Raw genomic sequence first — 72,089 nt, forward strand, 5'->3', positions numbered from 1 at the left:
CCTCTAAACCGGATAGGTATTGGGAGGAGATAGGGGATGAACTCCGTAGACAGAGCTCATATGCTTGTCTAGAGAAGTGAAGATAGAGCTCATATGCTTATCTTTGTGAAGTGTGGATACAGCTTGTATGCTTATCTGTGGATATTGTTGATATACATATCTGTTGTAGAGTGTGGATACAGCTTGTATGCTTATCTGTGGATATTGTTGATATACATATCTGTTGTAGAATGTGGATACAGCTTGTATGCTTATCTGTGGATATTGTTGATATACATATCTGTTGAGAATGTGGATATAGCTTTTATGCTTATCTGAATGTGAGATATAGTTTTTATACATATCTGTGGAAATGATGATAGAGCTAGCATGCTTATCTGTTGAAAAAGGGAAAATGAAAAGTAATTGGGACTTGTAAGTCGTTGACATAAATATGTAATTTATGTGATTGTATCAGTGTTGACCAACTATCAATTGCTAATGTTTTAGTCATTGTCCATGGTTGGTTTAGTGTATTTCTACTGGGCTGTGGCTCACCCTATATGGGAATATCATTTTCAGGTGCAGGAAGCATGCCACCTCCAAGGACATAGCTGGGAGGCTAGTGGCGGGCATAGTTTTGTCGTTTTACTTTTGATGTATTACATGTAATTTCAAGCCAAGGGCTTAATGTGTAAACGAGTTAGAACTCTTTGTTGTAACCAAGTGTTAACTTGGAAAGCTGTAAGCCCGTAGGGCATTTTGTTATGAGGTTAACATGTAATACTTATGTCTTGGAATTCAAATGAATGAAAGGAATGCAGTTAGTTTAAATGTAAATGCATGTCTTATCTGATGGGTTTATTGTTATTATTTTGAGGGCGTGACAGGTGTGTGCAACAGTTTAAGTGTTTTGGTGGGTTGAGTTTGCGGGGAATCATGTTTTTTATTTTTTGTTAAGTCCTTCTTAACTTTTTTCTGTTTTGAAAAAAAATCGTGAGGCCAAAAGGTTGGTTGTATGGTTGCGAGTAGCAGTAGTAGGGGTATTCGTACTTTCCGAATCTCTCTCAGTGCATTTTATCTTCCTATACCTTTAATTTCATGTTGATTAATGAAATTTTTCTTTGCCGATCAAAAAAATATATATATTTCTCAATACACAGTGTATACTTATTGGACAAACACACAACCAACGTAATATAGTATTTCGAAAAGACATGATAATTACTTACAAATTAGAGATCTGATGAGCTATTTTATAGACAAATAATCAATCACATAACTGGCTATAAAAAATACATGTGATCATCCTCATTAGACGGTAAAGCTTATCATTAGAAAGTCTGCTCTGTTAAAATTAATGCCATATTTACATTAGATACATTGGATACATTGCATGCATTGGATACATTGAGTTCATATATTCTTTGTATTCATGTATTTGTATATTCATGTATTTTATATTTATTAAGTACATTGTCTAGATTATATTCATGTACCTAATTAATTACAAGGTTGTTTAGGTTCATGGATCTTATTCATTGAACTTATGTATAACCTTCTCTATATAAAAGGATGTAAGCCTATGGGCAATATATATGAATCAATAAGTAATAAAAATTCAATACAAAATATAGTTCATTCTAAAGAGAGTTTTATCAAAAGCTAACATAAGTGGTATCAGAGCTTTGGTTGGGTCAAGAGCACTCAACAAGCTAATTTTTCTAAGGAGCAAGAAAGTGAAGGGCACATGTTCTATGCTTGTCACAAGGCATCAGATCAAACCAAGGATGTATGGTTTCTCGATAGCGGATGTAGCAATCACATGATAGGAGATGAAAGCATTTTTGTAAAAATGGATTCTTCCTCCAGTCCTCAAGTAAAAATGGGGAATGGTGCCTTAGTCCAAACAAAAGGAAAAGGTACTATTGCTATAGAAACCAAGATGGGTACAAGATTCATTTCCGATGTTCTCTTAGTTCCAGACTTGGAGCAAAATTTGCTAAGTGTTGGACAACTTATGGAGCGTGGATATCTTGTTCACTTTGAAGACGATTTTTGCAAAATTTTTGACAAAGGGGGGAAAAGCCAAGTTGTAGCACAAATCAAGATGGAGAAGAATAGAAGTTTTCCTCTCATTTTTCGGTATAGCAAAAATGCGGCTTTGAAGATGGATGTGATTGATAATTCATGGCTTTGGCATAGAAGATTTGGGCACTTGAATTTTCAAAGCTTGAAGCATCTACAACAAAACAATATGGTTTTTGGGTTGCCAACCATTCATGAAGTGCAACATATTTGTGAAGGTTGTGCACTTGGAAAGCATCACCGGGAGTCATTTCCAAAGGAGAAAGCATGGAGAGCTAAAGCACCATTGGAGCTTGTCCATACCGATGTGTGTGGACCTATGGATACACCAACTCATGGAGGTAACAAATACTTTATTATCTTTGTTGATGATTTTACTAGAATGACTTGGGTGTATTTCATGAGACAAAAGAGTGAAGTTTTCTCTATCTTCAAGAAATTTCAAAATCTTATTGAAAGACAAAGTGGTTGTTTGATGAAAGTATTGAGAAGTGATAGAGGCGGAGAATACAACTCAAATGAGTTTATGAAATTTTGTGAAGATATTGGAATGGAAAGGCAATTGACTGTTGGGTACACTCCACAACAAAATGGTGTGGCGGAAAGAAAGAATAGAACCATAGAGGAGATGTCCAAGTCTATGCTACATGAGAAGGGGCTACCCAAAACTTTTTGGGGTGAGGCCGTGTATACATCAGTTTACTTGATGAATAGATGTCCTACAAAAGCTCTTAAGGACAAAAACTTGTCACGCCCCACTTTTTATTACTCGAAGTCATTACCAATTTCATTAACTTAATTCAATTTCAAGGATAACATACGGAAATAAACTCATACATTCAATCCGTAGAAGTGATTAACAATACCCTCATTCGTATGCAAAGTAAATATTACATTAACATACTTAATAAATTGCCCTTGGGCTTACATCACTTAAGGTACAAGATGAAGGGTGTAACCCTTTTACAATAATGGCATTCTGCCAACATAACTGAGGCCTCGTGGCCAATAAATAAGTACATCCAATTCTTGCAGCTCAACCTGCTTAATACCTGAAAAAGATTCAACAACGTGGGATGAACATATAGTCTAGTAGGGAACTCAACATGATCCTCAACAATAACAACTTACAGATAACTATGATCATGAACACTTATTCTCATACTAGAATAGTAATGTGACAGTTTATACAAAATATATATGTATGAACTTTTCTCGAAAACAACCGTTTCATTCAACACTACAAGTGGTTTGTCTATCCTTTTTCCTTTCATTAACCCCCGTTCCCAATCTTTCATAACATTAACAAATACTTAGGATGTAATCACACTAAGCCCGATACTCTCTTCCATTTCCTATACATACTCAGATGTACCTTTTCAAACATGTTTATCTTAAAAACACTCGTTCTCCTCCACACTTTCCAAAAGACAAAAAAAATGACATTTTGGTTCGTTTCCATTACTATCATAACTATACATGCATATCTGTGTAAAAATATAAATTTACAACCCACCAACATGTATACAATCAACCAATAGAGTAACTCGGTCCTCCGAACTGTAACCAATCAAATCCATGATATTTTCAGTTACAACGAAACAACAACAATCCTATTTCGCTCTACTAGCTATGTGCGTAGTAAGCCAACAATACACCCCACTCAACAACATTAACAACAAGCCAGTTTACCAGGCGCTAGCTGGAGGGGTATGGTACCTTCGATTATTAGCGCAGTCAGTTCTCCAGGCGCTAGCTGGAAGGTAACGGTACCTTTGATTATAAGCGCGGGGTATAACACCAACAATCACAGCACATCAAGGCATAACCAACATGTATAATGCATATACATAAACTATCAAGACACCAGCAATGTGTTAAAATATATGAACACATGACTATCTCCTTCCGAGCAAATATACATACATATAATGTATCTAGCACTTCATCACAAATGATGTTCAATTAATCAATGGCAAAAAGCCAATCCGACAATTCTACACAACCGTGTCATCCTCCACCGATGACCAAGGACAAAACCTCTAGATGCATATAGTTAGAACATGTATTAAAAGACTCACATATCATGAATCACAAACCCAACAACAATAATAACATGGTAGTTAAAAATACAACTTCTACATGTGTGTTCAACACTCAAAATACAACAATCCAATTCTCAAATTTATTTCGAAAACACTTCCCTCATTTTCACAAAAACGATTCCATTTCCTTTTTGTTATCACAAAACCAACTCCATTAATCTTGCTTTCATAAAATCAACTCCAAAGCCATGGTTAATCCCTTAGGCATTAACACCCTTACCACACACATTTTGACAAAAGAGATTTACACACAATGGTCAACAAACCTCCATTATAATTTACTCAACCAAAATATAATTTAGGGCTTTTCCTCATTTAACTACAACATGCTAATTTATATTTATTTTAGCCAAGACAACAATCAATGAAGCCAACCCATTCGCTACACAACCAACCCTAGGTTTATCTCATGATTTTCAAACAAATCCAACATGATACAATTTTCATGCAATACAAAAATTACCACATGTCTATCTATAGACGGAGTATTGAAAAAGAACAAGGAGAATCCCTACCTCAAATGGAGAACTCAAAAGGAGAAGATGACCCGAAATCAAAGTGCTTCAAATCCCAAATTTCTCGGATCACAACGAAGCCCTCGACGATCAACACACTTCTTACAAAGGCCCAAGGTGAGGAAAGCACTCTAACTAGATCAATCCTAAGAGAGAAGTTAGGTTTTAGAGTGAGGTGCTCTCCAATGGCTTTTTCGGAAAAGTAAGAGAGAGAAAGGAAATCAAAAAGTGATTCAAAAAGCTGAATCTCGGTGTGTTATACAGATCGACCCGCTCGAGCGTCGAACTCTCCTCTCGAGCATCGCTCACAGATCCCCGCTCGAGCGTCAAAACCCCCGCTCGAGCGGCGGATACAACCAACCAGAAGTTTTGCAGAACAGGTCCCCGCTCGAGCGTCTAACTCCCTGCTCGAGCGTCACACACAAACTCCCGCTCGAGCGTCAAACCTCACGCTCGAGCGTCCAACACTACAGAGGAAGTACTGGAAAGGTGATTTTCCCGCTCGAGCGCCGAAACCCCCGCTCGAGCGGAGAGGCCAAAAACTGGGCAAAGATTCTAAGTTCTAAAACATAACCAACTTATTCCCAACAAGTCAAACACAACCCAAAACTCTAAGATAAAGAGTAAGGGATAGAAAAGAGGATAAGACAACAACAAATCTACGGAACCAAGCCTGGATTACAGTTCAATAACAACAGGGAATACCGGGATCGCTATAAAACTCCATTTGAAGCTTGGAGTGGAAGGAAACCATCAGTGAATCACTTGAAGGTGTTTGGTTCCATTTGTTATGCTCATGTTCCAAAAGAAGTGAGGCACAAGCTTGATGAAAATAGTAAGAAATGCATCTTTGTGGGTTATAGCTCAAAATCCAAAGGCTATAGACTCTTCAGTTTGGATCAAAAGAAGGTGATTATTTGTAGAGATGTTCTCTTTGATGAGAAGGCGTCTTTTGATTGGAAGGAAAAGAAAGTCCAAGATCAAAGCATTGCTTTCAATGAAGAATCGGAAAGTCTACAAGTTGAAGATGTTGCAACTCTTGAATCTCCACAAAGAGTGTCACCAATTGCTAGTTCACAATCTTCTCCAAGTTCAAGTTCAAGTTCAAGTTCTTCATCTCCAAGTTCAACTCCAAGAAATATAAGGAGTCTTAGTGATGTGTATGCAAGATGCAATTTATGCATTGTTGAACCTGAAAATTTTGAAGAGGCAATTAAAGATGAAGCATGTAAGAAAGCAATGGAAGATGAAATTCATGTGATTGAGAAGAACAAGACTTGGGAGTTAGTGGAGAAACCGAAAAAAAAAAAAGAAATAATTGGTGTGAAGTGGATTTTCAAAACAAAGTTCAATCCGGATGGCTCTATTCAAAAGAACAAAGCAAGACTTGTGGCAAAAGGGTATTCACAACAACCTGGAATTGATTTCCAAGAAACTTTTGCTCCTGTGGCTCGACTTGATACAATTAGAGCTATCATTGCTTTGGCGGCTCAAAAGGGTTGGTTCTTGCACCAACTTGATGTAAAGTCAGCATTTTTGAATGAGAAATTAGAAGAAGAAGTGTATGTTGATCAACCTCAAGGCTTTGTTGTCAAAGGCAAAGAAGATAAAGTGTACAAGTTGAAGAAGGCTTTATATGGCCTAAAGCAAGCACCCCGGGCATGGTATAGTGAAATTGATGCTTACTTCAATGAAAAGGGTTTTCAAAGAAGCAAAAGTGAGCCAACTTTGTACATCAAGAGGCAAGGTACAAACGGTATTCTCATTGTTTCACTTTATGTTGATGATTTGGTTTTTACCGGTAGTGATGAAAACTTGATTGGAGATTTTAAAAGGGAGATGATGAAGAAATATGAAATGAGTGATTTGGGGCTATTGCATCATTTTTTAGGCATTGAAATCCACCAAAACAATGGTGGTGTTTTTATTTGCCAAAAGAAGTATGCTCAAACACTTTTTGAGAAATTTAAAATGAAGAATTGCAAATCAGTTGCTACTCCCTTGATTGTGAATGAAAAGTTGTCAAAGGAAGATGGAAGCAAAGAAGCTGAAGCATCTTGTTATAGAAGTTTGGTTGGAAGTTTGTTGTACTTAACTGCTACAAGACCGGACATCATGTATGCTACCAGTTTATTGTCTCGGTTCATGCACAGTCCAAGCCAAATTCATTTTGGGGTTGCAAAAAGAGTGTTGAGAAACATTCAAGGTACACTTGATTATGGAATTTTTTATGAGAAATTTCTTGATGCAAAGTTAATTGGATTTTGTGATAGTGATTGGGCCGGATGTGTTGATGATATGAGAAGCACTTCTGGGTATGCATTTTCTCTTGGATCGGGTGTAATTTCATGGTTATCCAAGAAACAACAAACTGTGGCACAATCATCTGCTGAAGCCGAATATATTTCAGCATCATTGGCAACTACACAAGCAATTTGGCTAAGAAGAATTTTGGATGATTTTGGTGAGAAGCAAGGTGAAGCTACTCCAATTATGTGTGATAATAAGTCTGCTATTGCTATGGCAAAGAATCCCGTCTACCATTCTCGTACCAAACACATTGCTATCAAACATCATTTTATTAGAGAAGCTGTGGAAGATGATGAGATTCAAATCAAGTATTCCAAGACTAAAGATCAAGTTGCGGACATCTTCACCAAAGCTCTACCAAGGGACAAATTTGAATTTTTTAGAGAAATGTTGGGTGTCACACAATATGGCATTAAAGGGGAGTGTTAAAATTAATGCCATATTTACATTAGATACATTGGATACATTGCATGCATTGGATACATTGAGTTCATATATTCTTTGTATTCATGTATTTTTATATTTATTAAGTACATTGTCTAGATTATATTCATGTACCTAATTAATTACAAGGTTGTTTAGGTTCATGGATCTTATTCATTGAACTTATGTATAACCTTCTCTATATAAAAGGATGTAAGCCTATGGGCAATAAATATGAATCAATAAGTAATAAAAATTCAATACAAAATATAGTTCATTCTAAAGAGAGTTTTATCAAAAGCTAACATGCTCAACTCAAGGTAGAATCCCACCATCTAACGTGTATGACATTTATCTGTATTTTTCTATAGTCAATTTTGTATCATAAAATTATTAAGACTTTAACAAACTTGCAATCATTTGTAAATACTTCTTGATGTAAAAAAAAAACACAACTTTGTTACTATCATTCAATCACCATCACAACAAGCTTTTCTTATTTTGAGTAATTAAGCATAATCACTCACTTCAAACTACAACTACAAACCAGTACACCACACAAACATACAACATTTGCTTCTTAATTATTTAGATTCAACCATACATATAGATATATCTCACATAATCCACTTCCAAGTTCCTATGCATTTTTGTGATTGTCCTTCAATGTTCATAAGCACTAACATCTGGCCTCGGCTCAAAATCTTTAACAAATGGCTTGCCTTTCAGATCAACTTCATCGTCATGATAAGCACTAACATTTGGCCTCGGCGCAAAATCTTTAACAAATGGCTTGCCTTTTAGATCAACTTTATCGTCATGATAAGCACTAACATTTGGCCTCGGCTCAAAGTCTTTCACAAAAGCCTTCTTCTCTGCAGAATCATTGACAAGTTGATTGTTGTTTGCTGCAGCTTCTGTTGTCATGTGACAGTCAGTTTTCTTGTCGAAGAGAGGTGATGACACCGAGCCCCGTGGATGATGAGGCCTTCAATTGCTTCCGGCATGGGCTGATCTTTCATGATGACTTGCCAGTATTCTCCTTGGTCTTTTCTTGCGTCAACACTGCCAGCAACAAGCTGCTCAATAAAGAAACAGAGAAAGAGTTACAACTTATTTGATATTTGTGATTAAAATGGTAATTTCTTTTATAAATACTCAAAATTGTATCGGACTTAATGAGATCTTTATGAAGTTTGGGATGCTAAGGTAAAATTATTTAGATTTCAAAGAGGCTAAAATATATAAGATTATATGGCCTTGTTTGGGAAAGGCTAAAAATTGGCTTTTTGGACAAAAATTCACAAAAAGATAAAATAGGCTAAAATAGCCAATAAGACAAAATGTCACATCAAACCCATAACCATTTCGTTTTTTCTTTCACAAATATCACATCCAACTTCAAAAAAATCCAACCAGCTTCCCAAACACAAAAAGTTTAGCCTACTAAAATTGTCAAAAACTAAAATAGTCTACTAAAATAACTAACTCCCCAAACAAGGCCATATTGTTGATAGTTCTTAAACCCTTGGGGTTTGGAGGTTTCACCTAATATTCAGATTAACGCACAATTATACAACAAAACCAACCCTTCAAACCCAAAAAGTGAAATTTCACACTCAAACTGTGAAATTTTAAAGCTTTTAAAATTTCAGTGTTAAAATTGTGAAATTCCATAATGGATTTGTACACAGACACATGGTTCTAATCTTAGGGACGGACTTATATAATTGAAAAATATTTTTAACTAATACTAATACAATAAGGGCGGTTTTCGACACCTCGAAAGCTGGTTGTTTCCAACCGTCCCTTCGGTCCATCCTATATATTATGTACTACTTTGCCCTAGGGGAATGCTTATCCTTACCAAGACCAATGAGAAGAGAATGAAGAAAGCACAAGCTGATCCCATGTCTTCAATCTCTAATAAGAATTGCTGTCGAGTCCTTCTCTAAATTCTGCATGGTGGCTCTATGACCACTTGCTATTTATAAAGATTGAATAAGAAATATAATAAAACCATAAGCTATGTATGAAGCACAAACACATACAGATACAGTAATTTCAAAAAAAATGGAGACATATCGGGGGACAAGGCAAATTATTATTATTTTTATTATATATATTTGCTATGTAGATTAATATTTTGTTACCAAATAATTAAAATTAACAAAAACTAATATCAATTCAATATATATATATATATATATATAAATCACTACATTTAAACAAATTAATAAATTATCAATATTTGAACATGCATGTCCCCGCCATGTCTCCTGCGCACACACAAAAATAAATTAAATTAAATGGACACACCATTTGGCATGTGTGTCCCTATTGTATCCCTATCATGTCCCTTCCGTGTCCCCTACAAAAAAATAATAAAATTAAGGGGACACACTATTTAGCGTGTTCCGTACGTGTCTCCGGCATGTTCCCATGTGTGACACCGCTACAGTGCCTATTTTGAAGTGTTCATACTTCATGGACCATAAGATTCATTTTGGAGAGGAAAAAAAAACATATATAAGATTCAGTTAATGATAATAATGGATAATGATGCATTGTGATTGATGAATTAGATGTCTCTCTATGTTTATGATTATTATAATATTGAGCTCTCTTTATCAGCAATAATTAGCTAGAATCCAAGAGAAAAAAAAGTTGTTTTAGTGTGGATTCGATATCTTATCTTATCTATTTTTTGGTGACATGTCGATTTCAAGATTAATTTTGGAATATGACAAGAGTATGGGCCATGGATAATCAATCATCAAAGACAGTGTCTGCTTCAATTGGCAATATTCATCTTCAAACCAGGAAATGCTTCTGCTTTGAACTTGGTTTTTCAAATTAAAGTCCAGATTTATGTGGAAATTTATCCCAACTATTTTTGAGATGTTTTGAACTTATGCACTGTTTTTTTTAGCAGAAAACACTTTCTATGTGAAATATTTTTCAAAAAACGTCTTCCACATAAAATGATTTTTGTGATTAGTTGCAGCCTTGAAACTGATGAGCTGGTGGTAGTGGTGGCAGTAGGTGGTAGTGTTAAGACTCTTGTTCAGAAAATATTTTGCACATTAGAAAAAAAAAAATCTTTTTTCTACCTTAGAAAAAAAACTTATTTTTTCATTACCATGGAAAATATTTTTTGTTTACTTTAATTTTTTTTTTGTTGTACTGAGGTCTCATTTGGGAAAAAACTATTTTAGTAATTTTTTAGTTTTTTAGCTAAAATGTGAGGTAAAAAAAATTAATGTGTTTGGAATAACTTTTTGATTTTTTACGAAAAGATGTACAAAAAGTAAAGAGAAAAGGGAACCTTTGATTTTTTTGTATAAGTTATAGACTTCATGATTTTTTTAGTAATTTTTTGACTATTAAGCTAAAACCGTTACATGCCAAAGGAGGCCTGAATGTCGGAAAATATGTAAAACATTTTTCTACTAAAAAGAGAGACATAAACAGAAACAGAAAGGGACAGAAAAAGGAAAAATGCATTATATATATACTAATTTTCAGATAACATGTTCTCAAATGTAGTAAGAAAATGAAAGGATAAAGAAATCAGGATAATGGATTTATAAAAGTATTTTCTAATTTTTAAATTTTTTCTTCAATAATCAAGAAGATCTCCTTGGATTTTATAATAAAAACAATCTCCTCGATGGAGACGTCCTTTTGCGAATTGGATCTGCATGCTTTATCCATATTGAATTAGCTGACTTCCTAATACTCTGTTTGTAGAAGAAGAAACTGAGAAGAGCTTAAGGGAAAGAAGAAAAGATGGCCATTGGATACACTTCTTGGAGCGTCTTGCTTTATCTACTTCTTGTGATGGTAATATCTAAGCTATAGATGTCTACTTCTTGTGCAGTAGTAGTATCATGTAGTAGTTGTTGTTAACTCCATTTTTTTTTTTCATTTTTTTTTTTAATCTTTTACACTGTCAGTTCCAAGCCCCGGATAAGGAAGAAGGTTGTGTGTTAAGTAGCCTGATAGCATGTAAAAATTCTCATAAAACCCTTGTGAACATAAATCCTAATAAAAATATGTGAGTATGGTTTGACGAGGTAATTGTTGCTGTTGTTGTTGTGGTCGTTGTCGTCATCGTTATTTGTGTTCTTGCTCTTGCTCTTCTTGGTGTTTTGGTCGAAATTTTCATGTGACAGTTGGGATTCCTTTTGCCTTCATGAAAGGAAATGATAATAGTAGTGGTAGTTGTTGTTGCTGTTCAATCCGTAGTATTTCATCTTTTATACCAAGCCTGGATAAGGAGGGTTGTGTGTTTCGTAGCTGGACAACAAGTAAAATTCCAGTCAGATCTTTTATGAACGTAATCTTGATATGAAGATGCATGTATGATTTGGTTTAGTAGTTGCTATTTCTGTTGTTGGAGGGATTTCAGAACACATGGAAGTTTAAATTATTTCATTACATTAAGAATTTACACTACTTATTTTCAGTTTATCATCAAAGTTTGAAGAAACATTCTAGCATTGGATGTTTTCTTTTCCTCTTTCCATACCATGCTTACGCAGAACTTTAACAAAATGCTAGTTCTTATTTTTGCAGAGCTCTCATGGAATTGGAGCCATGAAGATGATTCCCAAAGATGATCTGGTCGATGATCATCACAATGTGATGAATGCTTTAAAATATCCCATGATTGATAACCAAGACGATCATGCTCATGCTCATAATGAGATACATACAGATCATATTCATGATCATTCAGCATCACACATGGATCACATAGACCCTTCACTAATTGTGTTCTTCTTTTTGGAAGACCTAAAGGTAGGAAAAAGAATTCCCATTTACTTCCCAAAGAGAGACCCTTCTTCCTCTCCTCATTTCCTACCCAAAGAGGAATCCGATTCCATTCCTTTCTCACTAGAACAACTTCCAAATCTTCTTCGAATCTTTTCCTTCCCTCAAGGCTCTCCACAAGCCCAAGCCATGGAAAGCACACTTAGACAATGCGAGGTCAAACCCATCAAAGGAGAGTCAAAAACATGTGCCACATCATTAGAATCCATGCTTGATTTCGTACGTGCCATGCTCGGATTAGAGAGCGAATTCAAAGTTGTATCAACTATCCACTTCACAGAATCAACCACCATTCTTCAAAATTACACTATCCTAGAAGATCCTCTAGAAATTTCTGGTCCCAAGATGGTGGCATGTCATACCATGCCTTACCCATATGCGATTTTCTATTGTCATTACCAAGAGAGCGAAAGCAAGGTCTTTAAAGTCTTTTTGGGGGGTGAAAATGGAGACAGGCTTGAAGCGGTTGCTGTTTGTCACATGGATACCTCTCAGTGGAGCCCTGGTCATGTGTCCTTTCAAGTACTGGGAATTGAGCCAGGGTCCTCCCCGGTTTGCCATTTCTTCCCATCTGATAATCTTGTGTGGATTGCATCATCTACTTTAATTAGTTATATGTAGTTTGCATGTAATCACTGAGATCCTTGCACTTTGATTTACAATCTTACTTGTGTGCATGTCCAGTGAAACGAATATCGTGTTATGCAAGTGTTTTATGATTTAAGAATGTCTGTAATAAAATAATTGGGACCAAAGACCGCTATTTCTGCTTCTATCTTTCTATTTTGTTGCAGTTTCTTATACTAATTAGTCTTATTCAGTTGGTTCAAGTGTTCTAAGGTAGTTCTAAATCATATGGGCATGTTTGGTTGTATTTTCATTTTTTGTATGTGTACTCATTTTCTGAAAAACTGTTTTTGATTTTTATTTTTGTTGAAAACAACTCAATTTTGACATTTTGCACACAAAAAACAAAGTAATGGGCGTTTATGAACTTTTTATGTTAACGACAACATAAAAACAACTCGCTTTTAACTTTTTTTAAATATTTTTAGACATCTTTTGAAATCGTCACTTACGGTTATGCTGTGTTTTAGACCTCAATTTGGAGCTTGCAATTCCCCTAATTGTTGGCAAATGAGGAAGACTGATTCATATTCTTCTGGTTATGAGTTTTCAGAAGAAGGCCGAGTCTCGAAGTAAGTTGTCATTTGAAGACTAAAAGAACCAACTCAACAATTTCAAAAAAGACAGATGAAAACCAATTAGGGGAATTGCGTGTGATCACGAAAAAGAAAAAAACTGAAAATAGGAAATATGATTTGCGCATGATCAAACCCATAAGTTGCTCTACCTGTCACATTGTTGCTGCAAGTATTCCCTCATGACTGGTTCGAAGATTAATTTCCCAACATAATCAATCTGATTATTGGACTAAATGTAAGTTAAAAATGATGTTTTGATGGTATAGGACTTCACTTTCCACACGAGTGTAGACAAAATTTAATGGTTATATAGTCATCCATTTGAGTTGAATATTCCTATATCTAGGCAGAACCATATTCCAAAACGCCTTTTTTTTTTATTATACTAATAGATTGATAATAGCTAGCGTGGTGCTTATGCTGACAGGTTCTTGTATACATAGACTGGTTGGCCTTTTGCTTTGTTAATGCCGATATAGTGTGATATATATTCACATCCATAAAAAATAGTTTGGTTGCTAATTAATTGCTATTTTTGTAAAACGTTGTCGCCTATCTCTTTCTTTCTCTCTACGTGCACACACGCAGATGCTCAAACATAGGGATAAGATAAGAGGGGTGAAAAACAATGAAATCGTATTGTTGCCTCAAAACTTTTTTCTGATATTTTCTCGTTAAATCTCTACAAACATCATTTTTTAAACTACAATGAATATCAAAAGCAACAATCTTAACCGCCTCTTCGCATACAGGGGCAAAACTGCTTATATCTGACCCTTTCCAGACCCTATAGTGGCGCGAGGTTCATGTACTGGGCTGCCCCTGTGAAAAATATTTTCCATTGGCAATTCTCACTAGCTTTCAACAGATACCATTATGGACACACAGTTTAAACAAGACTAAAATGAAGCATTCTTAGGTGTCTATTCTAAGCTAGTTAACAATACAAAAAATGCATATATATATGATCTTTCTGCGCTTGATTATACTCGGGAAACTTTATCTGGGGCTTGACAGGTTTAACAGATGATTGAATCATCTCTCCTTGATCTGAATCAATTTCATGTCCCTGCTTCAAGTCCTCCTTGACGATGTGGCTGTGATAAAGTATATGATTAGGCCTAGTATCGAAAGCCTTGTTGAAGTGTTCCATGTTTATGGTCTCAGACGAAGATGAATCTCCATGGACAAGTTCTTCAATCGCTTTAGGTATGGGCTCGCCTTTCATCATGCTCTTCCAATAGTCTGCTCGATCGTTCCTCGCATTGCTGTAATTGACAAACTGACAAGGAAGAAGAGTGAGTTCATATGTCACACATGAATGTACAATCTTTAGAAAATAAATGGTAAGACGATTTACATGTGTACATAAATTAAATTGTTTAGGAATGTTTGTTTACCAAGAAAAGCAACAAAAGGAGGAAGAAGGCAGATGGAGTTCTCATGTCTGCACTTGATGGAAAAGTAAAATTTGAGGTTACAACTTTATTTTCTTGATTCCTAGACCTCTGACTTGGTATTTATAGACTATTTCAATGGGAGTTACAAAACACGAAAGATAAAAAAACTCACTTGAAAACTCAAAGCAAACAGAGGTACAAAATCTACACTACTGTTCTGAGTATCTTTTAGATACATAGCATCTCTGTATTAGTACAAAACTAAATTATTGAGAGAGAGATTGAGAGAGAGAGAGAGAGAGAGAGAGAGAGAGAGAGAGAATGGTTTGATTCCATTAGGGGTGGAATCTGGGCAAACATGTGATGCTTACTCATTTTATTCTTGGTAGAAGTGGCAGATAACTTTGACCCAATTTCACCTGTTCTAGATGACTACTTCACCTTGGCATGAACATTTTAGAAAGAAATGTAGTGTACACCAATCAAAGGGCAGCTGATTAAAATAATGGTTAATTACACGAAAACCCCTCTCAACTATTAATAAATATTACTTTACCCCTCCTTTATAAATTTATACATATTGACACCCTTTTAACTTTGAAAACCTTACAAATACATTCCTTTTGTTGGCTCCATCCACTACCCACATGGTAAGGAGCCCACCATCCACATGGTGTGGGTGGCACCATTTGGTAAAAGAAGCTGGTGGAGGCCAACACCAACTCACTAAAGGAAGATAGTGAGGGTGGCGCCACCTTGGCCAATTATGGCTATCTCTTCACCTACTCCTCCTCTCTTGGTTATAAATTGAGATGAGTGAGGAGGGGTTGTATATCATCAGAAATTGGAGAGTGAGAGCTGTGAGTTGAGTGAGTTTCATCTCCTCCTCTGTATTTGTATTTTTGCTCCATTTTAGTGAAAATTCTCATTTCTGTCCGTGGATATAGGCATTGGGCCGAACTACGTAAATATTGTGTTCTCTGTGTGTGTGAGATATTTTTCTTGGTGTGTTTGATCCTAACAAAGTGGTATCAGAGCCAAGTTGTACGTTTTTCGGAAAAACAGAGTGTTGTTTCGAAACTGCCCAGAAATCGTGTTGCTCGAAATCAGATTTTGAGCATACTAGGAGCAAGGGCTCGACGAGAGGAGTCCAGAAATATAAAGCAGACACCCAACGGAGGCCGGACGCGCCATCACGCGCCCCTGGAAGTTGGCGCGTGAGTCCCAGTCTCGCCACGCACTCACACGCGCCGTGCAGGCACCCGGCGCGTGATCCCAATCTCACCCACGCGCCCCACGCGCGGTTCAAGGAGGACGACGACTGAGGGAACAGCGCGTGCCATACACGCGCCATCAACACGCGCGCCACGTCATCTCGCCACGTCATCACCACGTGGCACAGTTGTCAGCCAGGGGCTGCCACGTGGTCGCCACGTCATCGTCCAATCATCGCCACGTGGCAGACACGTCATCGCCGCGTGGCAGACACGTCCTCGCCACGTCATCACTCTGAAGAAAATCCGATGCGACGCGGCTATGGTGCAGCCGCAGATCTGAGGCGTACAAAATGTTTTGGCTAGATCGAAGCCATTTGGAGTCCGTTTTTGGTGATCCAATAGTGGTTTCCGACTATTTGGAGTATTCCGGACACATCCGTATGGTCAGATTTTGCAAATAAGTTTTCAAAAATTTGCAATTTTTTGGCAATCCGAAGTGCTTTTCCGGCTAATTTGAGCAGTCCGGACTTCACAGCAAAGCCTGTTTTTCAAACAGAGATCTTTTTTGTATGATGGAGGAACCAACGTCGACTTCAGGTTCCATGATAAAGTTAAATGCTTCCAATTATGCCATTTGGAAGCCCAGAATGGAAGATGTCTTGTATTGTCGAGATTTGTTTGACCCCATTGAGCTTAATGGAGTTAAACCACCAACGGAAAAAGACGAAGACTGGAAGCGGAAGAACCGAAAGACCATTGGCCAGATCAGACAATGGATTGATCACAGTGTCTTCCACCATGTCGCCCAGGAGACTGATGCCTATGCTCTCTGGACAAAGTTAGAAGGCATGTACCAATCGAAGACTGCTCGGAACAAAGCCCTCCTGATGAGAAGACTTGTGAATTTGAAGTTGAAAGGTGGTATCTCTGTTGCTGAACATACCAGTGAGTTTCAAAATTTGGTGAACCAACTAACAATTGTCAAAATGGAGTTAGATGATGAGATGCAGGCCCTATTGCTGCTCAGTTCTTTGCCAGACAGTTGGGAGACATTGGTGGTGTCTCTCAGCAACTCTGCCCCAGAAGGGAAACTGACCATGAGCATGGTTATAGATGCTTTATTTAGTGAAGAGGCAAGAAAGAAAGAAATGGGTGGAGATCAATCCCATGCCCTCGTCACAGAAAATAAAAGCAGAGGTAGAGGCAGAGGCAGGGGCAGGGGAAGAAGCAAAAGTAGAGGACACAGCCGAGGAAGATCTCAAGAAAGAGGGAAATCCAGAGAAGGTACGAGCCGGCCAAAGTTCAAATGTTACCATTGTGGCCAGGAGGGTCACATAAAGAAGTATTGCTATGCCTTGAAGGGAGAACAACAACAAGGCAATAGACAGCCAAAGACCGAAGATGGGACCACTGTAGTTTCTGTCTCAGAGGATATTGCATTATTCTCTGTTGAAGAAGAAGAATGCCTCCATATGTCAGACAACGACACCGAGTGGGTGGTAGATACAGCAGCTTCCTACCACGCTACATCCCAGAAGGAGTTCTTCAGTACGTACCAAGCTGGAGATTTTGGTACAGTGAAAATGGGTAACTCCAGTTTTTCAAAAATTGTGGGAATTGGTGATGTTCATATCCAAACCAAAGTTGGGTGCACGATGGTGTTGAAAGATGTCAGGCATGTTCCCGATTTACGCCTGAATCTTCTTTCAGGGATAGCCTTAGATCGACAAGGCTATGAGAACTACTTTGGCAAAGGCATATAGAAGTTGAAAAAGGGATCTCTCGTGGTAGCCAAAGGACAGGTAATTGGCACACTATACAAGACTCATGTGGAGGTGAATTCAAATAGCCTCAACGCAGCAGAAGATGAAGCGTCACCAAATTTGTGGCACAAAAGGCTGGGTCACATGAGTGAGAAAGGGTTACAGATTTTGGCAAAGAAGTCACTTATTCCCTTTGCCAAAGATGCAAAATTAAATCCTTGTGACAACTGCTTGTTTGGGAAGCATCATAGAGTCGCTTTCCATTCATCATCCAGAAGACAATCAGAGTTGTTGAGCAGAGTATACTCTGATGTTTGCGGTCCCATTGAAGTGGAATCTTTGGGTGGTAGAAAATACTTTCTAACGTTCATAGATGATGCATCACGGAAGGTATGGGTTTATGTCTTAAAGACCAAAGCTGAGGTGTTCCAGCATTTTCAGGCATTCCATGCTATGGTGGAAAGGGAGACTGGAAAGAAGCTGAAATGTCTCCGAACAGACAATGGAGGCGAGTACACGTCAAAGGAATTTAAAGCCTACTGTGCTACTCACGGCATCCGACATGAGAAAACTGTTCCTGGAACCCCACAACACAATGGTGTAGCCGAGAGAATGAACCGAACCATTGTGGAGAAGGTCAGATGTATGCTTAAAATGGCAAAGCTACCAAAGCCATTTTGGGGAGAAGCTGTTCGTGTTGCTTGCTATTTGATCAACAGATCGCCATCAGTTCCATTGAATTTTCAGATTCCAGAAGAAGTATGGTCTGGAAGGGAGATCTCTTACTCTCACTTGAGAGTGTTTGGGTGCAAAGCATTTGCACATGTATCCAAGGAGCACAGACAGAAGCTGGATGACAAAGCCACTCCATGCATCTTTATTGGCTATGGAGATGAAGAATTTGGATACAGATTGTGGGATCCGAAACACAAAAAGGTCATTCGAAGCCGAGATGTGGTGTTTCAAGAAGGCCAGACCTTTGAAGACTTTGGGCAACCAGCCAAACCCAAAGTTGATGATGTTTCAGAAATTATTCCAAACCCTGTACCATCACAGCATGCCACTGATGAAGAAGAGTTACCGTAGCATGCAGTCAATGATGTAGAGTTGCAGGATGGATTTCTAGAAGAAGAAGATCCAGAAGCAGAGGGTGTTGAGCAGGGGGAGCCACAACCCCCTCTACCAGAGACTGTTGGTCCACAATTACAAAGATCAACAAGAGAATTTAAGCCGTCAACCAAATACCCTACTTCTGAGTATATTTTGCTTACCGATGAGGGGGAGCCAGAAAGTTTTCAAGAAGCTCAAAATCATAAGGAGAAGAGTAGCTGGCAGCAAGCTATGCAAGAAGAGATGCAATCCTTGCAGAAGAATCAGACTTATGATTTGGTGAAACTTCCCCAGGGTCGAAAAGCATTGCAGAACAAATGGGTGTTCAAGTTGAAGAAAGATGGCAGGCAGCGGAAAGCTAGTCAAGTATAAGGCTCGATTGGTTGTCAAAGGTTTTGGGCAGAAGAAAGGTATTGATTTTGATGAAATCTTCTCGCCAGTTGTGAAAATGACATCCATTCGAGTAGTTTTGGGACTAGCAGCTAGTTTGAATTTGGAACTTGAACAAATGGATGTGAAGACAGCATTTCTCCATGGTGATCTGAAGGAAGAAATTTACATGGAGCAGCCAGAAGGTTTTGAAGTCAAAGGGAAAGAAAACTTAGTCTGCAGATTAAAGAAAAGTCTCTACGGCCTCAAACAAGCGCCGAGACAGTGGTACAAGAAGTTTGACTCATTCATGGTAGGTCATGAGTACAAGAGAACTGCTGCAGACCAGTGTGTTTATGTCAGGACATTTCCCGGTGGAAACTTTATCATACTTCTGCTCTATGTTGATGACATGTTGATCGTTGGACAAAATGCCACAATAATCAGATCACTGAAGAAGGAGTTATTACAGTCCTTTGACATGAAGGACCTAGGCCCTGCACAGCAAATTTTGGGCATGAATATTGTGCGTGACAGGAAAGCCAAGAAGTTGTGGCTGTCACAGGAGAAGTACGTTGAACGAGTGATTGAGAAGTTCAACATGAAAGATGCCAAGCCAGTCAGTACTCCGCTGGCTAATCATTTCAAGCTAAGCAAGAATTCTTGTCCCTCCTCTACGAAGGAAAGACAAGAGATGGAGGCGATTCCCTACTCATCCGCTGTAGGGAGTTTGATGTATGCAATGGTGTCCACCCGACCAGATATTGCTCATGCGGTTGGAGTTGTAAGCAGATTCCTTTCCAATCCAGGAAAAGAGCATTGGGAAGCAGTCAAGTGGATTCTGAGGTACCTCAAGGGTACAGCAAAAATGTGTTTGTGCTTTAGAGATGCTAAACCAGTCTTGGAAGGCTATACTGATTCAGATATGGCAGGCGATCTTGATGGTAGGAAATCTACATCAAGATTGCTGTTCACTTACACAGGGGGAGTTGTGTCTTGGCAGTCCAAGCTGCAGAAGTGTGTTGCTTTATCCACAACCGAGGCAGAGTATATTGCCGCAGCGGAAGCCGGGAAAGAAATGTTATGGTTGAAACGGTTTCTCCAAGAGTTGGGATTAAAGCAAGAAAAGTTCACGGTACATTGTGATAGTCAGAGTGCCATAGACCTGAGCAAGAATTCGATGTACCATTCTCGCACAAAGCACATTGATGTTCAGTATCATTGGATACGCGAAGTGATGGACAAGCAGTTATTAGAACTGATCAAGATCCACACAGATAAGAATCCAGCTGACATGCTTACAAAGGTGGTCTCGAGAGACAAACTGGAAGTTTGCAAGCATCTGAGCGGGATGGACTTCAAGTGAGAAGTCAGTTGTCCATGTGGGCGTGGAGGGGGAGAATTGTTGGCTTCATCCACTACCCACATGGTAAGGAGCCCACCATCCACATGGTGTGGGTGGCACCATGTGGTAAAAGAAGCTGGTGGAGGCCAACACCAACTCACTAAAGGAAGATAGTGAGGGTGGCACCACCTTGGCCAATTATGGCTATCTCTTCACCTACTCCTCCTCTCTTGGTTATAAATTGAGATGAGTGAGGAGGGGTTGTATATCATCAGAAATTGGAGAGTGAGAGCTGTGAGTTGAGTGAGTTTCATCTCCTCCTCTGTATTTGTATTTTTGCTCCATTTTAGTGAAAATTCTCATTTCTGTCCGTGGATGTAGGCATTGGGCCGAATCACGTAAATATTGTGTTCTCTGTGTGTGTGAGATATTTTTCTGGGTGTGTTTGATCCTAACACCTTTTGGAGGTGATTTGGGTGATTTGAAAGGGATGAAAGTGCTACATTTTCATGATTGAATGAATGGGTCAAAATGTATGGATTTATAGATGAGGGGTAGTGATATTACCTAATTGTTAAGGGGTGTTAGTGTAATTAACCCTTAAAATAAACTAGTAATAAAGTCAACTCTTGAAGAGACCCCCATTTTGAGGTCTATCTGTCCTTGTATTCAGAATGCAAGGCATCTGGGGATGATGATGAGCTTTAAGGACTTCCTCTCATAATGTTATTTTTTTAAAATGACAGCATATGCTAGATGTTGCTCATGTCCGTGATCATGTTGAGAAATTCAGTAACGAGATAACAATCTTGTTCAGTAGCATATCAAAGTTTTATATTTTTTGTTCAAAGCAGAGCAAGAACATAATGCATTCACTATTAGAACATTCATGTAGTCAAGTCCTTAACCACCCGACATATGAGGAGGGTAGTCAAGTCCTTAACCACCCGGACAACCAATTAGCTTAGTAGCATTTCAATTAAGCAACGGCACGTGGCACCAATAGGTTGGAAGACTTTTATGCTTTTAACTTATAAAAAAAATTATAACTTCATCTCTAATCTAGAGAGTTGACTCCCATTTATGATCACATATTGTAAGTTTTTTTTATTTTTTATTTTTAGAGGATATGTATGTGGCACCTCAATTGTTGATTCCGGAACTTTTTTCAAACTTACTATATATATGGGGGTAGGTTTGTTATGGTCCTATATTATTTATATTGTTAGATCATTCATGTAGTCAAAATGATTGAATTCTATAACCTAATCAAGAAATAATTAATTGCACTTCCTAGATGAATCTATTGGTAAATGTCAACCAATCAAGGCATGGAAGAAGTATGTCTGACCAATCTACAGTTGAATACCATCTGACTAGCAAGTGGGTATGCAAAATATATATATATATATATATACAAATAAAGAGTACTCTAGCAGTGGGAGGGGACAAAATATGTATAATTTTTTCTTGTTTAAAAAAAAAAAAGTGGCTGTTATTCCTTCATGGACAGTATCTGTCTGTTGCAATGAAGTTTTTGTCTCTGAAGAATCAAAGTTTTGTAAACCTTTTGGTTTGTACCTGTAGAAGTGTCCAGAACATGATCATCAAAGTGCCTTAAATTTTTGAAAAATAGAATTTTAATTATGCGCTAGAAGACAGAATATGTAACCTTACAGCCTGTACTGTTCTATTAGATTGCAAGTTACAAGAAATGTTTGACTTAAAAAGATGTATAAGTCATAGCCAAAAAAAAAAGAAAAAAATTGAAATCGGGGATATATATTTTACAAATTTTTAGTTCATTTATATAGTTTTTTGTATGTCATGGTGAGTCCCATCAAATTTTAAATATAATGAACACATATAATAATGTAGATAAACATAAGATCTGAAATAAAATCATAAAATACATTTGGTGACAAATATTATTTTTTTAATTTTATTTGTTGTCTAGAGTTATCTTCCCAATTTTCATGTGCTTATTCAATCATTTTGTACACAGGATTATTAATATAGCTTTGTCAACTTTCAAAACCAGAAAAATGATTAGCTTTTGACTTCTTAAAATTGGATTTGTATAATGAGCTAGGCTACCAAATTCAAATAGAAGAAGCTTTTTCAAGATTAGTGTGCATGAAAGGGACTAAAGTTGAAAAAAAAAAAGGATATAGTAAAAGCTGCATTAGTTTGTGCCACATATGGAGAGCTATGTCATCCTTAGGTTTCGGTGTTTGACTTCTTAGCAATAGATTTTATCAATGACCTAAGCTACAATTTTCAATAGGAGAAAATTATTTACATGAAAGAGACTTAAGTAATGGGGAAATTTATTGAAAAGTCTTATTTTTGGAAATTTTTGTATCATTTGGTCTCACGTTTTAAATGATTGATTGATGAGTGTTTATTAGGTGTAGTGTGTGATCAGTAAGTCTTTTTTCAAACATGGATGAGTATTGGTTAGACAAATATACCTTCACTAGTTAATTGGAGAATTTTTTTTTTTTTTTTGGAATGTGTGACACATGGTGTGATACTCTAATGTGGCAGGTATTAATATGACACTCTAACAATGGGACAACGTGGCAGATATGATGTCACATTCTAAAATTTTTACTCATCCTTAGTATGCTTTTTTCAAATGTGATAACGTGATAGGTATGATATGACATTTCAAAAAAAATAAAAACTCTTTAGTATACTTTTTTCAAATATAACAACGTGGAGGGTATGTTGTGACACTCTAAAAAAATTAAAAACTTCTTAGTATACTTTTCCTAAACGTGATATGTAACACTCCAACGTAGTGGACCCAATTTGATTGAATTACTGCGTGTCTTCACGTTACGTGCCAAAAAAAATTAGTAAGAAATTCACGTCCTACACTGCGCGTGTTAAAAACAATCAAACTTTAAAGAGCTACTAGTGTGCTTTTCGAACAACATGACACACAAACACCTCACCACCTTCCACATACATAAAAACTCCTTAGTGCACTTTTTCTAAGCATGACATATGACACTTTAACGCGGCGGACCCAATTTGATTGAATTATTATGTGTCTTCACGTCACGCGCAAAAAAAAAAAAAAATTAGTAAGGAATTCACGTTCCACACTACGCGTGTTAAAAATAACCAAACTTTAAAAAGCTACTAGTGCACTTTTCGAACAACATGACACACAAACACCCCACCACCTTCCCCATACATAACCACGCCACCTGTCCCCCAACTGTACTAACAATGGTAAAACAGTCAGCAAATAATTTAAGGGACTACTTAATCACCAAAAAAAGGATTTACAAGTTTACAAAACAGGATTTATTGGTCAATTCCGCTAAGTAATAAGAGAAGGAAAAAAAAAAATTAAATTAACTAAGGAAAGAGAATACCAAAATATGCATTAGTTTGCGGTATATACGGAGAGTTTTGTTTGGCGATAAATTATTTAGTGGTTCATATGCAGTAGATAGTTCTTCACATCATTCAGCAAATGCTACATAACCCTATGTAGATGACCCTCACTATTAGGCCCACAAAGTGATACGACCACTGTGAAGATGTTGAAATGTCTATTTGTGATTAGTATAGCGCGATGTACCATGCTCTAGAACACCAAATTAATTTTTGGGTTAGGCTCTGTTACTTGGTAAGAGCAACATAACAAATTTTGGTCTCACACTGTATCAATCATTTTTAATTAAAGAATTTGTTGTGATAATGTTATCGTACTTGATGTATTTGTGGGCAAAATGACCACCAAAATTTATATATATATATATATATAAAATATGGATACTAAACTAATCATAGAACTAACTTTAAAACAAGATGCATAGGGTTCGTTAGGGAAGTAGGTTGGCTTTTTGATTATTTTAGCCTGGAGTTAAAAAGTTTCATTTGGGAAGGATTTTTTTGACTTTTTGTGAGAGAAAAAATATAATGATGACGAGTTGGATGTAATATTTTGCCTTATTAGGCTAAAGACGGGAGCTTCTATTTACACACACAATATACACTTTCTACACATCCCTCCTCACTACACTTTTTACACACTCCCTTCATTAAGTGTGTGTATAAAGGGGATTTAGTGTGTGTAAATAGAAGCTCCCGCTAAAGACCTTATTCTATTTTTTTTGTGACTAAAATAACCCCAAATCCAACCCAATTCATCTTCCCAAACAGAGAGGCATAACATGTTCGATAGTTGGTTTTGTGTCTGTAGAATTATTAAACGAAGAATGCGCTGACTTTATAGGTCATTTACTCAATATTCCAATAAAAAATGAAATTTGTTTTAGCAGCAAGTTTACCTGCAACAACATGCCATGTCTCTATATGTGAGTGTGTGTATACAATGCATGTCTCTTTGATTCTACTACATATACACATATATTTATATATATATATTATTTTTTTAAGACATGACATGAATATATATATATATATATAGACCAATCATGTGAAGTAAAATAAAATGTCACATTTATTTCTAATAAAATAATTTTGAGCAATGATTGATACTCCCACAAAAATTTCACCCTCACAACCCCACGTCATCCTATGAGAGGAAGAGATGGGAAAAAAAAAAAAAAAACAGATATGGACCAATTACACACATTTGGGAGTCATGGGGGTCCCAAATTAGGGGTCCAAGCTTTTTCCAATAATTTTTTTTAAAAAAAAAACTTCCTTTATTCCAACTCCAAAACCTGTTCAGTATGTGACTTAGTCCAATCCCTTTTATTTCACAGACAGAAGAAGATCAAAAGAAAGAGAAGATATGGGTTCTAGGTTTGCTTCTTGCAGATTCATCTTTTATGTTCTACTTGTTTCTCAGGTAATAATGGCCCTTCCATTTTTCTCAGGATTGTTTTATCTTAATTTCAGCTGTTTCTTTTCTCTTCTTCTTCTTCTTCTTCTTCTTCTTCTTCTTCTTCCTTTTATTTTTTTTTTTTATATATATGTTATTTTTCTGTTTGTTGCTTTGTGTTTTCCTCTTCCTCTTTCTTGTCGGATGAACAAAAACAGAAACACACACAAAAAAAAAATAATTGAATTTAAAAAAATGTACACTTTTCATGATATACCATTCCTCTATCAATCATTCAATCGTACATAATTTTGAAAAAATGTTCTTGTATTTCTCTAGTCTCTGCTAAGCTCATGCTCATTGGAAATTTCTAAATTTTTCTCCAAAATCAAGCAAGTGTGGTGGATGGTTTAGTATTGTTACAAAAATGCTATGCTGCCATGAAAAAATAACTAGAAAAGTACTCAGAATTTGAATCTGTACCTCTATGATGTGCCGCGAGTCATACACAGAATAAATTTGATCCACGCATTTCAAATTTGGACACTTTTCTGTTCATTTATTCTAACTGTGTAGCATTGCTGGTGTTTTTAGCATAAATTTTTCTGAGATTAATTTGAAAACTATAATTCGTTTTTCTTTGAAACTAATTCTTCTATGATTTTAATCACAGTGCACCCACACCAATTGCATCAGAGAGATTACAGAGAAAACCTGGAAAGATGCTAACAAAGAGGCATCTGATTTGCAACAAACTGCCATTGATGACGATCTTCAAATTTTCTTCACTGTTGATGATCTAAAAGTTGGGAAAACAATTTCCATCTATTTCCCCATCAAAGACCCTTCAACCACCCCTCACCTACTCACTAGAGAAGAAGCCAATTCAATCCCTTTCTCATCATCAAAACTTCCACAGATTCTTGACTTTTTCTCATTCTCCAAACACTCCCCACAATCCAAAGCAATGCAATACACACTCTCTCAATGTGAGCTTGAACCCTTAAAAGGAGAGACTAAATTTTGTGCTACCTCCTTAGAATTCATGCTTGACTCGGCTCGTGGCGTGTTTGGTCTGAAAACAAAATTCAGAGTTCTTATAACCAAGTACCTGTCAAGCCACAATGCTGTTTTGCAAAACTATACTGTTTTGGATGTGGCGAAAGAGATTGAAACTCCGAAAATGGTGGCTTGTCATGCCATGCCTTACCCTTACGCTGTGTTTTACTGTCACGGGCAAGAGAGTGATCATCACAGAGTGTTTGAGGTGGCGCTGCGTAGCGGCAATGATGGGGAGAGAGTGGAAGCTGTTGGTGTTTGCCACATGGATACGTCAGAGTGGGACCCAGATCACGCGGCGTTTCGGGTTCTCAGGACTCGGCCTGGACAGTCTCCTGTCTGTCATTTTTTTCCAGCTGACAATCTTGTTTGGGTTGCATCACCTGCTCTAGATAGTTAGTAATTATCTGAATTGTGCTTGGATATATGGTGAAGAGGTAGCATATGTAAAAAAGGGTTATTTGTAATATGGTTGATAATGTTGTGTTTGTTTTAATTTAAGAGTAGTGAACCTTAAACACAGATCTAATTATTCTATGGTCCATCATGGGATTGTGTGTCTGCTCAATAACAAGCAACCTGCCCCATTGTTTGAGTCCATTGAATATTTTTTTGTAAGAATAAAAAAGGGATTGCAAAGGTGGTCAAATTTCATTTGCACCAGAACACATACCTATTTGCACCTTCATGTATTTTTACGATTTTCACTGATTTGCAATATGTGTGTGTGTGTGTGACACTATTGGCATGAACAAAGAACTTTGCCACAGATTTTGGGAAGTCTAGCACCAATATGTGACTTATAATCCAGTTATCTAAAAATTCTAAATAAATTAATTAAAATAAATAAATAAATAAAACCCCAAATTTGAGCAATTCACTAATTCAGGTAAAGAAGAATTGCTCCTTAAATAACCACAATACACATTGGCAAGTGAGGGAGAGAGAGAGCTTCTTATAATTTAACCCAGTATTATAGGCCAGTAGTTGTTCACAATAAACAATTATAAAAGTACTACATCAGCCAAATGTTGGACATTTCCCCATAATCTATTCTTCTGATCCCCCAAATGCAATTCATCATTTTCCTGTAGAAAAAAAAAATATACAACAATTACAATCAGTTTGTCAGAAATTTGATCCAGGCGTTTCGCATGTTTATCACTGATTGATAGATCAATCTAAATCAGGAAAATCATGAACCAGTATAAACTTCACATAAAAACAAAACCAGACACTTTATTGCCTTAATTTAAAAAACAAAACAAGAAAACCTTAAATAAGGGGGAGAAATAGAACCAAAGAACACAAAAATAGAAAACATCTCAATTCGGTTTCATTTTCAAAACCAAATTTTTGAATTTATTTTATTTTTTGAGTTTTTCATATGGTTTCTCTCTTTTTTGGCCAAAATAAACACCAAAAAGTTGTTTTCACCCCAAAAAAGAGAAACCCATATGAAAATCAGAGTGTTTTTTATTTTTTTTCACCAAACTAATCTTTTGTTTATTTGAAATAATTTCATAAAACAGATTCCAAAAACAGAACTAAACAGAGTAACTTGTTCAATGGAGATCCACAAATGAACACATCTAAAAAGTGTGGATGATTTCAACTTTAGTAGGCCATTCCAGTACACCCCATAAGGTTTAAAATATCAATGATAGCCAGCTATTAACCAACACTAGTTAACCTTGATAATGATAAGAGGTAATAGAGGTTGCCTATCAAACAAAGTTTCAAAATCTAAACATTAGACACGGTAATTAATTCAAATGGATCTAATAAAATACTGATGACAGATTATAAGGGCATCTCTACTTACCGTAGTTCTGGCGCACCATTGAGAACTTCCGCATCGCTTTTATTAGGGAACCATATTTCATGGACTTCAATGGTCCCATATGTCTGAAAAAGATGAACCAAATCTTCAGAAGTTTGTAACACGATACATCTTTAATATTCAGTAAACTAAAACAATAAAAAGAAATATTCAATACACCTAAAACAATAAAAAGAAATGCTTAGAAAGCATTTGAAATTGAGCCCAACATATTCATGTTTTGTGCACACGTGCATGCATCTTCCTTACACTTCTAAAGCACTAAGAAACCTCTTAAAGAAGGTGCAAAAAAATCAAGCCCACCAATTAGAATTAGAAGTAAGAAATCAAATCACCAAGAAGCTCAAGATCAGGTTTTAACAATCAATTAAGTTTACAAGCCAGTCAAATTATAGATAGAGGAAATGTTGATAAAGCACTTAAACAAATCTTCTACGGTATTTCACTTTCAATGAATTTATTGACTTTTAGAGTCTTTCAAGCATATGACTGTGCCTTGAAATAACACGGGATATCAAGATGAGAGAGAGAGATTATTAGGTAAATTTTGCTAGTCTTAATTCAATCACACCAAAAAATGAGCATTATTGCTATTTCAGCCTGTAATAACGAGCTCGGTTGTGAGTTATGGCACCCTCAAATTACCCTAAGACCAAATAGCAACAGCTTACTGGTAAGTTCTATTTAAATATTGTTTATTATTTTTGGTCGTCCTACTCTATGGTAAGTTCAGACTCCTAGCTGTTGGGTAGCCAACTGAAACAAAAAATGCTCAAAAAAATCCTTTTCTGCAAAGGTTCCTAAAGATTTTAACCAAGAACTAACTATTCAGTCAGACTACCGGGAAGTTAAAACACTCACACAATCTCAGTGTACCGAATTTGCCATGGCGGGAAGCCTAGGTGGCATCTTGCGGGCCCATAAACTAATAGGAGATCAAGATCAGGCCCTCCGGAACCTGACAACATACAGACATCAACAGCCAACAGTTAGCTATGTAAAAGATCTGAGAGGACCCAAAAAAAAAAATTTGAAAGGGGAAATGGAAAAAAAAACAAACCAACAGCGCTTAGTGCCTCAGATACATGTGATTCTGTAAAGATTGGCGGCTCCTTCTCTTCTCTGCCCAAATAATGCTTCTGAAAAAGTAAGCTAGCAGCTTTGGCCACTGCTTCCTTCCCATCAGAGTAGGAAACAAATTCCAAATTTGGTTTTCGGTCAAGTAGTGGATAATTCCTCAGAGTTACCTGCATGAAATGGGGCTTAGATTGGGTGAGAGAAGTCAAGAGGAAGAACAAAATGTAAGAAGTTTAACCTAGTCAAGCCAATAGGAAGAAGAGAAAAAGAAATAAAAAGGAAAAACAAAACAAAAAAAAGTGGCTCGTGTGTAAACCTAAAGGGCCCGTTTGTTTTGAGGTTAAATAGGTGGGAGGGGATTAGGATGGAGGTGGGGTTATTTAGTGTTGTGTTTGTTTGTAGAGTTAGTGAGGGGATTAGGATGGTGTAGGTGATATAGATGGAGGTTGGAAGGGAGATTGAGATGGCGGAGATGGAGATGGTATTAGAAAAATAGTGAAGGGATTAGAAATTTTTTTATTTTTTATATTTTTTATATATTGGGAATTTTTTTTTTAAATATTAATGTTAAATTTTTTATATTTTTTAATTTGTTTTGTTATTTTATATAAAAATAATTTAACAATTCCTACACTAACAACTATCATCAAAACAAACATAATTTTATTTAATTCCCTTACTATCAATCCCCTCCATTCTACCTCTGAAAACAAACGGGGCCAAAGGGTAAATTACACCACTAGTCTCTAAAGCATACCATGGATTTCATTTTGGTCCCTAATATTTTGTCTCCTATCTTAACTGTTGTCTTAAAAACATACGAAAAATGCTTATGCCAGCCTGACATTAGGCATTTGAGGGACATTAAGAGGAATTTATCCTATTTCCTACCTAAAAATGTGAGAGGTACATTTTTTACAAAACAAAACACATCAGAACCTTTTACTACATTATTGAGAGCCGAATACATAGCGTTTTTTGCTATTTGATTGATAGTACTTAGCATAAATAGATTTGTTAGAATGTCCTTTATGCCCTTTAATGCTTGATGCGAGGCTGACACAAGTATTTTTCGTCTGATCTTTAGACAATAATTAAGGGAAGGGACTACATTGGATTAACGTGTAAAGTTTAGGAATGCAATTGAAACAGATTAAAGATTAAGAACTAAAACGAAATCAATGGAATACTTTAGGGACCATTGTCCAATTTACCCAAACCTAAATTAAAATTTTAATTCAAGAAATATGTAGATTTTCTTATTAACCAAGTATAATTTAACACAAAAAAAATGGCTGCCATTAAAGCTTCATAAGTGAGTTCTCATGGGTACTCATCACAAAAAACCGCATCCCAAAATTTAAGAATTTTTTGTTAATTGATAGAAGAGAAGTGACTGAAATAGGAACCATGGCTGCAGCCTGCAGAGCTGGAAAACGCTACCTTATCAGACAATATTGCAACAGCCAATCTCTCCAAGATGGCTTCCTTAGATTTCTTCAGTACTCCTACAACAACAAAAAGCCCAAGGAACACATTGTTACACAAAAGTTTTGCAGACCCCATTAAATCTTGGCCTTTATGTATTTTGAGACTTCCGATACCGTTATTCACCAATATATAGGCCGATATTGTTTAATGCCAGCCGATATATGACCATATCGCCAATACTAATACTTGTCCTGATACCATTATTTAAAACAGTGGCAGGCACATTTTTTTGTTGTTATGTCTTAGGGTTTAGGGTTTCACCAAAGCACCCTTACCTTCAATGTCATATAGGTAAACATTCTTCACACCAAGGGATGCTAGCCACAGCAAAAGTTCAGCAACTTTTGAAGGTTGGTGAGCTTCTTCACTATCTACAACAATTGCTAGGTTCTGGAGATTATCTAAATTAAGGGTGTTGTACCCCTTCAACAAACCACTAGAAATAAGATAGCTTTCAAGTATATCGGCTATACCGCGTGCAAAGTACCATATCCTGATCATAAAATGTAGAATATGCCATAGTAGTAGAAGCACAAAATTGCCAATCTGCAGAAAAATTTAATCAGAAATTCAGCATCTAATTCCTTGCTGCAACAGAATTCCTAATCTTTCTTATATTATTTTATTTTATTTTATTTTTAATAATTGAATGTTCTTTTTTATGTAAATAAAATAAGAGTGTGAAAGCACTCATCCTACTGAAAAGCTCAAAGAAAACCTACTCTCCAAAGATTTTAGACTCGTAATCTCTTTGCATTGAACCAATTTTCTCAATATCTTAGACATCGTAGAATCAATTGAAAATATTAAATTTAAACATTAATGAATGCTATATGTATGCATGTCTGTATAGATTAAGTTAATTATAGTATAAATAAATAAAAATTAAAAATTGATAGTACAGAAGCACTTACTTGAGCAGTCCTGTAAAAAACCCTCTGCATTTCAACTCCTAAATCCATAATTCTACAACAACAAAAAAACAAATAAACAAATGCAACTAAATATCTAATACCTAATTGAACTACCCAATTTCCAAATAAACAAAGAAGCATATTGGAAACAGAATTCAAACCACCAAGAATCTGTAATTAGGGAGACACAATAATGAAAACCCAGATGAGAAACAGCACAAAATTGAAAACCTAGATGAAGAAAAGTCAAACGTACCTGAAATTTCGAAAAATAAAAAGAATTAGAGAAGAAAAGTGACTAGAAAGAATTGAAAGACGGAGAGAGAGAGTCTCGGATCGAGAAATCATTCTCTTTATGTGTCAATCGAGAGAGAAAGAGAGAGGGATCGAGCAATCATGCTCTTTACCTGTTTGTCTATGTTTAATTTTGTTCATTCATAGGGTAATTGTTCTCTGTATTTAAGGTTGCTGTATGATTCAACAAAAGCTATGAAGGGACTTGAGAGAGAAAAAATTACAGTTCCTTTTTTCAAGCACAGTACGATGTTGGTGAAGACGATTTATGAAGCTGGCCCCATGTTTAACCACCAAAAAGAGTAAACTACAACAAACCCCTTCAACTAAAATCCTTTGACATTTTGCCCCTTAATGTCGAAAGAAACAACCATGGGTGTTTGGAAATTGATTTTTTTTAATTATTTTTTATTTTTTTTATAAAAAATGTGTAAAAAAAAAATTAAAATTGAATGTCATTTTATAATGATTTTTATTTTTATTTTTTAACTACTTTAACCACTCCTCAAACGCTTCTTAATATATGCAACAAAAATGTTAGAAATCTCAACAACAAAATTATTACAAATTTTACATGATACTCTATGTCTCACACCATGAAAATATTATGTAAAATTTTTAATTTTTAAATTTTTTTTTTTGACTCCTTAACATTAGCATAGCTCCTAAAGATAATTAATATTAATCATTATCCTTCAACTAATTAATAATAGCAGTCTAACTATTATTTCATCTATAAATTTTTTTTACTATACCATTAATTAGAAGCACTACGTGAACAATATTACATGCTCATCTGAACCGTTTAATTGTGGGATAAACTATTGCATTGTTTGTTTGTCAAATTATTTGAGAAGATATTTTGAAAGGAAAAAAAGGAAAGATGTGTAAAATATAGATAAAATATAATTATATTTAATTTATATTTTTTCTTTTTTTTTTTCAAATCGTTATCCAAATTTATAAACCAAACATAATATAAGTTATATGAGATTATAAGTACGATGAAATCTAAATAAGGAGATTACTAATGTAATAATATTAATTTGGAGATATAAAATAAATTGTATTTAGTAGTGATATTAATTAGTTAAAATTAAATTTATGAAATTACATGAAAAAAATTATTATGTAAAATGTTAACTTTATTATTTTTATAAAATGGATAATAAAATAATATGTTCCATTCAAATTCCATGAGATTTGATCAACAATCTCACATTTTCATGCAATTGTGAATCCTCTCATTGAAGGGTACTAATCAGTTTGTTTGATTTTGGTTTTGAGAAAATAGTTCTTAGAAAATTTTATATTTTTATTTTTCGTATTTTAATGTTTTTAATAAATTTTTTTAGATATTTTAAGTAATTTTTATTTTTATTTTTAGACATACCTAACATAAATATACTTAAAAGTATAATATTTGCGAAAAGTACTTTAAAAATACACTAAATACCAAAAAATATAATAAAAAATACAAAAATTCAGTACATTTTCATATTTTTGTGTATTTATTAATTTTTTAAAATATTTTTTCACAAATATTTTACTATTTAGATATATCTAAGTAAAATACATCTAAAAAAGTTTTAAAAATTGCTTAAAATTTTAACAATATTCACTAAAAATAAAAATAAAAAACGAAAAACAAAAAACAAAAAACTTAATTTTTAAAACTAAAACTAAACACACTGAATAATACCATAAGATCCATGGCTTTTTCATGAGATCCATGAGATTACTCAAGGGTTAGTGAATTATATTAGGTGGGATTATAAGTACAATGAGATTGAGTAATAACATGATAAATTGTGTTTATTTATGCACTAGTATGATGATATTATTAATTAAAATCAAATATATAAATTTACAATAAAAAAATTCAATATATAAAACTATTTTGCCATTTCTGTAAAGAGTGAATAAATTGGTAATTCACTTCCCATCACATAAGACTGGATTGTAAATCTCAACCCTTCTGTGAGATTAACTAACAATTTGGTTGTTAACTAAATAATCATGTCATATGTACGACCCATTTATTAATAATTCAATTATAAAATATGCTATTTTAATTTTTTTTTTGATTTTTTAATTATTTTAATATAATTAAAAAAGTTATATTTGAGATGTTAATTAACTTTTTTTATAATTTATCTGATAGTCGTAAGAGAAAAAATAAAATTCATTCAAAAAAATAAAATAAAATGATTACAATTTAAATATAATATTTTATTTTATTAACTATTTTAATTTATTCTATTTTTATTGATTAATCCCAACACACTACACTACCAAACAAGGGCCTACATGCCATCATTTACAGCTACTGTTCCACATACTAGCGTTACATGTCCTTTATTTATATTAGCGGTAACCCGTGCTATGCACGAAAATCGAAAATATATAAATTAAATAATGAAAAATTTACTCATAAGTCCTAGTTTTTGAAACGTTGAACTATTTAGTCTTAAAAGTTTTCTTATGCTCCATTTAGTCCCATTTTTACAGCAGCATGATGTAAATGATGTAAATAATCTGATGTTTCATTCTATAATTTCAAAATTTATTGAAATCTGATGAACATTAGATGTTTTTCATCCTATATTTTCAAACATTATTGAAATTTAATGAACATTAGATGTTTAAAATCTAATGTTTGTAACATGACTCTGATGTTACTAACATTGTATCTGATGTTATTAACATTGTAATGGGACCTTTCAGTCTATAAGAAAACTTTTAGGACTAAATAGTGCATAAGTTATTAATTTGGGATTTATTGGTGCATCTTATTATACTTATTTTTATATTATAAAATATAAAATTCTTATAAATTTAAAATGTAATATGGAGTTATAACTAACAAATATTTTGAATATGATAACTATCTAATACCTAAGTTCATACATTCATTTTTTCCATCAATTTGTCATTTGAAACATTGATTATAAAATTATCTTAGTCCAAGTAGGCCATTTAGCAACATGAACTATATTTCTATCGAATATTATTCTAGCTTTAAAAACAAATAATGTAAAAGTGGATACCATTACAAATAATATAAAAATGTAAAAATGAATACTACTACAAATAATGTAAAAATGTTCAAAGGCTCCTTTAAAGAAAACAACAAAAAAAAATGCCCCCACTATATATACATATAGGTATACAAAGAGAATAAAATTCATCAAAACCCTAAAATCCTACAATTGCCTAACCAATTATAACGTTGTCGATGGTTGAATGTAACTCGAATCTTAAACATAGAGTTTCAACAAAACTTTATACCCAATATGCAAACACTAAAAAAACTCGATGGCATGTTAAAATATATTGCTAAAGTGTGAAGCATTTGAAAAATAAGATAGAAATGAATTTGAAGATAATTATTAAATTAAAGATTAAAATAAATTTAAAAAAAAAGGTTCATACGAAAAATATAATAAAAATAAAGTTGGAGATAATGATAGGATTGGGGATACAAAAAAAAAATTAAAAAGGAAGAAATAAGAAATAAAGAAAAATAAAAATATTGGAGAACAATAAGATAAATAAAAAATCAATAAAAAGAGATAAGAAGTCTTCGATAATAAAAAGATTTTAAAAGTTAAAAATTTAAAATAAAAACAATAATAAGAGAAAAAAAATATTTCTTATTGGAGAAAAATAAGGATGAAAAATTAAAAACATAACTTTGAAAAAACAACATGTAGGAAATAGAATCTTAACTCTGCTTAAAAATTGAGTATAAAGACTTTAAAAATTTTAGAGAACACACTATATTTGCTTATATATATAGTATAGATATATACATAGGTAAAAAGATAGATATCAAATATAATTTGAAAAGTAAAGATAAAAGTAAAATAAACATCCTACAAAAAAAAAAAAAAAAAAAAAAGGAGGGAAATGTGGAAATTCGGTTGTTGATAATCAAAATTTTAAAAAGATAAAATATTTATGAGAGATTACGTATGAGTAAAAGATAATTTAATTTTATTTGTTTTATCAAAATAAAGGCATATATATTTTATTGAATAGTAGCAAAATAAATTTACTTTTTTAATAAAGTTGTAATAAAATAAAATATATTTAATTTTTAAATTGCATGCTTGATGATGATTTTTTCAAAAAAAAAAAAGCATTGATAGAAAATTTTAAAATTGATAGTAGTCAATTGTTATCATTATAGCCTAAAAAAAAACTTTGGATAAAATCATGGATAGCCAATAAAAAATCAACACTTAGCATTAAATTTTGCAAAAATTAAAAAAAAAAATTTGAAAAATTCAAAACAAAGTATTGGAATTCCTCTAATCATATAATTAGACAATTTAGTTAATTTTAAAATTTAAATGTTAAATCTAGTAAGATTACCATGTGGATTAATTCAAAATTTAGATAATACACTAATAAATTTGAACCATTTTTTTTAATATTATTAAAAAAATTCAAAAATTTAAATTAGGTATGTGTAGATAGAATTTAAACATTTTAAAATTTTAAAATTAAATATTGTTAGTTGTACCTATCACTTTAAGCCAAATATATTTTTTATTTTTAAAAATTTTAAAATTGAGAAATTGTGTTTAAGGTTTTGAAAATGTTTTTTGTGTGTGTATTTAACTGGATGTATATTGGTTGTAGACGATTGAGAGAGCTTGAAGGAGCAAATGTGAGATTAACTCTATGCATAGTTGATCTTCTTGATTTCGAGAGTTTATCTGAAACTATTAATCGGTGTGATGGTGTGATAGATATGAGAAAAAATAATAAAAAAATTAAATTCAATATTTGATGAGTTTCAAATCTGATTAAATTGAAGAACAAACGCAGTTCACAATTTTTTATTTTTTATTTTAAAAAAAAGCAAGCCCAAATCATGTAAATGTAATAATGAAGATGATGAAAAGATGTGTAAATGAATTAAAAAATATTAGGGAAAAAATATACACACATAAAAGTAATAGACATTGGAAAAATACATATAAAGTAGGAAATAATATTAGGATCATAAAAATGGAGAAAATGAAAAGATGTGTAGATGAATTGAAAAATATTAGAAAAAATATATATGCACACAAAGTGACAAACACTAAAAAAATACATAGAAAGTAAAAAATAATATTGCATTGACCTTGTAATGATTTTCACAGATCATCAAACTTGCAAAATATAACAATCGAGAAGATGAGTTATTTTGAAAAAAGATAGGTAGATGAGAGAATGATTGAATGTAATAATGAAGAAAATGAAAAGATATGTAGATAAACTGAAAAATATTGGCAATATATATATACATACGAAAGTAATAAACACTAAAAAAATGCATATAAAATAAGAAATCATATTAGGAGCATAAAAATGGAGAATATGAAAAGATGTGTAGATGAATTGAAAAATATTAAGAAAGAGAAATATATACACACAAAGTAATAAACACTAAAAAAATACATATAAAACAAGAAATAATATTACACTGACCTTGTAATGATTTTTTTCAAATTATCAAACTTGCAAAATGTAACAATGAAGAAGATGAGTTATTCTGAGAAATAAAAGATGGATAGATAAGAAAATGATTGAATTTGATTGGAATAAATTGAATAAAGGTGTGTGTGTGTGTGTGAAAGTTATAGGAGTTTTGAGTTTTTTTATTTTTATTTTTATTAAATTGAGATTGAGAGTGAGATAGATATTATTGTAGGTGATGGATATGGATGAATATTTTATTATTTAGGGATAAATATTATTGTTGGTGATGGATATGGATGAATATTTTAATATTTTATATTTTATATAGGGAGAGAGAGAGTGAAAAGGCTTGAAGAGGGAAAAGAGAGGTGAAAGACAGTGCCACGTAATATTTTTTTTATTTCAAAATTATGAAAATTTAGGATTCAATTTTTAAAATTTTTTGACTTAACAACTACATTTGGTTATATATAAAATATAAATATAAATATAAATATAAATATAAATGACTTTTTCACGTGCTAGTGTATTAATGTTGGGTTGAGTTGAGAAATTTAAAATAGAATTTAAATAATATATATATATATATAATTAAATAAAATATATATATATATATATGAAATCAAAATGCACAATTGAAACAACTCATTAATATATTTAATACAAACATTTAATTTTCATACAGAAAATAATATATTTAATACAAACATTTAATTTTCATACAGAAAATAACTTACAATTGTTGTAGCAACTGCAAGGATCTTGATTAGGGGAAAACAGAAAGCTTAAAGGGCGCTCAGAACACTCTGGTTTTCTTACAACAATGAAGGATAAGAAAATTGACGAATGCCTGAGAGCTTACAATGGATTACAATATAAAGGAATAAAAGCAAAACAACAAGCATGTGACTTCTGAAAGCAGCTGGCCGAGCATGCAAAAAGTAGATGCTGTCGGATACTTTCGGTGGAGTGATTACACAGCTGAGCAGCCTTTAGCAAAAGTTGATTGGTTGAATAGTGACGGTGAACAGTAAAAGTGAACAGTAGTTTTTACTATTCATCACTTTTGGTGGAACATGTGAATAAAGGAATCAATATAAATACAAATTGGCAGCTTTTCTCAAAAGAGTATTGATTGAAGCTAATTTGTATCTATATGGAATCCAATGTTGATCAGATAAATGGATCTTGAGCATCTTGAAACTCTGGTCCGGAATACTGATTGGTTGATTCTTCAGAGGAATGGTCCTGAGCTGAATCATCTGAATTGTCTGAATCGGTGGATTGGGCTTTAGCTTGATTCAACAGTTGATGGGCTAACTGGATCATGTCTGCTTTGGATGATTGGGCTTTACTTTTGGATTTACCTTTGGTCTGAACAAGAGGTGAAATGGGCTTTGCCTTGACTTTGGACTGTGCTTTGGGCTTGGATTGGGCTGGTTGAGCAGCAACAGCTTTGGACTTTGATTTTGTTGATTTGGGCTTGGAGCCACTAGATGAGGGGCTGCCAAGGTTGACTGGAGGAAGACTGGGCTGGCTTCCTTGAGTGATTGCAGCAGTTGGGATCTGTTGGGCTTGAGCAAGAGCAGGAGTTGGAACATATTGATCAGGTGGAAATTCTGCTGGAACAATTTCAAGAATTCTGGGAATATTGAATTTATCCCACCATTTAACTGTGTGTTGGCGGATGATAATATTATCATCAATCCCATAATGCCATTTGAATATCCATGGAATCTTGTATTTGGCAATGAATATGAGTAATAAGGGAAATTGCTTCTGGTGAGCAGAAAATGGGTAAACAGAGTTGAAATAATGAATTATATTTTTGAGATCATCAGGAAGGATGGCTGAAATGGAGCCATAGTGAGACCACCATCTCAGGAACCAAGTTGGTAACTCAGATTTGAATTTTTGATCAAATGAGATGAACCAGGAATGACTAAAAGTTTCATTTTGGTACAAGAAAATCTTGAACCAAGCATCAACGTAATCATGATAATTATATGGAATAGAATGACCAGGTAGATCACGAAGCTGATTAGGATTACCCCATTCAGCCATGGAAACAATGTTGTGAATATAAAGGGAATGGTATAGGACCTTATAGGCATAGGTGCGGTCTTGAATTGGCTTGATTAAGATGGAATGATGGTTGATTAAAATATCTTTGTAATAGGCTAGGGTTTTCTCTGGATGGGAAAGGGTGAAATGGCATCCAGAGCCAAAATGGAATTTAGCAATGTCATTGATGGTTTGATTTCTTGGGTGACTGGGTTCTTTATAAAATAGGTTGGTAACATGTGAATTGGTATACTCAGACCGAGATGATTTAATAGGGTTAACTGGGAATGGAGTAACTGAAACCGATTGGCTAAATACAAAAGGATCAGAGGCCAAAGCAGATGAATAATCAGGACGTTGAATAGTACCAAGGGTCTGGTAACGGTTAATGAGGTCAAGAGAATAAGAGGGGGAGACTGACTCCAAAGGAGGAGGGACAAGAAGTTGATTTGGTTTATTGGAAGAGGAGGCCAAAGCCTTTGAAGGAGGCCTTGGGCGAGACATCTGTGAAATAATAAACAGTGATTAGCAACTAGAAAGAAGATCTAAATAATCTTGATGATGATGTAGACAATTGTAGTTGTGAGCAAGTAAATTGCGGCGAGCTTGGATCTGTTGGTAATTGATATACTGGGCTCGTTTGGTAGTTGGTCTGGCTGATTTGAGGTGATGAATACGATGGGTAAGCTGTTTAATGAGGGTTTTGAAATAGGTAATTCGGGATTTATGGTAAGCAGTAAATGGTGCAGTCATCCCTTACCCCCCTGTAAAAATTCCCGGGTAAGAAAATCAGGGAGGGAATTTTGACAACCAGGTATATAGGTAATATCAAAATCAAAAATACTTAAAAGAGCTTGCCAGCGGGCAAAAATCTGTTTACTAGCAAGATTTTGAACATCTTTTTCTAAAATAAATTTAGCAGATTTGCAATCAACACGAAGTAAGAATTTTTGATTTAAAATATCATCTTGAAATTTTTGAATACATAAAACAGTAGATAAAATTTCTTTTTTAATAGTACTATAATTGAATTGTGCTTTATTTCAGACACCAGAATGAAATCGAACAATTTGTTTGGAGGATTGAGGAGTAAGTTGCTGAAGTAGAATGCCACCATAACCAATATCGGAGGCATCAGTTTGAATAATTTTGAATGAATTTTCAGTGGGAATACCAAGACAAGGAAGAGACTTGACATATTTTTTAACTTGTTGAACAATAGAAGTATGAACAGAAGACCAAGGTGGGGGATTATCCTTTAATCTATCAAATAGAGGTTGACAAGTTTTCCTAAGGTCTTTATAAAACTCAGCAATGTAATTGAGAGAACCTAAAAACCTTTGTAATTGAGTTTTATCAAGAATTTCATCAGGAAATTTGGAGGCAAATTCAATGGATCGACTAATGGGTAGGATAGTATTATGATGAATGTCATAGCCTAAGAACCGGACTTTGGTTTGAAATAATCGAATTTTAGGGGCAGAAATAACAAGACCATGACTTTTAATTGTGTAAAAGAATGCAGTTAAATGTTTCCAATGTTCACTAATTGATCTTGAAAAGATTAAGATGTCATCAATGTAAACAATTGAAAAATGACTGAATGGGTTAAATATGTCATTCATAATATGTTGAAATTCACTAGGAGCATTTTTTAAACCAAATGGCATTACATTCCATTCATATTGTCCAAAGGGTGTGTTGAATGCAGTTTTATATCGATCTTCAGGATGAATTTGGATTTGCCAAAAACCACTTTTTAAATCGAACTTACTAAAAATAACGGCTTGACTAAGTCGTTTAATTAAGTCTTTTTTATTAGGAATAGGATACCGAATCCATTCTAAAACAGCATTCAAAGGTTTGTAATTGATAACTAAGCGAGGGACACCTCGTTCTAATTCAGCATTTTTGTTAACATAAAAAGCAGGACAGGACCAAGGTGATTTACTTGGGCTAATGATGCGATTTCGTAATAATTCATTTATTTCTTTTTTGCACATTTCAAGTAGTTCATGATTCATTTGAATAGGTCGAGATTTAGTAGGAATTTGTGATTCATTAAAATTCTTAATATAAGGTAAAGTAACTACATGTTTTTTCCTATGCCAAAATGCAGTAGGTAAAGTAGAACAAACAGTGGATTCAAGTTTTAATTTGAAATCATTGATTTGAGAAATAAGAATTGGATTAGTTAAGTGTTGATCAATGCGTTTATGATTGATTTCTTCTTTAAGAAAATTTATATGCCTAGTTAATCGATTAATCGTATGAGAGATAGAACAATCCTTTAATTGATTTAATGTTAACATTTCAGGAGGAGATAAGAACTTAAATGTAACAGGTTGACCTAAAACATGCGTAGTTATGCCGGTACTAGATGTAGTAAATGGATATAATAAATATATAAATGGGGATCCTAAAATAATTTTATCAGTCATATTTGTAACTAAAACAAAAGAGGTTTTGAAACAAACATTATCTTGGCAAACATGTACTTTAGGTAGTTTATATTGGATATGCATTTTAGTACCATTAGCAGAAGTTAATTTCTCTTGACATTTTTCATAATATGTAGTAGGAAGTAAACCTTCTTGTATACAATTTAAATCAGCACCAGTATCAATTAAAGCAATTAATTCTAATTCAAAATCATTGATAATTATCTTAATTTTAGAATACCATTTTTGAATGTAGAGTTTATTAATTAAACTTAATCGTTTTTCTTCAGGATTGTTGCAATGAGATTGGTGTGATTGATTATCAAAATTTAAATTATCATCAGGGTCAGAGTCACATGCAGATCCATGTGGGGATTCATGTTCATTATTTTGGAAATTATCTAAGTTTTTGTTAAGTTTTAAAGAAATAATTTCATCTTCTAATTTGATATCTTTTTGTCGTTATTCCTTGAGTGTTTGTTTAATCTGATTGATTTCTTGTTGTAAATCTTGGAGTGTAACTTCTTTTTGTTTAGTTTTAAATCTTTCTAAGGTTTTGGTTAAACTAATTATGGGTTTGTCAAACTTTGGTTTTGAATCCGAATGGATTAATAAGGATTTTAATTTATCAGTGTATTTTTGTTTTAATTTAGGATCATCTAATTTACTAATTAAGTCAATAAGAGCAGATTCTTCTTGAGTACTTTTGGTGAGAACAGTTATTTGTTTAACAGGTTTGCAACAAACATCATTACATCCTATATTAATATTATTATCAGAATCGTTACTAGGGGATTGGTAGTCAGAGGAAGTATCAGGTTGATCAGAGGAGGAACTACTATGAGAGTGATTTAATTGGAAGATCTCATATAATTGAATTTTGGAGTTATCGTCGATTTGAAGTTGATTAACTCGATCTTTTAATTTTTGTTTTTCTTTACACTTATTTGAATAATGACCTTTTTGACCACAGTTGTAACAAATAATATCTTTAGTAGATTTAGATTTTGGATGGGACTTAGATTTATAATATTTCTTTTTAGGTTTAGTATAAAATTTATCATTGGATTTGGAAGGTTTCTTTTGATATTTATTAGAATATTTGTAAGATGATTTGTGTTTATGTTTAGAATATTTGTGTGATTTCCGTCGAGAGGGTGCAACAGGAGGTAGACCATATTGTTCACAGAAATTGCCTAATTCATATTTAGCTTTATGTTTATCTTTGTTAGCTTTCTGAGCAAGTTTAAGATCAATACACATTTTTAAACCTTCTTTTTGAATAGTGCTAATTATATCACCATAAGTTAAATTATCATATTCTATAACACCAGTAGGTTTACTAAGAACATCTCTAATTTTGTGAGCAAATAAACTAGGTAATCCATTAATAAATTTTTCTTTCCAAAATGATTTAGTACAGTCTTCTCTTAACATAACTCTAGAGGTAAATACGTCTTTATACCATCTAAAATCACTTAAGGTAGGACAAGTAAGATTACTGAGTTGATCATGTAGTCTAGAATATATGTTCGTGGGGGTACCAATAAAATGGCGAACTATAGTATAAATTAATTGATTAATGCCATCAGGGTGACAACATCCTATGGATTCATCAAAAATAGGTAAACCATTTTCATCAGTTTGATTGGCATAAATGATTTGATCACGGTGTTCTTCAGTGAGGTATTTTTCCCACCATGATTTGAGCATACCAGTAAAACCGGAAGTAATTAAGGAAACGATCTCAGGCTGAGAATATTGGGAATAATTACTGAGATAACTATTGGCTACCATAGATAAATGATTTAATTTTTGAAGGATTTGATCTTCACTAAGACCATCAATATTCCATTCATATAATCGTTTAGCAGAAACAGAAAATTGATTACTAATATTGGTTTCTTCAAATTGGAGATCAGGTGGAGTAGGTCTAGAATACCAATTTTTTGTTGTTTGAGGATTAACTTTTGGGTAATGAATTTTATTAAGATGAGAAGATTGGAATTGTTCAGCTAATTGATTTACTTCATTATCAGTAGTGTCAGTTTCAGAGTGATCAGATAAATTGTTGGGGATAGGTTGTTGATTTAAAACAGTAATACCTTTATCTTTGGATGTAGAAGTATCATTAGGATTTAGTTTAGTAAATAAGTGTTCAATGGCTTGGATAGTAGATTGGTCATTAGTGACTAGGCTAGTTCGTTTAGAACGATGACTGGGAAGATTTAGTAAGGGTTGATCTAAGGGTTTAGTAGATTTAGTAGATTGTTCTTCTAAGGTAGTTTCTAATTTATCTAATTGTTTACCAATAGTTTTGAGACATTGATTAGTATAATTATTTTGTTCAATAACTTTTTTGATTTCAGTATCAGTACCAGGTAATTTAAATGGAGAGGCTGGAACTTCAGAACCTTGGTGATCAATAATTATGTTTTCTAATGGGGGATGATTAGAACTAACAGAGGTAGTGGGAGAAGTCTTCCATTTATGTTTTGTGATTGTGTTAATCTTTTTATAATATTGTTCCATATATTCAAAGAAAGATAATTCAAAACCATATTGAACCATAAAATTATACCATTCTCTAGTTATTTGGGATTGTTGAACAGAGTCATATTTAGCACGATAAGCATGTCTTTTATATCTATTGGCTGTAGATCGGAAATCAACGAGTAATTTATCTAAATCAGGAGTAAAATCTTTTTTGATTGTCATTAATTGAGGATTGAGAGGAGGTACAAATGCTTCAAAATCAGTTTGAGTTGGAGAAGTATTTGAGGCTATCTCTTCGTCGACTAACTGTGTGGGAGTAGTGTAGACAGGTTTACTAATTTGGGAAGTAGTAGAATTATCAATGCCTTTTAATTTGAGCTGGGAAGGTTGGTTAGTGTGGGTATTTTGATCAAGATGGATTTGACTATTTTTCCGAAATAAAGGAGTGTTAAATATTTCATCGTCAGTTGATATTTCAGAAGGGACACTAGATGTACTATGTCTAGAGGATTGACTGCGATTAAATTTAATTTTAACAGAACCATCAGCATATTGTTGGATATCTTGAATATCTTGAATTGATGATTGTTGATCTTTGTGTTTGTAATTTTCATTAACAGTAATCCATTGTTCTGGTAAATTAATATCTTTCCATTCAATCATTTGGGGAATATTAATATTGGATTCACCACTACTACTACTTTGGATTAATAAGGTTTTATCTTTGGGACTTTTCCGTAGAGCATGGACATTTAAATTGGTTTGCATACATTTATAATGAACTCGATAAATTAAAGCAATATTATGTGAAGAATCTAACATTTCGGTATATTCACCATGCAATTGAATATTTAAGGTTAATGCTTTGAGAATATGTGGATCTCTTAAACTTAATGTAAAATCAGGAAAACAGTTAAAATGTACAGGACCTTTTGTAACAACCCTCATACTGTTTATTGATTAAGGACTAATTGATTACCGATAATCACCGATTACTGTTAAACGAAACGGATAATGACTGATAACTGACTGATAATTGAACTGATTAAAAGTACTGAACTGACTGACTGAAACTGGAAACTGAATTGACTGAGTATATGTTAATTAATTGCATTCTATCTGTTTGATTGTCTGATTATCTGTTCATATTTATATGTTTAAACTGCTAATTGAAGGCCTTATCGGCGGCCGAATTAGAAACCGATTGATGTTCCGTGACCCTCATAATTAATATGATTTTATGGTATAATTATCGGAAAACTGATTAGGTGTGATTAAATTAGATTAAAATAAGCCAATTGAAGAGTTGGACTTAATTACCGTTTTGCCATTGAGTGGGCCACTATCTCACACACATACTTGAGCCAAGAACAACACTTCCTCAGCCATTTTCCTTCTCATTGCCGACCAAGAGGGAAGAGAGGAGAGAGAGTGAGAGAAATTGAATCCTACCTTGGGTTTTGCTTGGAGAATTGAAGGAATTGAAGTATAGATTGCATATTTGAGCTCCTAGTCTTCTAATTCAAGCTCTAGGTGAGGATCTTATCTTCTTATTGATGCTATTGAACTAGTTCTTGCATGGTTCATGCTTCATTGTAGAACTAAGTCATGATTTGGTTCATTAATGATGGATTGAAGATCATTTCTTGCATGCATGTTAGTATTGTTGCATTTTGAGGTTGATTACATGGACATTAGTGCATGCATGCTCATATTGTTGTTATAGACCATGTTTTCATCTTGTTTTGAAAAGAATGAGCTCATTTGATCAAGCTTTGAAGCTTTGATTTGGTTTAAATCCTTGCATGTTGCATGTTCTTCATATTCTTGAAAATGGGTTTGAATGTGGTTTTAATTGACTCACCTTTGGGGCTTGAATTCACAAATTGAGCTTTGAAACTTGTTATACATTGAATTTAATGATGTTTTCCAGAATTTGGTCTCAAGAGGTCGAGTTTGGAGTGGTTGAATGCTTGGTTTGAGCTTGGAAGGCAGATCTGGAAATTCCAGATTTGGCTTCCTCGCTCGAGCGAAGGATTCCCCGCTCGAGCGAGCACCTTTGTCCAGGGCTCCGCTCGAGCGACCATCGAGCGACGATCGCGCGTAAAATCACAGCATCCAGTATTTTTACTGTTTTTGCAGACCGCTCGAGCGAAGGATTCCTCGCTCGAGCGAAGCCTTTGATTTTGGACTTACGCTCGAGCGGAGAAAGTCTCGCTCGAGCGAAGCTCCTATTTTCAGCAAACTTTGCAAAATGTTTTCTAAGAGTATTTTTGCATCCTCATCCCATCCTAGGCATTCTTAGGCCTAGTTTAAGACATTTAGATGAGGATATCATTGTAGAACACACTAAGGCAAATTAGGGATTAAGTTATGAGATTTCCCAACTGTGTAGCTTAGTGTGTTCAATCTGTTAACTGTGTAGGGTTGGCAACTGGGGAGACACGCTCTAGCTTACTGTAGCCCGAACTCTGTGAGTAACAATTGTGTAAAGATATGTTCAACTGATTATCTTTCGAATACTGAACTGAACTGTTTACTGAACTGGTATTATTTACTGAATGAATGTATGTCCTTTATTTCTGAACTGTACTGTGGCATCCTTAGTACTTACTGTTTACTGTTACTGTTACTGCGACAGAATTCTCTGTCGGTTCCCTCGTGGAACCACTACTGTTTACTGACTGATGGCCATCATTACTGCTCGGTCTTTTAAGACCTACTGTTACTGTTATGCTAATGGATGTACCACATATGACTGTTTACTGTACTGAACAACTGAATGACTGATTGAAATGAACTGTTTTCATACTGTAAGGACATTCATTCTTAACCTCTTTACATATTGTGTTATTCACTGGGCTTTAGCTCACTGCTCATATATATATGTAGGTGTACAGGCACCAGATCGGAGCTAGGAGCGTCAGGGTAACTCCAGTTTTGTCAAGCTAGCCTTTGCGCCTCACTGTGAGGTTCCGAGTTGCCATGCTATGGCTTTGGGGTGTTTTGTTTGTTTTCCCCCGTCTGTCTCCATACTGTTTGGACTACTGTACTGTTATAAAGGGATTAGGTCCCTGTACTGTGTGACTGTAAATTTTGTTTAGACCGTACTGTTTTGTACAGACGGAATGTTTTCTGTACTGTTATGTAGGGTTGAGTCCCTAGTTTGAATGGATGTGAATATTGTACATACTGTTCTGCACTGTTTATGTATGAATGCATGAAAAATCTTTTGCATACAGACTGTCACAGCTCGTTGGGCATTGTTTAATTACTGTATTGGCTTCCGCCAGGCCCTGTACTCTGTTTTACTGTATTACTGTTAAGCAGGCCTTCGGTAATCTCGGATTACTGGCCGGTTACGGTGCTAAACCCATAGGGCCGGGTTTGGGTCGTGACAGAGTGGTATCAGAGCGATAGTTACCACGAGTTATACCGCACACACATGTCCAAATGAGCTATAGGGTGTCCTAGAAAAGTGATTAGGGCATCTCATGAGCATGATAAGTGTGTGGTTATGTTATGACTGAATGCATGCTAATGTGGTAAACTGTTAAACAAATGACTGCTTATGTTTAAAACTGTTATAACTGCTTATAGTGAAATGGACAATGCAAATGAACCCGAGTCCTCGTCTACCGAGGCAAGAATGGAAAGAATGGAAAGAATGATAGAACTGATAACTGCTAGACTTGAGCAACAGAACCAACAGCCTCCTCCTCCTCCGGTACAGCCGGAACTTAATGCGAATGTGAATGATGGGGACATAATTGCTTTGACCCAGAAGTTCAGCAAAATGAAACCGCCATCCTTTCAGGGAGGCCTTGAACCATTAAAAGCTGAAGCTTGGGTTCTGGAAACAGAAAAATTATTCGAAGTGTTTCCGTGCTCTGAAGCGAATAAAGTACTGTTAGCTACCTTCACCTTACAAGAAGAAGCTAGAAGGTGGTGGATGTTAATCCGTGAGACAAACACTGTTATGACTTGGGCTCAGTTCAAGGAGTCCTTCTTTGAAAAGTACTTCCCTCAGTGTGTCAGGGATAGAAGAGTGACTGAATTTGAACAACTGAAGCAGGGCACAATGTCCGTCGCAGAATACGAGACGAAATTCACTGAACTTGCCCGTTATGCACCACACATGGTGGATACTGAATATAAGAAGGCCAGAAAATTTGAAGGCGGCCTTAATGTGGCAATACTTGACCGGATAAATGTTTTGAAGCTACCGACTTTTGTGGGTGTTCTCGATCGGGCATTGATGGCCGAGTCGAACATTGCAGCAGTGAAACAATCTGAAACACCAATAACTGAATGGCATGGAAAAAGGCAGGGTTTCAAATTCAAGAAAGGCAAGCACAACCCAGCCAACAAGAAACAGAATACGGGGACGACAACTAGCCCCAGTCAAGGGAGTGGATTCGTACCACCCTGTCCTGAGTGTGGCAAGAAGCACAAGGGAGTCTGTTACAGAATATCTGGAGCCTGTTACAGGTGTGGCAAGGTGGGCCACATGGTTAAAGACTGCCCCTCTGCTCCACAATCCGGTAGTAAAGCTGCACCGAGCGCAGTAGCATCACTGTAGCACCAAAGCCTAACCCTAAAGCTACCGGAAAAGAGCCTATGAGGCAAGGCCGAGTGTTCGCACTAGTACCGGGAGATGTGCAGAATACCGAGACCGTTGTGTCAGGTATTCTCTCTATTTGTACACAAAATGCATATGTATTGATTGATTCGGGGTCTACGCATTCTTATGTATCGCATGCTTTTTCACGGAAGTTGAATAGACCCTTAGAACCTATGAACTATCTGCTAGCCGTATCATCACCCGTAGGGGGATCCATGACATGTGCTTATATGTACCCTGCATGTGAAATCATTGTTGGGGATATGCATCTGTTTATTGATTTACTGCCATTGAACATTGATCATTTTGACGTAATATTGGGGATGGATTGGTTACAAAAATATCATGCCACTATTGACTGTGTGACCAAGCAAGTTGTTTTCCGTCCACCTGGTTTGCCTGAATTTGTGTTTAATGGGAGTGGAGTAGTACCTCCTCCGTATTTGATTTCATCTGTGAAGGCTGTTAAACTGATTAGGAAGGGCTGTAAAGGATATCTGTGTTCTGTACTGACTATGCCTACTGATGATAGTATTAAAACTGATGTGAATTGTATTCCTATAGTCAGAGAATTTCCAGATGTTTTTCCAGATAATCTTCCAGGAGACTTGACTGACAGGGAGATCGAATTTACCGTTGATGTGATTCCCGGAACACAACCAGTTTCTAAAGCTCCATACAGAATGGCTCCAACTGAACTGAAAGAATTGAAAGTACAACTGCAGGAACTGCTGGATAAGAAGTTCATCAGACCTAGCACTTCGCCATGGGGTGCTCCTGTTTTGTTCGTCAAGAAGAAAGATGGCTCACTGAGACTGTGCATTGACTACCGTGAACTGAATAAGGTAACTGTAAAGAATAAATACCCATTACCGCGTATTGATGATTTATTTGATCAGTTACAGGGTGCACAAGTGTTTTCTAAGATCGATCTCAGATCAGGATACCATCAACTGAAAGTTAAACCAAAAGACATTGATAAAACTGCTTTTAGAACGAGGTATGGACATTATGAATTTCTAGTTATGCCTTTTGGAGTCACGAACGCACCAGCTGCTTTTATGGACCTCATGAACAGAATTTTTAAACCGTACCTTGATGACTTTATTGTTGTATTTATCGATGACATATTGATTTACTCCAAAAGTGTAGAACAGCATGAACATCATCTGAGACTTGCCCTACAAACCTTAAGAGAACAGAAACTATATGCTAAACTGTCTAAATGTGAATTTTGGCTTGACCACGTTATGTTTTTGGGGCATGTTGTTAGCAAAGATGGAATTTCTGTTGATCCGCAGAAAATTGAAGCTGTAGTGAACTGGCCTAGACCAACAAATGTGACTGAAGTCCGAAGCTTTTTGGGATTGGCTGGATATTACAGAAGATTTGTCAAAGATTTCTCCAAAATTGCCCTACCATTGACTCAGTTAACTCAGAAGGGGACATCATTTGACTGGACTGACCAAAGAGAATCTGCCTTCCAAGAGTTGAAAACTCGACTTGTGACTGCACCAGTTTTGACTTTACCCTCAGGTACGGATGGTTATACTGTATTTAGTGATGCTTCTCATAAGGGTTTGGGGTGTGTTTTAATGCAGAATGGGAGAGTTATTGCCTATGCTTCCCGACAACTGAGACCGCATGAAAAGAACTACCCGACCCATGATCTGGAACTTGCTGCAGTAGTATTTGCACTGAAAATCTGGCGTCACTATCTGTACGGGGTGACATGTGAAGTATATACCGACCACAAGAGTTTAAAATATTTCTTCACACAGAAAGAACTGAACATGAGGCAGCGGAGATGGCTGGAACTGATTAAAGACTATGACCTACAGATATTGTACCATCCGGGAAAAGCCAATACCGTTGCCGATGCATTGAGCCGGAAATCGATTGGAAACTTAGCCTGTTTGCTTACAGGACAGAAAGAGTTGCTTTGTGACCTTGAAAAATCTGAAATTGAAATTGTTTTGAGAGAACAAGGTGGAACCTTAGCTGCTATTTCTGCTCAACCGGCACTGATTGAAGAGATTAAAGAGAAACAGCAACTGGATGACTTCTTGAAGAAGATCATCGAAGAAAGGGAATCTAAACCGAGACCGGGATTCAAATTCGAGAACAATGTACTGAAATTTCATGAAAGACTGTGTGTACCAAATGATACTGAACTGAAAAGAAGAGTTCTGCAGGAGGGCCACAACTCAAGATTGTCTATCCATCCGGGGAATACGAAAATGTACCAAGATCTGAAACAGAATTTCTGGTGGCCGGGAATGAAGAAAGAAATTGCTGATTTTGTATCCAAATGTCTTCATTGCCAACAGGTCAAAGCTGAACATCAGCGACCTGCCGGATTATTGCAACCCCTACCCATACCAGAATGGAAATGGGAGCATATCACGATGGATTTTATCGTTGGGTTACCTCGCTCCAGAAAAGGTATGGATTCAATTTGGGTTATTGTTGATAGGTTAACCAAATCTGCTCACTTCTTACCTGTCAAGACAATTTATAATGCGGACAAATTGGCTATGATTTATATTGATGAGATTGTGAGACTGCATGGAGTGCCTGTGTCTATTGTTTCTGACAGGGATTCGAAGTTTACATCGAGGTTCTGGCAGAGCCTACAGACTGCATTGGGTACTGAATTAAGACTGAGTAGTGCCTATCATCCTCAGACAGATGGCCAATCAGAAAGGACCATCCAAACTCTGGAGGATTTACTGAGAATGTGTGTCCTTGATTTTCAGGGAAACTGGGAAAGTCATCTGCCATTAGCTGAATTCGCCTACAACAACAGCTACCATTCGAGTATAGGTATGGCGCCTTTCGAGGCATTGTATGGCAGGAAATGTAGGTCTCCAATTTGCTGGGCAGAAGTTGGAGATGGGCCTTTGCTTGGGCCCGAGATTGTGTATGAAACGACTGAGAAAGTGAAACTGATACAGCAAAGACTGAAAACTGCGCAGAGCAGACAGAAGAGTTATGCCGATGTCCGAAGGCGGGACAGAGAGTACGAAGTGGGTGATCACGTCTTTGTGAAAGTGACACCGATGAAAGGCCAGACTCGTTTTGGAGTCAAAGGCAAGTTAGCGCCGAGATATGTCGGACCGTATGAGATTATTGAGAAAATCAATCCGGTGGCGTATCAAGTCGCGCTCCCTCCTGAAATGGAACACATGCATAATGTTTTCCACATTTCTATGTTAAGAGATTATCTCCGGGATCCTTTCCATGTGATTGAGCCTGCTCGGATAGTGTTGAGTGATGACTACACTTACGAGGAACGGCCTATACAGATTGTAAACCGACGGATCAAGAAACTGAGGAACAAAGAGATCCCGTTAGTGAAAGTTGACTGGCAAAACCACGGTGGCGTGTATGCTACTTGGGAAAGGGAAGACGACATGGCCAAAAGATATCCTGAACTGTTTCCACTGAATCCTGTTTTCTTCCAGATTGAAGGTAACTCGAGTTTAGAGGACTAAACTCTTTATAAGGAGGGGAGACTGTAACAACCCTCATACTGTTTATTGATTAAGGACTAATTGATTACCGATAATCACCGATTACTGTTAAACGAAACGGATAATGACTGATAACTGACTGATAATTGAACTGATTAAAAGTACTGAACTGACTGACTGAAACTGGAAACTGAATTGACTGAGTATATGTTAATTAATTGCATTCTATCTGTTTGATTGTCTGATTATCTGTTCATATTTATATGTTTAAACTGCTAATTGAAGGCCTTATCGGCGGCCGAATTAGAAACCGATTGATGTTCCGTGACCCTCATAATTAATATGATTTTATGGTATAATTATCGGAAAACTGATTAGGTGTGATTAAATTAGATTAAAATAAGCCAATTGAAGAGTTGGACTTAATTACCGTTTTGCCATTGAGTGGGCCACTATCTCACACACATACTTGAGCCAAGAACAACACTTCCTCAGCCATTTTCCTTCTCATTGCCGACCAAGAGGGAAGAGAGGAGAGAGAGTGAGAGAAATTGAATCCTACCTTGGGTTTTGCTTGGAGAATTGAAGGAATTGAAGTATAGATTGCATATTTGAGCTCCTAGTCTTCTAATTCAAGCTCTAGGTGAGGATCTTATCTTCTTATTGATGCTATTGAACTAGTTCTTGCATGGTTCATGCTTCATTGTAGAACTAAGTCATGATTTGGTTCATTAATGATGGATTGAAGATCATTTCTTGCATGCATGTTAGTATTGTTGCATTTTGAGGTTGATTACATGGACATTAGTGCATGCATGCTCATATTGTTGTTATAGACCATGTTTTCATCTTGTTTTGAAAAGAATGAGCTCATTTGATCAAGCTTTGAAGCTTTGATTTGGTTTAAATCCTTGCATGTTGCATGTTCTTCATATTCTTGAAAATGGGTTTGAATGTGGTTTTAATTGACTCACCTTTGGGGCTTGAATTCACAAATTGAGCTTTGAAACTTGTTATACATTGAATTTAATGATGTTTTCCAGAATTTGGTCTCAAGAGGTCGAGTTTGGAGTGGTTGAATGCTTGGTTTGAGCTTGGAAGGCAGATCTGGAAATTCCAGATTTGGCTTCCTCGCTCGAGCGAAGGATTCCCCGCTCGAGCGAGCACCTTTGTCCAGGGCTCCGCTCGAGCGACCATCGAGCGACGATCGCGCGTAAAATCACAGCATCCAGTATTTTTACTGTTTTTGCAGACCGCTCGAGCGAAGGATTCCTCGCTCGAGCGAAGCCTTTGATTTTGGACTTACGCTCGAGCGGAGAAAGTCTCGCTCGAGCGAAGCTCCTATTTTCAGCAAACTTTGCAAAATGTTTTCTAAGAGTATTTTTGCATCCTCATCCCATCCTAGGCATTCTTAGGCCTAGTTTAAGACATTTAGATGAGGATATCATTGTAGAACACACTAAGGCAAATTAGGGATTAAGTTATGAGATTTCCCAACTGTGTAGCTTAGTGTGTTCAATCTGTTAACTGTGTAGGGTTGGCAACTGGGGAGACACGCTCTAGCTTACTGTAGCCCGAACTCTGTGAGTAACAATTGTGTAAAGATATGTTCAACTGATTATCTTTCGAATACTGAACTGAACTGTTTACTGAACTGGTATTATTTACTGAATGAATGTATGTCCTTTATTTCTGAACTGTACTGTGGCATCCTTAGTACTTACTGTTTATTGTTACTGTTACTGCGACAGAATTCTCTGTCGGTTCCCTCGTGGAACCACTACTGTTTACTGACTGATGGCCATCATTACTGCTCGGTCTTTTAAGACCTACTGTTACTGTTATGCTAATGGATGTACCACATATGACTGTTTACTGTACTGAACAACTGAATGACTGATTGAAATGAACTGTTTTCATACTGTAAGGACATTCATTCTTAACCTCTTTACATATTGTGTTATTCACTGGGCTTTAGCTCACTGCTCATATATATATGTAGGTGTACAGGCACCAGATCGGAGCTAGGAGCGTCAGGGTAACTCCAGTTTTGTCAAGCTAGCCTTTGCGCCTCACTGTGAGGTTCCGAGTTGCCATGCTATGGCTTTGGGGTGTTTTGTTTGTTTTCCCCCGTCTGTCTCCATACTGTTTGGACTACTGTACTGTTATAAAGGGATTAGGTCCCTGTACTGTGTGACTGTAAATTTTGTTTAGACCGTACTGTTTTGTACAGACGGAATGTTTTCTGTACTGTTATGTAGGGTTGAGTCCCTAGTTTGAATGGATGTGAATATTGTACATACTGTTCTGCACTGTTTATGTATGAATGCATGAAAAATCTTTTGCATACAGACTGTCACAGCTCGTTGGGCATTGTTTAATTACTGTATTGGCTTCCGCCAGGCCCTGTACTCTGTTTTACTGTATTACTGTTAAGCAGGCCTTCGGTAATCTCGGATTACTGGCCGGTTACGGTGCTAAACCCATAGGGCCGGGTTTGGGTCGTGACAGAGTGGTATCAGAGCGATAGTTACCACGAGTTATACCGCACACACATGTCCAAATGAGCTATAGGGTGTCCTAGAAAAGTGATTAGGGCATCTCATGAGCATGATAAGTGTGTGGTTATGTTATGACTGAATGCATGCTAATGTGGTAAACTGTTAAACAAATGACTGCTTATGTTTAAAACTGTTATAACTGCTTATAGTGAAATGGACAATGCAAATGAACCCGAGTCCTCGTCTACCGAGGCAAGAATGGAAAGAATGGAAAGAATGATAGAACTGATAACTGCTAGACTTGAGCAACAGAACCAACAGCCTCCTCCTCCTCCGGTACAGCCGGAACTTAATGCGAATGTGAATGATGGGGACATAATTGCTTTGACCCAGAAGTTCAGCAAAATGAAACCGCCATCCTTTCAGGGAGGCCTTGAACCATTAAAAGCTGAAGCTTGGGTTCTGGAAACAGAAAAATTATTCGAAGTGTTTCCGTGCTCTGAAGCGAATAAAGTACTGTTAGCTACCTTCACCTTACAAGAAGAAGCTAGAAGGTGGTGGATGTTAATCCGTGAGACAAACACTGTTATGACTTGGGCTCAGTTCAAGGAGTCCTTCTTTGAAAAGTACTTCCCTCAGTGTGTCAGGGATAGAAGAGTGACTGAATTTGAACAACTGAAGCAGGGCACAATGTCCGTCGCAGAATACGAGACGAAATTCACTGAACTTGCCCGTTATGCACCACACATGGTGGATACTGAATATAAGAAGGCCAGAAAATTTGAAGGCGGCCTTAATGTGGCAATACTTGACCGGATAAATGTTTTGAAGCTACCGACTTTTGTGGGTGTTCTCGATCGGGCATTGATGGCCGAGTCGAACATTGCAGCAGTGAAACAATCTGAAACACCAATAACTGAATGGCATGGAAAAAGGCAGGGTTTCAAATTCAAGAAAGGCAAGCACAACCCAGCCAACAAGAAACAGAATACGGGGACGACAACTAGCCCCAGTCAAGGGAGTGGATTCGTACCACCCTGTCCTGAGTGTGGCAAGAAGCACAAGGGAGTCTGTTACAGAATATCTGGAGCCTGTTACAGGTGTGGCAAGGTGGGCCACATGGTTAAAGACTGCCCCTCTGCTCCACAATCCGGTAGTAAAGCTGCACCGAGCGCAGTAGCATCACTGTAGCACCAAAGCCTAACCCTAAAGCTACCGGAAAAGAGCCTATGAGGCAAGGCCGAGTGTTCGCACTAGTACCGGGAGATGTGCAGAATACCGAGACCGTTGTGTCAGGTATTCTCTCTATTTGTACACAAAATGCATATGTATTGATTGATTCGGGGTCTACGCATTCTTATGTATCGCATGCTTTTTCACGGAAGTTGAATAGACCCTTAGAACCTATGAACTATCTGCTAGCCGTATCATCACCCGTAGGGGGATCCATGACATGTGCTTATATGTACCCTGCATGTGAAATCATTGTTGGGGATATGCATCTGTTTATTGATTTACTGCCATTGAACATTGATCATTTTGACGTAATATTGGGGATGGATTGGTTACAAAAATATCATGCCACTATTGACTGTGTGACCAAGCAAGTTGTTTTCCGTCCACCTGGTTTGCCTGAATTTGTGTTTAATGGGAGTGGAGTAGTACCTCCTCCGTATTTGATTTCATCTGTGAAGGCTGTTAAACTGATTAGGAAGGGCTGTAAAGGATATCTGTGTTCTGTACTGACTATGCCTACTGATGATAGTATTAAAACTGATGTGAATTGTATTCCTATAGTCAGAGAATTTCCAGATGTTTTTCCAGATAATCTTCCAGGAGACTTGACTGACAGGGAGATCGAATTTACCGTTGATGTGATTCCCGGAACACAACCAGTTTCTAAAGCTCCATACAGAATGGCTCCAACTGAACTGAAAGAATTGAAAGTACAACTGCAGGAACTGCTGGATAAGAAGTTCATCAGACCTAGCACTTCGCCATGGGGTGCTCCTGTTTTGTTCGTCAAGAAGAAAGATGGCTCACTGAGACTGTGCATTGACTACCGTGAACTGAATAAGGTAACTGTAAAGAATAAATACCCATTACCGCGTATTGATGATTTATTTGATCAGTTACAGGGTGCACAAGTGTTTTCTAAGATCGATCTCAGATCAGGATACCATCAACTGAAAGTTAAACCAAAAGACATTGATAAAACTGCTTTTAGAACGAGGTATGGACATTATGAATTTCTAGTTATGCCTTTTGGAGTCACGAACGCACCAGCTGCTTTTATGGACCTCATGAACAGAATTTTTAAACCGTACCTTGATGACTTTATTGTTGTATTTATCGATGACATATTGATTTACTCCAAAAGTGTAGAACAGCATGAACATCATCTGAGACTTGCCCTACAAACCTTAAGAGAACAGAAACTATATGCTAAACTGTCTAAATGTGAATTTTGGCTTGACCACGTTATGTTTTTGGGGCATGTTGTTAGCAAAGATGGAATTTCTGTTGATCCGCAGAAAATTGAAGCTGTAGTGAACTGGCCTAGACCAACAAATGTGACTGAAGTCCGAAGCTTTTTGGGATTGGCTGGATATTACAGAAGATTTGTCAAAGATTTCTCCAAAATTGCCCTACCATTGACTCAGTTAACTCAGAAGGGGACATCATTTGACTGGACTGACCAAAGAGAATCTGCCTTCCAAGAGTTGAAAACTCGACTTGTGACTGCACCAGTTTTGACTTTACCCTCAGGTACGGATGGTTATACTGTATTTAGTGATGCTTCTCATAAGGGTTTGGGGTGTGTTTTAATGCAGAATGGGAGAGTTATTGCCTATGCTTCCCGACAACTGAGACCGCATGAAAAGAACTACCCGACCCATGATCTGGAACTTGCTGCAGTAGTATTTGCACTGAAAATCTGGCGTCACTATCTGTACGGGGTGACATGTGAAGTATATACCGACCACAAGAGTTTAAAATATTTCTTCACACAGAAAGAACTGAACATGAGGCAGCGGAGATGGCTGGAACTGATTAAAGACTATGACCTACAGATATTGTACCATCCGGGAAAAGCCAATACCGTTGCCGATGCATTGAGCCGGAAATCGATTGGAAACTTAGCCTGTTTGCTTACAGGACAGAAAGAGTTGCTTTGTGACCTTGAAAAATCTGAAATTGAAATTGTTTTGAGAGAACAAGGTGGAACCTTAGCTGCTATTTCTGCTCAACCGGCACTGATTGAAGAGATTAAAGAGAAACAGCAACTGGATGACTTCTTGAAGAAGATCATCGAAGAAAGGGAATCTAAACCGAGACCGGGATTCAAATTCGAGAACAATGTACTGAAATTTCATGAAAGACTGTGTGTACCAAATGATACTGAACTGAAAAGAAGAGTTCTGCAGGAGGGCCACAACTCAAGATTGTCTATCCATCCGGGGAATACGAAAATGTACCAAGATCTGAAACAGAATTTCTGGTGGCCGGGAATGAAGAAAGAAATTGCTGATTTTGTATCCAAATGTCTTCATTGCCAACAGGTCAAAGCTGAACATCAGCGACCTGCCGGATTATTGCAACCCCTACCCATACCAGAATGGAAATGGGAGCATATCACGATGGATTTTATCGTTGGGTTACCTCGCTCCAGAAAAGGTATGGATTCAATTTGGGTTATTGTTGATAGGTTAACCAAATCTGCTCACTTCTTACCTGTCAAGACAATTTATAATGCGGACAAATTGGCTATGATTTATATTGATGAGATTGTGAGACTGCATGGAGTGCCTGTGTCTATTGTTTCTGACAGGGATTCGAAGTTTACATCGAGGTTCTGGCAGAGCCTACAGACTGCATTGGGTACTGAATTAAGACTGAGTAGTGCCTATCATCCTCAGACAGATGGCCAATCAGAAAGGACCATCCAAACTCTGGAGGATTTACTGAGAATGTGTGTCCTTGATTTTCAGGGAAACTGGGAAAGTCATCTGCCATTAGCTGAATTCGCCTACAACAACAGCTACCATTCGAGTATAGGTATGGCGCCTTTCGAGGCATTGTATGGCAGGAAATGTAGGTCTCCAATTTGCTGGGCAGAAGTTGGAGATGGGCCTTTGCTTGGGCCCGAGATTGTGTATGAAACGACTGAGAAAGTGAAACTGATACAGCAAAGACTGAAAACTGCGCAGAGCAGACAGAAGAGTTATGCCGATGTCCGAAGGCGGGACAGAGAGTACGAAGTGGGTGATCACGTCTTTGTGAAAGTGACACCGATGAAAGGCCAGACTCGTTTTGGAGTCAAAGGCAAGTTAGCGCCGAGATATGTCGGACCGTATGAGATTATTGAGAAAATCAATCCGGTGGCGTATCAAGTCGCGCTCCCTCCTGAAATGGAACACATGCATAATGTTTTCCACATTTCTATGTTAAGAGATTATCTCCGGGATCCTTTCCATGTGATTGAGCCTGCTCGGATAGTGTTGAGTGATGACTACACTTACGAGGAACGGCCTATACAGATTGTAAACCGACGGATCAAGAAACTGAGGAACAAAGAGATCCCGTTAGTGAAAGTTGACTGGCAAAACCACGGTGGCGTGTATGCTACTTGGGAAAGGGAAGACGACATGGCCAAAAGATATCCTGAACTGTTTCCACTGAATCCTGTTTTCTTCCAGATTGAAGGTAACTCGAGTTTAGAGGACTAAACTCTTTATAAGGAGGGGAGACTGTAACAACCCTCATACTGTTTATTGATTAAGGACTAATTGATTACCGATAATCACCGATTACTGTTAAACGAAACGGATAATGACTGATAACTGACTGATAATTGAACTGATTAAAAGTACTGAACTGACTGACTGAAACTGGAAACTGAATTGACTGAGTATATGTTAATTAATTGCATTCTATCTGTTTGATTGTCTGATTATCTGTTCATATTTATATGTTTAAACTGCTAATTGAAGGCCTTATCGGCGGCCGAATTAGAAACCGATTGATGTTCCGTGACCCTCATAATTAATATGATTTTATGGTATAATTATCGGAAAACTGATTAGGTGTGATTAAATTAGATTAAAATAAGCCAATTGAAGAGTTGGACTTAATTACCGTTTTGCCATTGAGTGGGCCACTATCTCACACACATACTTGAGCCAAGAACAACACTTCCTCAGCCATTTTCCTTCTCATTGCCGACCAAGAGGGAAGAGAGGAGAGAGAGTGAGAGAAATTGAATCCTACCTTGGGTTTTGCTTGGAGAATTGAAGGAATTGAAGTATAGATTGCATATTTGAGCTCCTAGTCTTCTAATTCAAGCTCTAGGTGAGGATCTTATCTTCTTATTGATGCTATTGAACTAGTTCTTGCATGGTTCATGCTTCATTGTAGAACTAAGTCATGATTTGGTTCATTAATGATGGATTGAAGATCATTTCTTGCATGCATGTTAGTATTGTTGCATTTTGAGGTTGATTACATGGACATTAGTGCATGCATGCTCATATTGTTGTTATAGACCATGTTTTCATCTTGTTTTGAAAAGAATGAGCTCATTTGATCAAGCTTTGAAGCTTTGATTTGGTTTAAATCCTTGCATGTTGCATGTTCTTCATATTCTTGAAAATGGGTTTGAATGTGGTTTTAATTGACTCACCTTTGGGGCTTGAATTCACAAATTGAGCTTTGAAACTTGTTATACATTGAATTTAATGATGTTTTCCAGAATTTGGTCTCAAGAGGTCGAGTTTGGAGTGGTTGAATGCTTGGTTTGAGCTTGGAAGGCAGATCTGGAAATTCCAGATTTGGCTTCCTCGCTCGAGCGAAGGATTCCCCGCTCGAGCGAGCACCTTTGTCCAGGGCTCCGCTCGAGCGACCATCGAGCGACGATCGCGCGTAAAATCACAGCATCCAGTATTTTTACTGTTTTTGCAGACCGCTCGAGCGAAGGATTCCTCGCTCGAGCGAAGCCTTTGATTTTGGACTTACGCTCGAGCGGAGAAAGTCTCGCTCGAGCGAAGCTCCTATTTTCAGCAAACTTTGCAAAATGTTTTCTAAGAGTATTTTTGCATCCTCATCCCATCCTAGGCATTCTTAGGCCTAGTTTAAGACATTTAGATGAGGATATCATTGTAGAACACACTAAGGCAAATTAGGGATTAAGTTATGAGATTTCCCAACTGTGTAGCTTAGTGTGTTCAATCTGTTAACTGTGTAGGGTTGGCAACTGGGGAGACACGCTCTAGCTTACTGTAGCCCGAACTCTGTGAGTAACAATTGTGTAAAGATATGTTCAACTGATTATCTTTCGAATACTGAACTGAACTGTTTACTGAACTGGTATTATTTACTGAATGAATGTATGTCCTTTATTTCTGAACTGTACTGTGGCATCCTTAGTACTTACTGTTTACTGTTACTGTTACTGCGACAGAATTCTCTGTCGGTTCCCTCGTGGAACCACTACTGTTTACTGACTGATGGCCATCATTACTGCTCGGTCTTTTAAGACCTACTGTTACTGTTATGCTAATGGATGTACCACATATGACTGTTTACTGTACTGAACAACTGAATGACTGATTGAAATGAACTGTTTTCATACTGTAAGGACATTCATTCTTAACCTCTTTACATATTGTGTTATTCACTGGGCTTTAGCTCACTGCTCATATATATATGTAGGTGTACAGGCACCAGATCGGAGCTAGGAGCGTCAGGGTAACTCCAGTTTTGTCAAGCTAGCCTTTGCGCCTCACTGTGAGGTTCCGAGTTGCCATGCTATGGCTTTGGGGTGTTTTGTTTGTTTTCCCCCGTCTGTCTCCATACTGTTTGGACTACTGTACTGTTATAAAGGGATTAGGTCCCTGTACTGTGTGACTGTAAATTTTGTTTAGACCGTACTGTTTTGTACAGACGGAATGTTTTCTGTACTGTTATGTAGGGTTGAGTCCCTAGTTTGAATGGATGTGAATATTGTACATACTGTTCTGCACTGTTTATGTATGAATGCATGAAAAATCTTTTGCATACAGACTGTCACAGCTCGTTGGGCATTGTTTAATTACTGTATTGGCTTCCGCCAGGCCCTGTACTCTGTTTTACTGTATTACTGTTAAGCAGGCCTTCGGTAATCTCGGATTACTGGCCGGTTACGGTGCTAAACCCATAGGGCCGGGTTTGGGTCGTGACACCTTTATTAAGACCAGTTTCCATCATTCCCATTAAACTAGCATTATAATTAAGAAAACGAGCATCTCGTAAACATAATAAAACAGAGGTATTTTTTCCAACAAGGGTTAATGGATTGACACCAACTTGAATTAGACCAATATGCATGAAATTATAACCATTATCTAAATGTCGTTTGATTAGTTTTTTATCAAATAACTGGCAGGTTTCCCTGGGTTTTTCTAAAGCATAAACTTGTTCAATAGTTTTAACATGAAGAGAGACCTTAAAAACACTTTGTATAAAAGTAGTTTTATAAATTTCTGAAATTGATAATTTGGGAATATTCCATCCAGAATCAATTTTATCATTTTGTATTTCAACATCTTCTTCATTAATTACTAATCCCGGATTAGGTATTGGGGGCAAGGTAGTTGACCTAGAACTGACTGATGAGTTACTTCGAAATAATCGATTCATTGTTCTGTTTAATTAATCAGTTTTACAGATATCTTAATACATACCCTATTCTTGTCAAGTTATCACATACCAAGTGGGTTTAGTACAGACCCTATTCGGGAGGCCCCTAAGTCCGACACTGCCTAACCTTAAGGACTGACTCTGGACAGGGAACGAAAGAGGGTGACTGAAACCAGGTGGATAACACAGACTGATCTTTCGGGTGATTAAGATGAACTGAAGACGAGATTAATTAAATAAACAATAGAATGGATTAATTGAATAAAATATAAATATATATAATAAAATATATATATATATATATAATTAAATAAAATATAAATATATATATATATATATTCTTTCTTTTCGAATCTGCTAATCAAACACGAAAATCGCGAAAAGAAAACAGTGGTGTCCTTATCAATATATAGAAGGAAGATATTTGAAAGAAAAATAACTTGGACCCCACAAAGGAAGATATTTGAAGAAAACAGTGGGCCCCCACGACTTCTTTCTCTTTGATTGGTTAATTTTTTTTTTTTTCTTCTCTTCCAATCACCAGCCCTCATGTGTGTGTTGGGGGTGATAAGAGTGGTGATTAGAGATGGTCTCAATCACTTTCCATTATAAAAAATAAAAAAGAACAAAAGAACAAAATGTTGAGAAAGATAAAAATCACGTCGTTTTAATATTTTCAAACATCTTCATTTGAATTTGAGTGAAGACAATAAAATGTCATTTTCAATTTTACATTTTAATTTTAATACACTATAAATTATATTACAGGAAGCGCAATACAGAGTATCTGAATTCAAATAGTAGGACTAAAGCCCGATTTGTTTTTAGAGTTAGAAAATGAGATTGAAACTAGTAGTAAGATGATGGGATTAAGAGTCTCATGGGACTATAAAAGGTCTCCAAGAAGGGGGCTAGCAATCCCATGTGAGTGGTGGTATTAATATCTAATCCCATGAAATTGGAGGTAAAAATATTATTTTGTCCACTCATTTTATAAAATTTAATTTAAAATAAAAATAATTTTTAATATTAAAATGAAATAGTATAATAATATATTTATACCAAAAAAAAATATCAACATAAAATAATATAGTACAAAATACAATTTTTAATATTAAAATATATCAAAAACACCAAAGGGTATTTATGATATTTCATATAGTTAATACTCACTAAAACATATTACAAACAAACACAATTTTTCTTAGTCCCCTCATAATATGGCTCATGTAATATTTAACACAAATAATTAAGTAAAATTTTATTGATAGTTGAATTCTATAATATTGACCCAAAAAAAAAAAAAGAATAACCTTAAATAAAAATTTATTGATAATTGAATTCATTAATATTAATAAATAAATAACATTGAGTAAAAAAAATTTGAAGTTGGATTGTTTAATATTTAAAATAAAAATAAAAAATAAAAAAGAATAAGAATAACATAGTAAAAATTTATTTATTCTTTAATTGGTATAAGCCCAAATTTGATAATAATATAAATAGTATTTGTAAAATTTTACATGATCAATCCTACGCTTATCTCTCAAAACAAACATAACTATTACTAACCCACTGATTATCAAACACATATAATTTTTCTTAATCTCCTCACTAACAAATAATCTCCTCAATTCTATCTTTCAAAACAAACTGATGCTAAATTAATTCACGACTCGCGTGGATTCTGTAAAAACCTCATATAAGTAGTGGTCCAGCCCAAGTACAAACTAACATGTGCTTTATTGAACACATACATTAACAAAATGAGTCTGAAAATTATTAGTAGCTCAAAAAATTTAATATGACCACAATCCCATGTGTTGGGATTTTTATTGATAAATTTCATTTAAAATTATTTTAATTCAAAAAATTCATGAAAGAATTTTTTAATCCATTTCATCTCATGTTGTATAGTTTTATTCCATAAAGTCTTTTTTCTTGATTTACACTATTTTCTTGGACACTTATGTCCTTATATTTAATTTTGATACCCTTATAAATATTTTTTGAACGGTTAGTAATTTTATAATGTGAACATTCATATTTTAAAATTCACATTGGTAGGAATGTAAAATTAGCCTGTAGGCAGCTCGAAACCCGCCCGCGAGCCGGAGTGGGCCCGGCCCGTTGACAATGTGAATATTCACATTGACATGTTAACATTTATATTAATAGGAGTGTAAAATTGGCCGTGTCCCGTGGTGGCGCGAAAGCCGCCGGAGGCCCATGGACGACCCGGGGCGGGCCCGGTCCGACCCATTGACAATGTGAATATTTACATTAACATGTTAGCATTCACATTGATAAGAGTATAAAATTGGCCCGCGGCCCATGGACGGCCAAAAGCCCCCCCTCCCCGCAGCCCGGAGTAGGCCCATCCCGGCCCGTTGACAATGTGAATATTCACATTGACATGTTAACATTCACATTGATAGGACTGTAAAATTAGCCCACGCCCCGTGGCTGCCCAAAACCTGCCCACGACCCGTGGGCGGCCCGAGGCAGGGCCGGCCCAACCTGTTAATAATGTGAATATTCACATTGACATGTTAACATTCGCATTGATAAGAGTATAAAATTGGCCAGCGGCCTAGGGCGGGCCCGACCCGACCTATTGACAATGTGAATATTCACATTGACATGTTAACACTCATATTGATAAGAGTGTAAAATTGACCCGCAGCCCGTGGGCTACCCGAAGCTCAACCGCAGCCCGACCCGTGACATTGCAAATATTGACATTGACATGTTAACATTAACATTGATAGGAGTATAAAATTTGTCCGCTGCCCGAAACTTGCCCGCTGCTCGGGGTAGGCCCGGCCCATTGACAATATAATGACCCCAAAACATGTGTCATATTTATCAGTAATTACTTATGTGTTTATGCGAATTAATTGAAGAATATCTGTTTGAATTAGAAGAATATCTGTTGAGATGAGAACTTTGGGATTGAAATTGATGACCGTAATGGGTTCAGAAAACGAAATTGAGCACGCCTATGTGATACCGGAAATTTTTAGAACCATTTGGGAAAATAAATTGAGGACTGAATTTCGTCTGAATCGCTAAGCCTTGTTTGGCTCATGTTTATGGCACAATTCTATATTTATGATATATAGATAGGGATAAGGACTATGTTGACCATGTATTGACTCAACAAAAAAGGAAAGAAAATATCTAAGAGAGAGAGAGAGGGAGGGAGTTCGTGAGAAAGGGAAGAAAAGGGGAAATCAAGCTTAAATCTTCCTCAATTAAAGAATCAAGGTAAGGATCTTCTCTAAATTCTTGAAGTAAGGTTGGTGCATCAATGATCTCATGTTAAATAAGAGGATGGAAAGGGGAAATATGTTTAATTTGAGCATGCATGGCATGAATAGATGATTTATGGTTATATTTGTCATACTTTGAGGAAGAACCTCCATGGATTTAAGAATGAAGCTTTTATGAACATGTTTTATGATTTTTCATCTTCAATCAAGGTTGGATTTTGTATATGATGCATTTGGGTTTGTTTAGAAGCTATAATGTTTAATTCAAGTTGTGTTTCAAGTGTTTTGAGACTTGGATTTCATAAATGTTGAAGTGGTTTTGCAAAAAGAAAATATCCAAGCTTTGGAAGATTTCAGAATTTCGGATTTTGCATGGTCCGCTCGAGCGGAGGGATTCCCGCTCGAGCGTGAAAATCGGCCTCCCAGTAGTTTTGGAAAATTGTGCAGTCCGCTCGAGCGGACAAAGTGGCGCTCGAGCGGGGGACTTATTTCAGGAAATTTTGAGAAGTTGAATTACATGATTTTCACATGTCATTTGCATCATTTAGCATCTCATAATCATGAAATAGAGTAAAGAAAAGATAGTATGGCATGAACACTTGCTTCTATGATAATGTGTATTGAAGAAATGTGTTATAATGTTAATAATTGCAGGTCAGGAGGCGAAGACCGTGCAATCGGTTTTGGGAACCCACTGTGAGTAACATTTCTGTAAAGATATGTTAGTATGATCTATGTTTAAAAAGTGCTACGTTATGCTATGGTTTTGAAATGATAAATGTTTTCTGTGAACGAATGTCCAGTTTGCGAATCTAGTATGGCATCCATAGATAGTCCTAAGTGGACCAGTTTACGAGATCTCGGTATGTGTTTAATCGGTGTCCGGGATCGGTTACTCTAGTCGTTGGACGACAAATGTTATGTTCTATGGAGTATGCCATTATGTATGTTCTGATATGAAATGATTATGTTTATGAATGATTTATTTTATAGTTATATGAAATGTGGAATTCGTTCACTACCCCCTTTACTTTAATGTTACTTGCTGAGCTTTAGCTCATTGTTTGTATATATGTATTTATAGGTGAGCACTCTGGGAGTCAAGCCTAGGCGGAGTCCGAGCTGAGCCGCCGTTTTGAAGCCTACCCGGTGTTTTGGTGCCTCCGAGTTGGGGCTAGGCCTCGAAGGCCGCTAGGAAACTTGGTTTTGGTTGTACATGTGGCGTGAGCCTATGTTTTGTACATGAATTTTGATTATATGTGATGTAATGTAGTGGGTAAACTAACATTTTTGGCATGTAATGTATGTTCATATAAAGGCACAGCTCTTTGGACTATTAGTGTTTTGTTTTCGCTTCCGCAAGCCCCGGTTGTGTATGTTTGTACAGAAAGGCCTGTGGTAATCTAGGATTACTGGCCGGTTACGATGCCAACCTTCTCGGGGCGGGTTTGGGTCGTGACAGAATGGTATCAGAGCGCACGAGTTAATTTACTCACACACGTGTCCATATAAGCTGTAGGGTGTCCTAGAAAAGAAATAGGTCATGGCATAAACATATGTGCATGTGTGCGTGTGTTTCTGAATATGTAAAGAGACAAGAACTGTAAATGATGAGACAACAGAGGAACTATTATGTTGAGAATGAAATATTCTATCTGCTATGGGTACTAGAGACCAATGGAGAACACTAATGCAAGGAATGTAGATGAGTCAGAATCTTCTAATGCCAGAATAGATCGGTTAGAAAGAATGGTGGAAGCTTTAACTGGGTTGGTGAGACAACAGCAAGAGCAAAACTAACAACAACAGAGACAACCATTTCCGCCTCCTCCACCACCACCTGTGCAAATGGAACCGATTAATAATGATGATGTTATCACCTTGACACAGAAATACAAGAAATTGAAACCACTAGAATTTGCAGGGGGAATTGAACCATTAAAAGCGGAAGCATGGGTATTAGAAACTGAAAAGATTTTTGAAGTGTTTCCGTGTACAGATGTCTATAAAGTTTTGTTAGCAACATTTACTCTGACAGAAGAAGCTCGAAGATGGTGGATGCTCGTACGAGGTGAGAATAGGGACTTAACATGGGATCGATTCAAAGAGACGTTTTATGAAAAATATTTTCCACAATGTATGCGAGATAGGAAGATATCTGAATTTGAACAGTTGAAGCAAGGCACTATGTCAGTAGCGGAATATGAGAGTAAATTTATTGAATTAGCCCGTTATGCTCCTCATATGGTTGATACAGATTACAAGAAGGCAAGGAAGTTTGAGGGTGGATTGCATGTTGAGGTGCTTGACCGGGTGAATGTGTTGAAATTAGAAAAATAAGTTGACGTACTTGACAAAGCCTTGATGGCTGAAACAAATATTACGGCTTTGAAGACATCTAAATTAAGAACCATGACTGAAGCGGAAAGTAAGAAAGTCAAGAAACAGAAAGTGGAAACAGTTAGTGAATCAGTGGCCTCCGTGAATGAAAATTTGAACTCAAGTTTTAGTGATAATACAACAAAGGGCAGTGGTGGAAGTGTAGGTAGACCTACTTGTAGAGAATGTGGAAAGCAACATTGGGGTATTTGTCGCCGTGGAACTGGAGTCTGTTTCAAATGTGGACAAAAATGACATATAGCTAAAGCTTGCCCACAAGTTTACGTAAGAAATGAAAGACCCATTGCTAGTGGAGTTAACTCAACAATGACACCAAAGACAACCGTAACAACTGCTCCGGAGGGGAATACATTGAGGCAAGGAAGGGTTTTCACCCTAGTTTCAGAAAAGACACAGAATACTGGAAAAGCGAATACATGTATGATTTTTATTATCTACTGTGATGTTAGCACTGTTATCTATGCGATGGCTATGTTACTTATGCGATGGAAAATATTGAACATGTGACTGTGACGGAACAAATCATACGTAAATTATGTTAAATCAATTGAAAGTGAACGACATGAAATAAATTGACTATGACTGGGATGAAACAAATTTACCTTTGCTATGGATTGTTATATCGACGTTACTACCTCTGAATTGAACGCTATGGAACTTGTTAGCTGACTTCAGTATATGTAACCTATGTTCATTATGTGTTTGACTGCTACGATACTGCCTTCATTGTTATGGAATGGACATACAAACTATCTTATCATGCTGAATAACTGAATAGAACCGTGGAGTTGTTTCTAACTGAGCTTGTGCCTGGATCAGCAAAGTTTGGAGGACCAAACTTCTTAAGGTGGGGAGAGTGTAATGACCCCAAAACATGTGTCATATTTATCAGTAATTACTTATGTGTTTATGCGAATTAATTGAAGAATATCTGTTTGAATTAGAAGAATATCTGTTGAGATGAGAACTTTGGGACTGAAATTGATGACCGTAATGGGTTCAGAAAACGAAATTGAGCACGCCTATGTGATACCGGGAATTTTTAGAACCATTTGGGAAAATAAATTGAGGACTGAATTTCGTCTGAATCGCTAAGCCTTGTTTGGCTCATGTTTATGCCACAATTCTATATTTATGATATATAGATAGGGATAAGGACTATGACCATATATTGACTCAACAAAAGAGGAAAGAAAATATCTAAGAGAGAGAGAGAGGGAGGGAGTTCGTGAGAAAGGGAAGAAAAGGGGAAATCAAGCTTAAATCTTCCTCAATTAAAGAATCAAGGTAAGGATCTTCTCTAAATTCTTGAAGTAAGGTTGGTGCATCAATGATCTCATGTTAAATAAGAGGATGGAAAGGGGAAATATGTTTAATTTGAGCATGCATGGCATGAATAGATGATTTATGGTTATATTTGTCATACTTTGAGAAAGAACCTCCATGGATTTAAGAATGAAGCTTTTATGAACATGTTTTATGATTTTTCATCTTCAATCAAGGTTGGATTTTGTATATGATGCATTTGGGTTTGTTTAGAAGCTATAATGTTTAATTCAAGTTGTGTTTCAAGTGTTTTGAGACTTGGATTTCATAAATGTTGAAGTGGTTTTGCAAAAAGGAAAGATCCAAGCTTTGGAAGATTTCAGAATTTCGGATTTTGCATGGTCCGCTTGAGCGGAGGGATTCCCGCTCGAGCGTGAAAATCGACCTCCCAGCAGTTTTGGAAAATTGTGCAGTCTGCTCGAGCGGACAAAGTGGCGCTCGAGCGGGGGACTTATTTCAGGAAATTTTGAGAAGTTGAATTACATGATTTTCACATGTCATTTGCATCATTTAGCATCTCATAATCATGAAATAGAGTAAAGAAAAGATAGTATGGCATGAACACTTGCTTCTATGATAATGTGTATTGAAGAAATGTGTTATAATGTTAATAATTGCAGGTCAGGAGGCGAAGACCGTGCAGTCGGTTTTGGGAATCCACTATGAGTAACATTTCTGTAAAGATATGTTAGTATGATCTATGTTTAAAAAGTGCTACGTTATGCTATGGTTTTGAAATGATAAATGTTTTCTGTGAACGAATGTCCAGTTTGCGAATCTAGTATGGCATCCATAAATAGTCCTAAGTGGACCAGTTTACGAGATCTCGGTATGTGTTTAATCGGTGTCCGGGACCGGTTACTCTAGTCGTTGGACGACAAATGTTATGTTCTATGGAGTATGCCATTATGTATGTTCTGATATGAAATGATTATGTTTATGAATGATTTATTTTATAGTTATATGAAATGTGGAATTCGTTCACTACCCCCTTTACTTTAATGTTACTTGCTGAGCTTTAGCTCATTGTTTGTATATATGTATTTATAGGTGAGCACTCTGGGAGTCAAGCCTAGGCGGAGTCCGAGCTGAGCCGCCGTTTTGAAGCCTACCCGGTGTTTTGGTGCCTCCGAGTTGGGGCTAGGCCTCGAAGGCCGTTAAAAAGCTTGGTTTTGGTTGTACATGTGGCGTGAGCCTATGTTTTGTACATGAATTTTGATTATATGTGATGTAATGTAGTGGGTAAACTAACATTTTTGGCATGTAATGTATGTTCATATAAATGCACAGCTCTTTGGACTATTAGTGTTTTGTTTTCGCTTCCGCAAGCCCCGGTTGTGTATGTTTGTACAGAAAGGCCTGTGGTAATCTAGGATTACTGGCCGGTTACGATGCCAACCTTCTCGGGGCGGGTTTGGGTCGTGACAAACAATGTGAACATTCATATTGACATGTTAACATGCACATTGATAGGAATGTAGAATTGGCCCGCGGCCCGTGGGCTGCCCGTGGACTGCCCGAAGCCTGCCCACGGCCCGAGACAGCTCATTTGGGTCCAGGTCCGAGCCGGTGGGTCAAGTCGATGGGCCTGGGCCTAGCCTCAAGCTTGGGTCGGGCTTGGGCGGGCCTGACCATTTTTTTTTAATTCTTTTTAATTTTTTCTATTAAAATTTTATTATTTTCCACAAAAACAGACACTAGGCCTCGGCGCGGGCCGGGCCTCAGACTGAGCCTTGAATGGGCCTTAACCGAGCCGATGGGCCGGGCCGGGCCGGGCTTCAAAGTGATGGCCCAAGCCCTAGCCGTAGCCCTAGCCTTAGCCTAGGGTCTCGGACTAGGCTCAAACCCGGGCCCAAACAAGCCTTTCCCTAGCCGCGAGCGGGCTTCGAGCAGCCTACGTTCTTTTTGACTATTCCATTAAGTCCTATTTGAGATAAGAAGACCAAAATACCATTTTCATCTACTTATATTCTATTTAGTCCACATTATTTTCTTATGTTTCAATAAGTCCTATAGGAGACATAATTACCAAAATACCCATAATGTGAATGTTCACATCGTCAATGTGAGTGTTCATATCATCAATGCGTAGAGGCCCGGGCCGGCCCATATCGAGCATCGTGGGTGCCCGAAAAAATCCGGGCCAGCTCGACCCGGCCCACGGACCAAAAA

At 36.2% G+C, this 72,089-nt stretch overlaps 4 protein-coding genes and 1 long non-coding RNA gene across 8 annotated transcripts; 3 read left to right on the forward strand and 2 right to left on the reverse strand.

Annotated features, from left to right (window-relative positions):
• The first annotated feature begins 10,248 nt into the window (after positions 1–10,248).
• LOC114321851 (BURP domain-containing protein BNM2A) lies at positions 10,249–13,032 on the forward strand. The gene is made up of 2 exons (XM_028269078.2): positions 10,249–11,266; positions 12,002–13,032. The coding sequence occupies exons 1-2, from the start codon at positions 11,213–11,215 to the stop codon at positions 12,878–12,880; spliced, it is 933 nt and encodes a 310-aa protein (XP_028124879.2). The 5' UTR covers positions 10,249–11,212; the 3' UTR covers positions 12,881–13,032.
• A 1,071-nt stretch (positions 13,033–14,103) lies between these two features.
• LOC114321852 (uncharacterized) lies at positions 14,104–15,214 on the reverse strand. The gene is made up of 2 exons (XR_003650444.2): positions 14,865–15,214; positions 14,104–14,746 (listed from the first exon to the last, which is right to left on the reverse strand). It is a non-coding gene; the product is annotated as an uncharacterized LOC114321852 (long non-coding RNA).
• A 10,084-nt stretch (positions 15,215–25,298) lies between these two features.
• On the forward strand, positions 25,299–27,208 carry LOC114321855 (BURP domain protein USPL1). Its single transcript, XM_028269085.2, has 2 exons — positions 25,299–25,508; positions 26,155–27,208. Exons 1-2 carry the CDS (start codon positions 25,452–25,454, stop codon positions 26,938–26,940), a joined length of 843 nt encoding a protein of 280 aa, XP_028124886.1. The 5' UTR covers positions 25,299–25,451; the 3' UTR covers positions 26,941–27,208.
• A 143-nt stretch (positions 27,209–27,351) lies between these two features.
• Positions 27,352–32,505, reverse strand: LEW1 (Undecaprenyl pyrophosphate synthetase family protein). Of its 4 annotated transcripts, none has more exons than XM_028269084.2 (9): positions 32,273–32,480; positions 32,027–32,121; positions 31,866–31,917; positions 31,227–31,497; positions 30,904–30,968; positions 29,444–29,630; positions 29,245–29,341; positions 28,366–28,448; positions 27,352–27,628 (listed from the first exon to the last, which is right to left on the reverse strand). In XM_028269084.2, the coding sequence occupies exons 3-9, from the start codon at positions 31,911–31,913 to the stop codon at positions 27,621–27,623; spliced, it is 759 nt and encodes a 252-aa protein (XP_028124885.2). In that variant the 5' UTR covers positions 31,914–31,917; positions 32,027–32,121; positions 32,273–32,480; the 3' UTR covers positions 27,352–27,620. The 4 variants fall into 4 exon arrangements, with proteins under 4 accessions (XP_028124885.2, XP_028124883.2, XP_028124884.2 ...); XM_028269082.2 differs by lacking the exon at positions 32,027–32,121 and having other exon boundaries at positions 31,227–31,322; positions 31,425–31,497; positions 32,122–32,389; XM_028269083.2 differs by lacking the exon at positions 32,027–32,121 and having other exon boundaries at positions 32,273–32,505.
• Positions 32,506–67,868: 35,363 nt separating this feature from the next.
• Positions 67,869–68,531, forward strand: LOC145812546 (uncharacterized). The gene is made up of 2 exons (XM_082907603.1): positions 67,869–67,964; positions 68,082–68,531. Exons 1-2 carry the CDS (start codon positions 67,869–67,871, stop codon positions 68,529–68,531), a joined length of 546 nt encoding a protein of 181 aa, XP_082763729.1.
• Positions 68,532–72,089: the final 3,558 nt, after the last annotated feature.

This window comes from Camellia sinensis, chromosome 2 (genome assembly GCF_055761805.1).
Source record: "Camellia sinensis isolate YWXY chromosome 2, ASM5576180v1, whole genome shotgun sequence".
Taxonomy (NCBI): domain Eukaryota; kingdom Viridiplantae; phylum Streptophyta; class Magnoliopsida; order Ericales; family Theaceae; genus Camellia; species Camellia sinensis.

Coding starts and splice junctions, on each gene's coding strand:
- LOC114321851 (XM_028269078.2), top strand. CDS start 11,213: ATGGCCATTGGATACACTTCTTGGAGCGTCTTGCTTTATCTACTTCTT. Junction 11,267..12,001: donor TTTATCTACTTCTTGTGATG/GTAATATCTAAG, acceptor TTATTTTTGCAG/AGCTCTCATGGAATTGGAGC.
- LOC114321855 (XM_028269085.2), top strand. CDS start 25,452: ATGGGTTCTAGGTTTGCTTCTTGCAGATTCATCTTTTATGTTCTACTT. Junction 25,509..26,154: donor ATGTTCTACTTGTTTCTCAG/GTAATAATGGCC, acceptor TTTTAATCACAG/TGCACCCACACCAATTGCAT.
- LEW1 (XM_028269081.2), bottom strand. CDS start 32,213: ATGATTTCTCGATCCGAGACTCTCTCTCTCCGTCTTTCAATTCTTTCT. Junction 31,498..31,865: donor TTTTTTACAGGACTGCTCAA/GTAAGTGCTTCT, acceptor ATTTTTCTGCAG/ATTGGCAATTTTGTGCTTCT. Junction 29,342..29,443: donor TGAGGCACTAAGCGCTGTTG/GTTTGTTTTTTT, acceptor GTATGTTGTCAG/GTTCCGGAGGGCCTGATCTT.
- LOC145812546 (XM_082907603.1), top strand. CDS start 67,869: ATGGAGAACACTAATGCAAGGAATGTAGATGAGTCAGAATCTTCTAAT. Junction 67,965..68,081: donor TGGAAGCTTTAACTGGGTTG/GTGAGACAACAG, acceptor ACCTTGACACAG/AAATACAAGAAATTGAAACC.